The sequence below is a fragment of the Arachis hypogaea genome, chromosome 20 (genome assembly GCF_003086295.3).
Source record: "Arachis hypogaea cultivar Tifrunner chromosome 20, arahy.Tifrunner.gnm2.J5K5, whole genome shotgun sequence".
Taxonomy (NCBI): Eukaryota; Viridiplantae; Streptophyta; class Magnoliopsida; order Fabales; family Fabaceae; genus Arachis; species Arachis hypogaea.
Genome location: NC_092055.1, coordinates 36,787,843 through 36,859,931, shown reverse-complemented (window position 1 = coordinate 36,859,931; position 72,089 = coordinate 36,787,843). Strand labels below are relative to the sequence as shown.

General features: G+C 34.5%; 4 protein-coding genes and 1 long non-coding RNA gene across 13 annotated transcripts; 3 read left to right on the top strand and 2 right to left on the bottom strand.

Moving 5' to 3' along the window:
* Positions 1-12,207: 12,207 nt before the first annotated feature.
* LOC140183035 (uncharacterized) lies at positions 12,208-13,728 on the bottom strand. The gene is made up of 2 exons (XM_072231036.1): positions 13,674-13,728; positions 12,208-12,716 (listed from the first exon to the last, which is right to left on the bottom strand). The coding sequence occupies exons 1-2, from the start codon at positions 13,726-13,728 to the stop codon at positions 12,208-12,210; spliced, it is 564 nt and encodes a 187-aa protein (XP_072087137.1).
* A 3,006-nt stretch (positions 13,729-16,734) lies between these two features.
* Positions 16,735-23,419, top strand: LOC112783174 (alcohol dehydrogenase 2-like). Its single transcript, XM_025825983.3, has 8 exons — positions 16,735-17,423; positions 17,934-18,016; positions 18,547-18,622; positions 18,714-18,775; positions 18,901-18,970; positions 22,595-22,620; positions 22,705-22,866; positions 22,961-23,419. Exons 1-8 carry the CDS (start codon positions 17,207-17,209, stop codon positions 23,075-23,077), a joined length of 813 nt encoding a protein of 270 aa, XP_025681768.1. The 5' UTR covers positions 16,735-17,206; the 3' UTR covers positions 23,078-23,419.
* On the bottom strand, positions 19,882-22,711 carry LOC112783175 (uncharacterized). 2 transcript variants are annotated; one of them, XR_003193320.3, is made up of 4 exons: positions 21,904-22,711; positions 21,497-21,570; positions 20,381-20,783; positions 19,882-20,081 (listed from the first exon to the last, which is right to left on the bottom strand). It is a non-coding gene; the product is annotated as an uncharacterized lncRNA (long non-coding RNA). The 2 variants fall into 2 exon arrangements; XR_003193319.3 differs by having other exon boundaries at positions 20,381-20,658.
* A 4,399-nt stretch (positions 23,420-27,818) lies between the features above and the next one.
* LOC112785774 (protein ENHANCED DISEASE RESISTANCE 2) lies at positions 27,819-31,632 on the top strand. Of its 6 annotated transcripts, none has more exons than XR_011878336.1 (8): positions 27,819-27,943; positions 28,454-28,554; positions 28,665-28,719; positions 28,827-28,922; positions 29,364-29,450; positions 29,539-29,654; positions 29,754-29,839; positions 30,458-30,861. XR_011878336.1 is itself a non-coding variant. In XM_072229520.1 (8 exons), exons 2-5 carry the CDS (start codon positions 28,478-28,480, stop codon positions 29,598-29,600), a joined length of 276 nt encoding a protein of 91 aa, XP_072085621.1. In that variant the 5' UTR covers positions 27,819-27,943; positions 28,454-28,477; the 3' UTR covers positions 29,601-29,654; positions 29,754-29,839; positions 30,458-30,635; positions 31,296-31,632. The 6 variants fall into 6 exon arrangements, 3 of the variants coding, with proteins under 3 accessions (XP_072085621.1, XP_072085622.1, XP_072085620.1); XM_072229520.1 differs by lacking the exon at positions 28,665-28,719 and adding an exon at positions 31,296-31,632 and having other exon boundaries at positions 29,410-29,450; positions 30,458-30,635; XR_011878337.1 differs by lacking the exon at positions 28,665-28,719 and having other exon boundaries at positions 28,854-28,922.
* Positions 31,633-32,549: 917 nt separating this feature from the next.
* On the top strand, positions 32,550-35,543 carry LOC112784920 (protein DETOXIFICATION 42). Of its 3 annotated transcripts, none has more exons than XM_025828284.3 (7): positions 32,550-32,930; positions 33,519-33,563; positions 34,122-34,226; positions 34,747-34,803; positions 34,924-35,032; positions 35,117-35,213; positions 35,333-35,543. In XM_025828284.3, exons 1-7 carry the CDS (start codon positions 32,925-32,927, stop codon positions 35,424-35,426), a joined length of 513 nt encoding a protein of 170 aa, XP_025684069.1. In that variant the 5' UTR covers positions 32,550-32,924; the 3' UTR covers positions 35,427-35,543. The 3 variants fall into 3 exon arrangements, with proteins under 3 accessions (XP_025684069.1, XP_072086003.1, XP_025684070.1); XM_072229902.1 differs by having other exon boundaries at positions 34,672-34,803; XM_025828285.3 differs by lacking the exon at positions 34,747-34,803.
* Positions 35,544-72,089: the final 36,546 nt, after the last annotated feature.

Below are 72,089 nucleotides of genomic sequence, written 5' to 3'. Positions count from 1 at the left end.
TGATTGATCTTCATATTATATTGTTTTGTGTTGTATGGTGTTTTTCATATGCATTCTTGAATTCTTAGTGCCTAAGCATTAAAGATTTCTAAGTTTGGTGTCATGCATGTTTTCTCTGCATATAAAAATGTTCAAAAACATGTTCTTGATGTTCATCATGATCTTCAAAGTGTTCTTGGTGTTCATCTTGACATTCATAGCATTCTTGCATGCATTCATTGTTTTGATCCATAACTTTCATGCATTGCATCATTCTCATGTTTTTCTCTCTCATCATTAAAAATTAAAAAATCAAAAAAATATCTTCTCCTTTTTCTTCTCATAAATTCGAAAATTTGAGTTGACTTTTTCAAAACTTTTAAAAATTTAGTTGTTTCTTATGAGTCAAATCAAATTTTCAATTTAAAAATCTTATCTTTTTCAAAATCTTTTTCAAAAAATCAAATCTTTTTCATTTTTCTTATCTTTATCACATAATTTTCGAAAATAACATCATCAATTAATGTTTTGATTCAAAAATTTCAAGTTTGTTACTTGCTTGTTAAGAAAGATTCAAACTTTAAGTTCTAGAATCATATTTTGTGATTTCTTGTGAATCAAGTCATTAATTGTGATTTTAAAAATCAAATCTTTTTCAAAACTAATTGCAATCATATCTTTTCAAAAATATCTTTTTATCTTATCTTTTTCAAAATCATATCTTTTTCAAAAATTTAATTTTAAAATATCTTTTCTAACTTCTTATCTTCTTATCTTTTCAAAATTGATTTTCAAATTTGTTTCAACTAACTAACTAACTTTTTGTTTGATTCTTATCTTTTTCAAAACTACCTAACTAACTCCCTCTCTCTAATTTTCGAAAATATCTCCCTCTTTTTCAAAAATTCTTTTTAATTAACTAATTGTTTCAAAATTCAATTTTAATTTATTTCTTCTTTTAATTTTCGAAAATCACTAACCATTTTTCAAAAATAATTTTCGAAAATCCTTCTCTCTCATCTCCTTCTATTTATTTATTCATTTACTAACATCCCTCCATCACTCACCAAAAATCTGAACCCTCTCTCTCTCTGAGTTCAGATTTTCTCTTCTTATTTTCTTCTACTCACATAAGGGAACCTCTATACTTGGGTAAAAAGGATCCCTATTATTATTATTTTTCTGTTCCCTCTTTGTCATATAAGCAGGAGCAAGGACAAGAATATTCTTGTTGAAGCAGATCCAAAACCTGAAAGGACTCTGAAGAGGAAACTAAGAGAAGCTAAATTACAACAATCCAGCAAGCACCTTTCAGAAATTTTCGAACAGGAAGAGGAGATGGCAGCCGAAAATAATAATAATGCAAGAAGGATGCTTGGTGACTTTACTGCACCTAATTCCAATTTACATGGAAGAAGCATCTCCATCCCCACCATTGGAGCAAACAATTTTGAGCTGAAACTTCAATTAGTTTCTCTGATGCAGCAGAACTGCAAGTTCCATGGACTTCCATCTGAAGATCCTTTTCAGTTCTTAACTGAATTCTCGCAGATCTGTGATACTGTTAAGACTAATGGAGTAGATCCTGAAGTCTACAGGATCATGCTTTTCCCTTTTGCTGTAAGAGACAGAGCTAGAGTGTGGTTGGACTCTCAACCCAAAGATAGCCTGAACTCTTGGGATAAGCTGGTCACGGCTTTCTTAGCCAAGTTCTTTCCTCCTCAAAAGCTGAGCAAGCTTAGAGTAGATGTTCAGACCTTCAGACAGAAAGAAGGTGAATCTCTCTATAAAGCTTGGGAGAGATACAAGCAACTGACCAAAAAGTGTCCTTCTGACATGCTTTCAGAATGGACTATCCTGGATATATTCTATGATGGTTTGTCTGAATTAGCTAAAATGTCATTGGATACTTCTGCAGGTGGATCCATTCACCTAAAGAAAACGCCTGCAGAAGCTCAAGAACTCATTGACATGGTTGCTAATAACCAGTTCATGTACACTTCTGAGAGGAATCTTGTGAGTAATGGAACGCCTCAGAAGAAGGGAGTTCTTGAAATTGATACTCTGAATGCCATATTGGCCCAGAATAAAATATTAACTCGGCAAGTCAATATGATTTCTCAGAGTCTGAATGGAATGCAAGCTGCATCCAACAGTACTAAAGTGGCAGTTTCTGATGAAGAAGCTTATGATCCTGAGAACCCTGCAATAGCAGAGGTGAATTACATGGGTGAACCATACGGAAACACCTATAATCCCTCATAGAAGAATCAACAAAAGCCTCAACAAGGCTCTAATAATGGTGGAAGAAACAGGTTTAGCAATAGTAAACCTTTTCCATCATCCACTCAGCAACAGACAGAGAACTCTGAACAAAATACCTCTAATTTAGCAAACTTAGTCTCTGATCTATCTAAGGCCACTGTAAGTTTCATGAATGAAACAAGGTCGTCCATTAGAAATTTGGAGGCACAAGTGGGCCAGCTGAGTAAAAGGATCACTGAAATCCCTCCTAGTACTCTCCCAAGCAATACAGAAGAAAATCCAAAAGGAGAGTGCAAGGCCATTGACATAACCATCATGGCCGAATCCAAAGAGGAAGGGGAGGACGTGAATCCCAAGGAGGAAGACATCCTGGGACGTCCAGTGATCAATAAGGAGTTTCCCTCTGAGGAACCAAAGGAATCTGAGGCTCATCTAGAGACCATAGAGATTCCATTGAACCTCCTTATGCCATTCATGAGCTCTGATGAGTATTCCTCTTCTGAAGAGAATGAGGATGTTACTAAGGAGCAAGTTACCAAGTACCTTGGTGCAATCATGAAGCTGAATGCCAAATTATTTGGTATTGAAACTTGGGAAGATGAACCTCCCTTGTTCACCAATGAACTAAGTGATCTGGATCAACTGACATTACCTTAGAAGAAACAGGATCCTGGAAAGTTCCTAATACCTTGTACCATAGGCACCATGATCTTTGAAAAGGCTCTGTGTGACCTTGGTTCAGGGATAAACCTCATGCCCCTCTCTGTAATAGAGAAACTGGGAATCTTTGGGGTGCAAGCTACTAAAATCTCATTAGAGATGGCAGAAAATTCAAGAAAATAGGCTTATGGACAAGTAGAGGACGTATTAGTAAAGGTTGAAGGCCTTTACATCCCTGCTGATTTCATAGTCCTAGATACTGGGAAGGATGATGATGAATCCATCATCCTTGGAAGATCTTTCCTAGCCACAGCAAGAGCTATGATTGATATTGACAGAGGCGAACTAGTCCTTCAATTGAATGAGGACTCCCTTGTGTTTAAAACTCAAGGTCATCCTTCTGTAAACATGGAAAAGAGGCACAGTAAGCTTCTCTCAAAACAGAGTCAACCAGAGCCCCCATAGTCAAACTCTAAGTTTGGTGTTGGGAGGCCACAACCAAACTCTAAGTTTGGTGTTGAACTCCCATATCCAAACTCTAAGTTTGGTGTTGGGGAGTCTCAACAATACTCTGAACATCTGTGAGGCTCCATGAGAGCCCACTGTCAAGCTATTGACATTAAAGAAGCGCTTGTTGGGAGGCAACCCAATTTTTATTTATCTAATTTTATTTTTATTATTATTTCATGTTTTATTTGGTTCATGATCATGTGGAGTCACAAAATAAATATAAAAATTGAAAACAGAATCAAATACAGCAGAAGAAAAATCACACCCTGGAGGAGGATCTCACTGACGTTTAAACGCCAGTAAGGAGTATCTGTCTGGTGTTCAACGCCAGAACAGAGCATGTTTCTGGTGTTCAACGCCAAAAACAAGCAGCATCCTGGCGTTCAGACGCCAGAAATGCGCAGTGAAGAAGAGCTGGTGCTGAACGCCAGAAACAAGCATCTGGCTGGCGTTCAACGCCAGAAATATGCTGCATCTGGACGCTGAACACCCAGAACAAGCATCAATTCGGTGTTTAAACGCCAGAATTGCATGCAAAGGCATTTTACATGCCTAATTGGTGCAGGGATGCAATTCCTTGACACCTCAAGATCTGTGGACCCCACAGGATCCCCACATACCTCCACTCACCTTACCTCCTCATAATCCTATATCACCCTCTCTCTTCATTTATAATCATCCCTTCTGTTTTCTAGTAACCACTCACATCCATACACCCCACCTACCTTCAAAATACAAAATCTCTTTCCCACCCAAGCCCACCCATATAACCAAATACACACATCCCTCCATCTCCTCCATCTCCTCCATATCTTCTTCTTCTTCATCTATTCTTTCTTCTCTTGCTCGAGGGCGAGCAATATTCTAAGTTTGGTGTGGTAAAAGCATAAGCTTTTTGTTTTTCCATTACCATTGATGGCACCCAAGACCGGAGAGTCCTCTAGAAAAGGGAAAGGGAAGACAAAAGCTTCCACCTCCAAGTCATGGGAGATGGAAAAGATTCATCTCAAGGGTCTATAGCTCAGTGATAGAACATTTGACTGCAAATCAAGTGATCCCTGAGATACCTCAGGGGATACATTTTCCTCCACACAACATGGGACAACTAAGGGTGGAACATCAAGAGCACTCCATCATACTCCATGAAATTAGAGAAGATCAAAGAGCTATGAGGGAGGAGCAACAAAGACAAGGAAGAGACATAGAAGAGCTCAAGGACATCATTGGTTCCTCAAGAAGGAAACGCCACCATCACTAAGGTGAACTCATTCCTTGTTCTCAAATTTTCTGTTTTCCGTTCTCTTATGTTAAATGTTTATCTATGTTTGTGTCTTTGTTACATGATCATTAGTATTAAGTGTCTATGCCTTAAAGTAGTGAATATGAATCCATCACCTCTCTTAAATGAAAAATATTTTAATTCAAAAGAACAAGAAGTACATGAGTTTCAAATTTATCCTTGAACTTAGTTTAATTATATTGATGTGGTGACAATACTTCTTGTTTTCTGAATGAATGCTTGAACAGTGCATATGTCTTTTGAAGTTGTTGTTTATGAATGTTAAATATGTTGGCTCTTGAAAGAATGATGACAAGGAGACATGTTATTTGATAATCTGAAAAATCATAAAAATGATTCTTGAAGCAAGAAAAAGCAGTGAATACAAAGCTTGCAGAAAAAAAATGGCAAAAAAAAATAAATAGAAAGAAAAATAAAAAAAGCAAGCAGAAAAAGTCAAAAGCTCTTAAAACCAAAAGGCAAGAGCAAAAAGCCAATAGCCCTTAAAACCAAAAGGCAAGGATAATAAAAAGGATCCCAAGGCTTTGAGCATCAGTGGATAGGATGGCCTAAAAGAATAAAATCCTGGCCTAAGTGGCTAAACCAAGTTGTCCCTAACCATGTGCTTGTGGCGTGAAGGTGTCAAGTGAAAACTTGAGACTGAGCGGTTAAAGTCAAGGTCCAAAGCAAAAGAAGAGTGTGCTTAAGAACCCTGGACACCTCTAATTGGGGACTTTAGCAAAGCTGAGCCACAATCTGAAAAGGTTCACCCAATTATGTGTCTGTGGCATTTATGTATCCGGTGGTAATACTGGAAAACAAAGTGCTTAGGGCCACGGCCAAGACTCATAAAGTAGCTGTGTTTAAGAATCAACATACTGAACTAGGAGAATCAATAACACTATCTAAACTCTGAGTTCCTATAGATGCCAATCATTCTGAACCTCAATAGATAAAGTGAGATGCCAAAACTATTCAAGAGGCAAAAAGCTACAAGTCCCGCTCATCTGATTGGAGCTATGTTTCATTGATAGTTTGGAATTTATAGTATATTTTCTTCTTTTTATCCTATTTGATTTTCAGTTGCTTGGGGACAAGAAACAATTTAAGTTTGGTGTTGTGATGAGCGGACAATTTATACGCTTTTTGGCATTGTTTTTAGTATGTTTTTAGTAGGATCTAGTTACTTTTAGGGATATTTTCATTAGTTTTTATGTTAAATTCACATTTCTGGACTTTACTATGATTTTGTGTGTTTTTCTGTGATTTCAGATATTTTCTGGCTGAAATTGAGGGACTTGAGCAAAAATCAGATTCAGATGTTGAAGAAGGACTGCAGATGCTGTTGGATTCTGACCTCCCTGCACTCAAAGTGAATTTTCTGGAGCTACAGAACTCAAAATGGCGCGCTTCTAATTGCGTTGGAAAGTAGACATCTAGGGCTTTCCAGCAATATATAATAGTCTATACTTTGGCCGAGTTTAGATGATGCAAAAGGGTGTTGAACGCCAGTTCTACGCTGCAGTCTGGAGTTAAACACCAGAAACACGTCACGAACCAGAGTTGAACGCCAGAAATACGTTACAACCTGGCGTTCAACTCCAGAAAGAGCCTCTGCACGTGTAACATTCAAGCTCAGCCCAAGCACACACCAAAGTGGGCCCTGGAAGTGGATTTCTGCATTTAAACTTAATTCTGTAAACCCTAGTAACTAGTTTAGTATAAATAGGACTGTTTACTATTGTATTTAGCTATCTTGGGACATCTGGTTCTTAGATCATGGGGGCTGGCCATTCGGCCATGCCTAAACTTTTCACTTATGTATTTTCAAACGGTAGAGTTTCTACACTCCATAGATTAAGGTGTGGAGCTCTGCTGTTCCTCATGAATTAATGCAAAGTACTACTGTTTTTTTATTCAATTCAACTTATTCCGCTTCTAAGATATTCATTCACACTTCAATATGAATGTGATGAACGTGACAATCATCATCATTCCCCTACGAACGCGTGCCTGACAACCACTTCCGTTCCACCTTAGATTGAATGAGTATCTCTTGGATCTCTTAGTCAGAATCTTCGTGGTATAAGCTAGATTGATGGCGGCATTCATGAGAGTCCGGAAAGTCTAAACCTTGTCTGTGGTGTTCCGAGTAGGACTCTGGGAGTGAATGACTGTGACGAACTTCAAACTCGCGAGTGCTGGGCGTAGTGACAGACGCAAAAAGAGGGTGAATCCTATTCCAGTATGATTGAGAACCTCAGATGATTAGCCGTACTGTGACAGAGCATTTGGACCATTTTCACAAGAGGATAGGATGCAGCCATTGACCACGGTGATACCTCCAGATGATTAGCCATGCAGTGACAGCGCATCGGACCATTTTCCAGAGAGGATGAAAAGTAGCCATTGACAATGGTGATGTCCTTACATAAAGCCAGCCATGGAAATGAGTAGGATTGATTGGATGAAGACAGCAGGAAAGCAGAAGTTCAGAGGGACGAAAGCATCTCTATACGCTTATCTGAAATTCTTACCAATGATATACATAAGTATTTCTATCTTTATTTTCTGTTTATTTATTATTTATTTTCGAAAACTCCATAACCTTTTGATATCCGCCTGACTGAGATCTACAAGATGACCATAGCTTGCTTCATACCAACAATCTCCGTGGGATCGACCCTTACTCACGTAAGGTTTATTACTTGGACGATCCAGTGCACTTGCTGGTTAGTTGTATCGAAGTTATGAATGAAAAACGATTTATTAAGATGTGCGTACAGAGTTTTGGCACCGTTGCCTGAGATCATAATTTCGTGCACCAAAGAGCATGCAAAGTAGAGGAGACAAGAAGAAACAAAGGAGATGAGCTCAGAGACGTGTGCGTGCGAACAGCTACCTGTGCGTACGCACAGCGGCCCCATCAGAGCGCGTGGATTGCATTGAGTGCGTCGCGCGTCCAGCCAAGCATCGCGTAGTGTGCGTACGCACGGCTATTTGTGCGTACGCACAGGCCTGGATTTCTCGCGAAGTATGCGGATGCACGCATCTATGTGTCCGCACAGGTGTCCGCACATGACTTCATTAAAAGAGCACATGCCTCGCAATTTGGGTGCTTTGGAGGCCCATTTTTGAAGTCTTCTAGCTCATATTGGAGAGGAAATGAAGGACATAACATAGCATATTATTAGTATAGTTTTAGGAGTAGTAGTAGGAAGCTTTAGTTAGTTTTTCTCTAAGTTTTTCATCATCTCTATTAGGGTTTATATTAGGGTTTTACATTCAAGTGCCATTTCCATTTTTGATCTTGGATTTTGCTAAGCTTCCATTGTAAGTACTCTCTTGTTATTACTCTTTAGAGTTACATTGTCATTACTCTTTCTTCTAATTCAAGTTATAGTTCAATTTCGCTTCTCTGTTGCAATTTTAATTTCTTGTTGATGAATTTGATGTTTAATGTTTGTTTCATGTTTTCTTGTGTTATTCTTGTTGATTGAGACCAATTGTTGCTTTTAGTTTTAAGCCATTTCTCATTTTCTCTATGTTTAAGGTTTTTGCCCACCAAGTGTTTGACAAAATGTCAAACATGTTTTAGGCTAAATTTTTGGTTCTTGGCTTGGGTAAAGTGAGCAATTGGGTTCTTAGAATTGGAATGTCCAACATTTAGTTTCAATTCTTGGGTTGTTAATTGTTCTTGTTTCCACTAACGCTAAGTTGTTGCTAAAGCAATTAGCAAGCAATTTTGGATTTGTGGGTTAAGGACACTTATGCTCATTTAACTTACTTTCCGATGTGAGGGTTGATCAAGTGAGACTAATCCATCATAATTGTCATAGTTGTGGCTCCAACAAGGAAAGGACCCTTAGCTCACTACAAGCCAAGACTCTTTTTGATGCTTTTAATCTTTCATACATTTCCATGTTAATCTCTTTTATACTTTACTTGTTTATATTATATAGTCGGTTCTTTAATTTTTTTTAATTAGTTCAGTTATTACAATTTTGCATGTTCTTTTATTGCTTTATATGTTCATTTCTTCATTCACAAACCTTTGATCACTACAACCGGATTTGCACACTCATTGTTCTAAAGTACTCTTTGGGAGACGACTCGGGAGGCAATACTCTCGGTTTTGAATTAGTTTTGAATTGTGACACATCTTGTGAATTTCCAATTTGATCGGCAGCCAACTTGTTAGGTTAGGACTATACTCGCAACGCTAACTCCAATTTTGAGGAAAATTCCTAACCCGCTTTTGGTCACCATCAGTTATAGATGGGGCTGTTGGTGCAAGTTTAATACCAGAGATTAGATTTTTCTGTTGAGCTTCATTCATTAGGATAGTAAAGACCTCTGCTGCCATTATAAAAAGATAGGGTGATAACGGATCCCCCTGCCGCAAGCTTCTCTGAGGTTTAATCTTGTTGGACATGTTGCCATTTATTTTTATCTTATAATTTGGACTCTTCACACATCCCATCATCAACTTTACCCACTTTTCATTAAATCCGAAGGCCTTGAGCACCTCTTCAAGAAAGTCCCATTCAAGTCTATCATAAGCCTTATTCATATCTAACTTGATTGCCATTTCATTGGCTCCATACTTCCCTTTTTTTCCCAACCTGTGAAAGGCTTCTTGAACAATGATTATATTATCATGAATAAGCCTCCCACCAACAAAAGCACTTTGCATTGGGGACACTATCTTGTCCAAGATCTTCTGCAGCCTTACCACTATCAACCTAGATATTATCTTGTATATAAAATTACAACAACTTATAGGCCTTAGCTGATTAAGGTTTTCTGGATTGTTTGTTTTTGGAATAAGAACAAGAGTAGTTTCACTGATTTCCTCAGGCATAATAGCTTCCTCAAAAAACTTCTTTACAACTGCGCATACCTCTTCTTTCACAGTCTCCCAATGCTTTTGGTAAAACATCCCGTTGAGTCCATCTGGTCCTGGGGCCTTTAAACTCCCCAAACTGAAGGCTGCAGCTCTTATGTCATCATCTCTTATGTTTTCTAGAATCTCTTCATTCATCTCATTGGTTACTTTTCTCGGTATTTTTGTGATGCACTCCTGTAACTTTTCTCTCTTTTCAGAAGTGAACAACTTGAAAAAATGTTCTTCAGCCAGCTTTAATACTTCATCACCTCCTTGGATCCATTGTCCTGCTGAATTCTTTAATCGTTCTATTCTATTCCTATCTCTCCTCTGAATGGTAGTAGCGTGAAAAAATTTAGTATTCTTATCTCCCCATTTAAGTCATTTCAATCTTAACCGTTGTCCCCAATATTTTTCTTCTTGCCTCCATATTTCTGAAATTCTTCTTTTTATCTGATTTATCTGTTGCTGTTTATTTTCTTCCAAGCTTGAATTCTGTAATTTTCTGAGCTCCTCCTTCATCTTCAAAATTTCCTTGTCAGCCCTTTTAAAGATGGTTCTGCTCTATTTTCTCAGCTCCTCCTTGTAATTCTTCATCCTTATGAATAATGTTAGTCCAAGCAGTTCCTCTTGTGATCTCTTTGTTCCATCCTGTATTAATAACATTGTGACATTCCTCATGATCTTTCCAAAAGGCCTCATACTTAAAAAGCGTACTCGTTTTATTCGTCGGGTTGGTAGCCAGCATTAAAGGATAATTATCTGAGCTTATCGCTGGTAGGGCTTCCAAAATAGCATGTTGAAACTTCTCCCTCCACTGCCAATTTGCTAGGGCTCGATCAAGTCTTTCCCTGGTTACGAACCCATTTCTTGGGTTGCTAAACCAAGTAAATTTGTTTCCTTTAAGTTCCAAATCCATGAGACTATTTTTAGTTACAAACTTCCTGAACTCTTCAAGTTGCTCTCTAGGCTTTGGGTGTAAGCCAGCCTTCTCCTCTTGTGTTAGAACATCATTAAAGTCCCCAATGTATATTTGTGCTTCCTCTTGCTCCCAATTATTGGCTGTTAAAATTCTACATAACTTCTTCCTGCTCCTGAAAATTAGATTACCATACACAAAAACACATTTTCAAAATTCATCATTGTTTATAATTATCCTAGTCTTAATAAAATTATCACACCACGACAAAATATTAATGCTTACATTTTATTTCCATAAAATACATAGACCTCCGGACAAGCCTCGGAGTTCTACACAAAAGGATTTATCAAAACATAACTTCCTTCTAATATAATTAATTCTACCTTCCTTAGCTCTAGTTTGTATAAAAAAAAAAACTACTGACGGCTTGCTAAATTTGTAAATATTTTTTAATTCAGCCATTGTCAAGGATGCCGCCACTCCTTGGCAATTTCAACTTAAAATATTCATGGCTGAATTTGGGGCATGTTTAGGTCCGCCTCCTCAGCCTTGTTGTTGTTACCTGCATCCCAATCCTCTGTTCCTTCCTTAGTTCTATCCCATTCTGCTGCCCCTTCCTCATAATTCTTGATTTTCTTGCTGATTTGCACAGGATCTTTCTTGTTATCTTCCTCTCAGGCTGCTCCAGCTATCTGCAGTATGCGTCTATCCTCTCTCTTCCTTTTAAATTTCAAACTTTGCTGCATACAATTAGCTAGCTCAATTTCCCACCCTGATGTCCCTCTGCTATTCTCCACCATCTTCTCTGCTTCCTCTTCACCGTCGCTTGCTAATTCAACATAATACATGTCTCCACTCTCTACTTTGTACTCTTGCTTGTATTTCTCTTTAGTGCTTTCTTCCCTGTTCTCACTCAGCTTCTCCTTGTTGCTCCTATAACTCCAGCGGGTGTGTATCAGCTCGGAATTGTTATATAATATCGGAGTTATTTTTTGAGTCTGCACTTTTCTATTGCTTCTATTTGTCTGGTTGTTGCGGATCAGCACTTCATGTTCTGTTATCCTTAGGATGTGGGCTTCATAGCTTGCTTCTGCTCTGTGATGTTCCTTCTGATCTTGACTCTTTATTTCTCTCTGAGTTAACTCTTCCCCAATCCAATTAGTTGGACCTTCAATGTTGGGCTCCCTTCCAGCATGTTTGCTTTGTTGGACATGTGTTATTCCTATATTGGGCCTTTTGTCAATATTTGATCCAAAATTTACCCTCTCTTGGAATTCTCCTTCAGCTTCTTCTTGTTGGGCTGGTCTTTCTAGTCCCTCATTTTTTTCCCGATCTCCCCTACTAAGCTATCCATTATATAGGCTTCCTTTAATTCCTCTAGGTCAGCATTCATTCCCTGAAAATCTGGGATATTCTGTGGTTCTTTTACCTGCCCCTCTGCTCTTTCTCTCTCATTCTCTTCCAAAAATTGATTTTCCAAGAAATCATCTTCCCTTAATTCATGCTGCAAATTCTGCTCATCTCTGATCATACTTTCTTCAGTATCTTGTCTGTCCTCACTCTCTCTTCTCATGGTTTGTTGTCCACGCACTGCTTCTTCCTCATCTTGATCTTTCCATCCTCCTTATCTTGAACTACCAGCACTTATGGATGTAATAGATCGAACCTGGCTAACTCCCAAACCTGCTGAGTATCTGGGCTTTGTCAGATCCCAAACCGCCATTGCTGTTTGATTTTTGCAGTTTTTCTTCTCATGTCCAATGATGCCACAGTTGTAGCAGTAACACTCTGGTAAAAATATACCCATAGGTTTGACGATTTTTCTTTTGCTAACCAAAATCCTGTTGGAAGAGCCTTTTGTATATTGATGCTTACTATGATTCTCAAAAAAGATCTCCTAAGAACTCCATCCACCTTTGGGTTTTCTACTTCAGCAACAACTCCTAACATGTTTCCAATATGAATGGCTGTTTCCTTGCTCATGTAGTCAACAGGAATACCATGAACTTGAACCCAGAATTCCATAAAATCATGATTCACTTCAAACACAGATTCACCTTCTGTCCAAAGTCGAAGATTAATCAGATTGCCTCTCACATTCCACGGTCCATTCTGAAGTATTTGAAGCCCTTTTTTTCTATCTTTGAAGCTGAAAAGTAACTTCTTTAATCCTATCTCAGTGACAGCTACACCTGGTGGATTACCCCATATTCCTAATAAAGCATTCTTGCATGCCTTATAACTTACCACTTTATCAGAGATGATTTTTTCCACTATATTGAGACAGTCCACTTTGAATCCTAGCTCACCTGGTTTATTGAGACTGATAACTTTTCCTTTTACAGAATCTATGTCTACCTTTTCCCTCACTTGATGTTGCTTTACTCTTGTAGGTTTTATGTCTGTGTCTTGCTACTGGTACAGAAACCTGTGTAGGAGTATGAGCTCAGTTCGGGTTATGAGATCACTTCGGATTATAAGACTTGTTTGATTATTGGTAGTACTAATATGTGATTGTTAAACTTTTGGAAATATTGGTATAAAAGAAGATTGGTGATAGCTCCCTATTGGAGAAGAACCTGGTATTCTAGAAGAACTCTCCTATTGAGAGAGAATTTTCTCCTATTGAGACGTACCAAACTATGAAATTGCTATGCCTGAATATGTGATGCTGTATAATGCTTCTTTCTTTCTTTGTCCAAACTGTAGCTGTAATACCCAATTTTTTTGTCCAAAACTAATTGGCTTTATTTCCTTTGGGCTATGCAACTTTTTTATATGAGCCTACACAAACAATACTCATCAAATAACACTTGGATTAACCAAGTTGGGTTGATCTGCAGCTGAGACTTAGCTCAAATGGTAAATCATGTGCCTCTTAATACACTGCATCCGGGTTCGAACCTTGGTGTATGCACTAAGTTGAAAAGCAACCCTTTAGTGTTGTGTGGGTGTGTAGTGATATCCTTTAGTGTTGTGTGGGTGAGTGTGTAGTGTGGGTGTGTACCTAGGATTGGGGTTCTCCAATCCATCCGACCAAAAAAAGAAAAAAGTTAGGTTGATCTAGCGGTTAGTTTACGGACGAGATAAGCTTCAAAGTGGTCCCTGAAAGCTTAATAGTTACTCATATTCGTCCTGAAAAAAGTTAGGTTGGTCCTCTTAATAGTTACTCATATTCGTCCCTGAAGTTGCACTTCGGGACTCCAATTCATCCTTTCGGCACATTCCGTCTACCTGGCACTACCAGAAAGCTGATCTGGACTCTTTCGTGACACGCTGGCCAGGTAACGGCTAGCTGACGTGGATTAGTAAACTTTTATGGTGCAATTTGGTCCCTAAATCAAAATTAAAAATTTAAATCCCCAAATTTAATTATTATTCTCTTCTCTATAGTAGTAATCCCTCTCTTTTCTTTTCTTCTCTTCTCTTCTCCATATGGATGTGAAAGAGACTACAAATTACAACTTAATTGAAAGCACGCATATGTTTTGTTAATTAAAAGTCACATACTATGTCTTTGTATTTAATATTTTATGCACTCATTTAACTCTAGTTTAATTAAAATGTTTTACAAAATTCAATTTTATATTTTTATATGATTTTACAAAAATCTATCTCTTGTATTTACGGAATTAAAAAGTTACCTCGTTATTATTATATACTACATTACATTTTCTTTCGAATCCTGTTCCAAAATAACCATGCATCATCCTAATTTAATTGTCATTTACATAGTATTAATATAAAGTGTTATATTATGGCATTTCAAATCGCATGACATTTCCATTAAAATAACGTGTCTAAAATTTTATTATATTTAAATAGGTATTTTAAATTAATTAAGGGTAATATTAGAGAAACAAAAAAATAACAAAAATTTACCTAATTTAATATTTATTATTTTAGTCTCTAATTAATAAAAAATTAATTAAGCAAAATAAATATAATTAACTAATTTAAGACACTAATTTGATCATATTAAAGTATTAATCATATCATTTTTTTGTTTGTAAATGTCATGTGACATTTTAACATTTTATATTAGCATTATAGATGAGTTGAGATTCACAATTTATGAATTTAGGAATCAATTTAATCATTTTTAAAAGTCAACAAATTTTTATGAATGTTTAAAATTTTAGAAACTAAACTTTGCATTATTTCTTTAATTATATATATCACATAACTTTTTTTATGTTATAATCTCACAATCTTTCTTACGGAAAAAAAGGGATAAAAGTTGTTAAACTTGTTCAAATAATGGTTGTTAAGAAAACTTTAGTTGTTATTATTGTTATGAGATACTTCAACTAAAAATAAACAAAAAGAAAAATATTGTGAATTTGGGATATGAAGATCTATGTCTATAGAGAAAAGAGGAATTACTGTAGAGAAGAAAATGATGATTAAATTTGGGAATTAAAATTTTTAATTTTGATTTAGGGACTAAATTGTATCATAAAAGTTTACTAATCCACGTCAGCTAGCGGATGCTCCTCGGAATTTTTGGGTTCTACGCTCTGAGACCAAGGTTTGGGAATGCTTGCCTGATGCTCCTGGTCATCCTGACAAACGCTCACATTCCTCACTTGCTGACGGTTCATGGTTCGACTTCCGTTACCAGCGTGTCACGGAGAAGTCCAGATCATTTCCGATGGTGCCAGGTGGACGGAATGTGCCGGAAGGACGAATCTAAGTCTCGGAGTGCAATTTCATGGACGACTATGAGACTCGAGTGCAACTTTAGGGACCACTTTGAGGCTTATCGCGTTTACGGACAGCAACTCATGGCCAGCGACAAATCCTTAAATGAAACTCAGTACCAGATTAATCTTTAACTTGCCGAATTGAAAAATACCATAAAAAATAAAAAAATAACACTTGGATTTTTTAACTCAACCAAATATGTTTGTCATCATAAAACGTAATATTACTGTTTTCTAAAGTCAACAAAAAATAACTAAACCAAACACACCTTTAGCTTCCGAAAATAATTCCAATTTAGAATGATGAGTCATGCTTTGCTTGTAATACAAACTTGGCTTATATACATGAGTACACTAACTCGCCTCACTAAGTGTGTGTTTGGATTATGGTTTGTCAAACTGGAGTTTGAATAAAAGTGATTTTATAAAATTAATTTTAGGTAGAAGTAAGTTTGTGTCAACATAATTTATGTTTGGCATCTCTTTATCAAGATTAATTTTGATAAAATAAATATTATTTGAATTTATTAGTTAAAATCACTTTTAGATAGATAATTACTTAAAAGGACATGACATTAAATTATAATGTTATTTTTTTATATATGTTTAATTTTTTTTATACTTTTTCTTATATGTTTTTTATATAGTATATTTTTAATACTCTTAGTACTCTTTTTTAGTACATTATAATTTTTAACTATTATTATTATTTATAATTAATTTTTTTGTTTAATTTATTTTACCTAATGGGATCAATAAATTCTATTATAAAAAAGATAATAATAAATATAATACACAAAAATTATAACTATAAAAATATATAATATCGAATAAAAAATTAATAAAAAATATAAATAATAAATAATAAAAAAAGTTCATATAGAGAAAAATAATAAGAATTTTATAAATAATACAATAACAAGTATAAAAGATAAAGTTGGTAAAAGAAAAATACGGAAAAGTTAAAAATTATTGCTTCTTGTAAACGTGGTTTTATAAACAAAATCATTTCTGCATTTGTAGAGAAGAAAATTAGACAAACAAAAAATTAAAACTTTTAAAAAATTTTAACATGCTTTTTTCCTTCAAACGTGTTATCAAACACACCCTAAGTTAGTTAAGCTAGCCTCCCTTAACATAATAATTAACTTATATTTTCAGACAATAACGAACTTCATACTACCAATTCTATTGTGCCAGGTTGCAGCTATGCTAATTAATTGACTTTCCAATCCTTACCACACACATCATCTACCAACATAGCGAAGGATGTGAATAATGAGGTGGGAAAAAAAATCAATTACAGTGTATATAAGATAAACAAATGTTTAATTTAAAATTTTTAATTCAGAATTTAGTTCATTAAGAAAAAGAAAAAAAGTGTATTAATTAACTTCAGTGAATAAACACTTGTGATAAAACTATTCTTCCCAAAATCTAAATAGATAAAAAAAGGCAACATATATAATTATATTTTTAACATTCTCTTTCAAACAAGAGTCTCTTTTCTTGATTTTTATACAGGTCTTTTTTTTCTCTTTTTTATTTGTTTTATTCTATTTTTTTTTTCATTTTTTAATGTTCACCAAGAATCTAACTCTTAATTTTTCAGATATAAAAATTTGATATCATGTCATAAAACTACTCATCTCAAAAATTTAAAATAATAAAAAGAGACAATATATATAGTTATATCTCTAACAACATGCATGACTATTAATGTACGAGAAAATTACGATAAAAGTTATATGTGATTAATTAATTTATTTTTTCTCTTATATCGAGTACGAATTATTATCTTGTGTGAATTTCTTACATGATTTTAATCACGGGTGATCTCTCATTGAACTCGATTACTAATTAATTTTCTATTACTAAGCAGGGTTGTGGAGAGTGTAGGTGATGGTGTATCAAATATCAAGCCTGGTGATCATGTTCTTCCACTATTCACGGGAGAGTGTGGGGGATGCCCACACTGCAAGAGTGAAGATAGCAACATGTGTGAGGTGTTGCGAATAAACCCAACAAGAGAGGGTATGATAAGTGACGGAAAATCAAGGTTCTCTACTATAAAAGGCAAGGAACCTATAAGTCACTTCCTTGGCACATCCACTTTCAGCCAATACACAGTTGTTCATTCAGGAAGTGTTGTTAAGATCAATCCCACGCTTCCTTTGGACAAAGCTTGTCTCCTCAGTTGTGGCATCTCAACAGGTTCTTAACCATTTTAATGTATCACACATTATAAGAACAAAAATGCTATGTACATCAAAATTAATTATTATATATGTGTATAAATATATATGTTGTTTAACTCATTTTTATACTAATGACTAATTTTAATATACACCCAGCACTAGTACTATTGTTAGAAGAAATATGTTCATAGCTATCGATATAGTGACTAAAAAAATTTGGTAAAGATATTTGGTTACTAAATCGATCACTATTCGATAGACTAATTATATTGTAGAGACAATTATGGTGCATTGTTTGTTTACCTTTTTATCTATCAAAAAATAATTTTGTATTGACTTTTTTTTATAAATTTGTAATAATTTTTTTGTAATTTTATTAAACTCATATATATGTATATATTTTGCAAAATCGTTTTTCCAGGATAAAAAATAAACAAACTCACCCAATACATCTCTGAATTATAGCTGAAGTATTTTACTATTTTGTTTGTGTAAAAATTAAGACAGAAAATTTTAAAATTTTCAGGGATAGGATCAATTCTCAATGTTGCCAAACCAAAGAAGGGGGCTTCAATAGCAATATTTGGGCTTGGAACTGTTGGACTGGCTGTAATATCTATCTAAATTATACTATAACAATTTTATTTATTTCAAGCTAAAAAATATTTACTTCAAGTTTAAGGACAAATGAGAAAAATGGTTGAGATAGATTCCTAAACTATTTTTATAATTTTTAGATAAATAAATTTTTATAATTTCTTAAAGTTTTTCATGTTTCAAGAAAAAATATATTCTAACTTTTTTATTCATTCTAAAATTATAAAAATAATTGAAATGATGATTTAGGACTTCAATTCCAACCATGACCCCAATCAAGTAATTTGCTTCTAAAAGTTTGGCCTGGAGCAAAAGAGTGGTTTGACAAGTCAAGTTTAATAGTAGATAAATGTTATTTACGTCGAAAATGTTAAGGAGACAAAAAAAAAGCAGCAAGAAATTGTCTTATTTAACATTCATTAATTGTCGCAACAATTGATAAATACTAAATAAGACAAGTTATGACTGTTTTTGGCTAATTTTTTTTTGTTACCAAACATTTTCGATTTACATTAGTATTTCTCCTATGGTTATATGATTAGGCAGCCGAAGGTGCAAAAATTGCTGGAGCATCCAGGATATTTGGAATTGACAAGAATCCCAACAAACTTGAGTATGGTAAGCATATTGCTTCTAACCCAACAAACTTCATTCAAAAGTAATTTTTGACCTGAATGATTTTTTCTTTTCTTTCACATCTCAATGCTAGCCATGAAATTTGGACTAACAGACTTCATAAATCCAGAAGAACATGAAAGACCAGTTCATGAGGTAAAAAAAAATAAATAAATAAATAAAGAAAAATAAAAAGAAATCTTTAAGATATTTTTTATTTAGCTTGATTTACAATATTTATTATATCATAATTGCTAAAACCTTTGTTACAATCTATATAGGTCCTCAGAGAGATGACAAATGGTGGAATTGATAGGTGCATAGAATGCATTGGAAACATTAATGCCTTAGGGTATGTGTGGTTCAAGGATTAATTTTTATGCCTAGGAATATCATTACTAGGAATATGATTTCTTGAAATAATATTACTAAGTATATAGTATTTCTATGTTTGGTTTGTAAAAATAAAATCTATAGAATATTAATAATATGCCTAGAAATGTTTTAGTTTTTGTTTGGTTCATATTTAATATATTTGGGAAGTGTGAATACTTTGTCCAAAATGCTCTTATAATTTTTAATTAGAATATTAATGATTAAATTTAGTAAATATATATAATAAAATATAAATATAATAAAATAAAATATTTTTAATTAAATTTTTTAGACTCTAATTTTTTAAATAAATATAATTATAATAAAATATTATTTTTATTTTATTTTTAAATTTACTAAAATATCCCTAATAACAAATATCTTTAGTTAAATTATTTTTTACTCTAAATTTTTTTAAATTTACTAAAATACCCCTAATATCAAATATCTTTAATTAAAATTATTATTGACTCTAAATTTTTTTAAATTTACTAAGATATCCCTAGTAACAAATATCTTTAGTTAAATTATTATTGACTCTAAATTTTTTAAATTTACTAAGATATCCTTAATAACAAATATCTTTTGTTAAATTATTATTGACTCTAAATTTTTTTAAATTTACAAAAATATTCTTAATAACAAATATCTTTAGTTAAATTATTATTGACTCTAAATTATTTAAATTTACTAAAATATTCCTAATAACAAAATCTTTAATTAAAATTATTATTGACTCTAAATTTTTTAAATTTATTAAAATAACCCTAGTATTAAATATGTTTAATTAAAATTGACACAAAATACGTATTTAAATTTTCAAAAATTCTATAATTCATAATTCGTCTCATAATCAATAATTGAACTTATATAAAACAAATCTCAACTGTTCTAACCACCTATGTATTAAAAAGCTTTACTCTTATCCAAATTAAAGTTACAAAGAAATCTCAAAAGTTAAAATTTACATGCACAACTCTTGTACAAGAACAGACATCAATAAAATGAAATCAATGTTACAATAGACAACCTCATACATAGAAAAATCAAGCAGGCAATAACTCTCATCTTCTGTTTGGGATCCATTCTGTCAAAAAAAGAACAAAACATTAAAATATTTAACTAGAAAACATTCAAATTTTGTAAATCGATTCAAGTATGCAATACATATTATTAATCAAAACCAAGCTAGTAGATATAAACAATCAACCATATAAAATAACATAGTTTTTAACGATACTTATCAAAAGAAACAGAGTATCTAACACACCTAAAACTTGAGATTCACCTTAATAATAACATGGTATGATTTCAATGAATGGGTGAATTTAATATTTTAAAGTACATTCTTTTTATGTTTATAAACAAATTAGGATAGAAAATTACATTGAAGCTATGTGTATAATTGCTGTCCTTGCAGATTTGGAGAGATGAGATGCAATAGATTTGTCTGGGCAAAGCCGTCATTCCTGAAGTAGTGGACATATAGATAATATGCCAGAGGCACATAGCATTTGTATTTGGCTCTTTCTCACTTGCTCCATAGAATGATTGAACCTGTTGCCCTTAGCCCACATTGCCCATCCAGCAATCCAGCATAAGGTTTTAGGCTTTTGGAATGCACAAACTTAGGCCGAAGGTATTTTGGTTCGAAGAGTTTGGACCTGAGACAGAGTATATATGTATCCCACATGATGTCCTAGTTGCGCCATGGATCAAATCAATTTGGTGCTGTAAAAGTGCTTTTACTTTTGTTCATTTGGGGGCTAGAGTGAAAAGAGTGGGGTTGCTAATAATTGTAGGTGCATTGATCAGTGATGCTTGTTGCAGATAGTAATATATGTGACATAACATACGCAGTTGAAAGAGAGGCATCCAGTCTCAAATTTTGATTCCAATTTGTTTATAGGGTGTTCTTTCATTGTTGGTGTATGGCTATAAGAGGGCCTCAGTTTTGGCATTGTGAAGTACTGAAGTGTATCAAAATTGCTTAACAATATAACTAGATACCCCAATGAAACCTAAAATCACAACAAAACTTTGTTTTTCCTACTCAATCCTTCCCTTCAAATTCAAATTGGTTTTCATCTAATTCAATCCAATTAAAAATTGATTAAAATTATACTAATTTAGGTGCCCTATAAATTAAATTCCAAGTTATTTGGCCTTGGCCATAAAGATAGCAGTGCAGTGCAATAAGAACATTATGCCGGTGCTAATATCATAAGTTCCTAAGCTAAAACTACTTCATTTCAACCAACATAAAATCGAACAAGATCCTTAATATGCAACAAGACAAGAAATGAAATTAAATACTTTTCAAGTTATATAAGAAGCTTCTAAATAAGAAAAGAGGTAAACTCAATCCTCCATTGACATCAAAAGTAATAAATGCAAAATTCAAAACTTCAATACTTATATAACATAAAACGTAATAGATCAAGTTATATTATACACAAGAAAACAGATTAATATTTGTTATAGTTATAAAGAAAAACGAACCAGGAAAGATGAAGCCTTAAACAGAGGAGGCAGCAGAGCAGCAAACCCAGTGGAGATGAGGAAGATTGAGCAATCTTTTCAAGCCAAATTAATCATGTAAAAATATGTTTTTTGTCAGATTTAAACCAAATTAAGCATGTAAAAATATGTCACAAGCTAAACTCTTTATTGAGGCAAATCATCAAACTACCTCAATTCAACTATATGATTGGCAATTCAGTTAAGTTCATACAAACTCAGGAAAAAAAAAATCAATGATCACCATTTCATCTCAAAGACTATTATTGCATGATATCAATTTCTGATTTAGTTACTCTCTCATGCAAATCAGTCCGATTTCTACTTATCAGTAACTAATCATAGGACAACTAGAAAGCCATACAGTGCTAACAGTTTAAAATCCTTACCTGAAGAAGAAGATTCTGTGCTTGAAAAAGATGAACAAGGTTGCACAAATCGAACAGACGCGAGGATGGAGATGACACGAACAGTAAGCGCAACTCGAACAGACGCGGAGGCAGAGACGCATGAGCAATGGATCTCAAACAGAGGAGAGAGGCCAGACGCGACCACACAACGCAAAGGATCCAAACAGAGTCGCGACGATGGCGGCGAAAATGCAGTAGCGGTGAACCGAGGTGAGCTGTGATGATGACACAAACGCGAATGATTTTCTTCTAGAATAAGGATCGCAGTGGTCGTGCAAATTGAAATCGGCGGCGAGGCGGCGCCGACGCCGATGGAGCCTCCGTGAATTTGAAGAAAAGCCTCGCTAGGGAGTTGTTTTCATGGAGGAGGGTTTCTGCTAGGGTTTAGTTTTGTTTGAAATGAATTGGGAAAAATCTGAAAAGAAGGGTTGGAGTGAAATTAACAAGAGTATTTTGGTCTTTTCACTTTATTATACACATTCTATTCCCATTGGAATTAAAGATAATCAGGGGGAAGATGGGAATGAAATGAGTGGGATTTTAATTCCAGGGAATAAAACATACCCAAGAATAATTTTTTAAATCTTGAACCAAACATGGGAATAAGATATTCCCATCTCAAAATTTCTGAGAATACACTTGCATTCCCTCCAACCACACACACCCTTAATGTCTGCAATGGAAGCTCTCCATGATGTATGTGATTTTCAAGGGATAGATCACATCATGTTGATATTTTTCATTATCTTGTTATTAACTTAAAAGATTTGAAATATGTAGGGACGGGGTGTTGCTGTACTTGTTGGAGTGCCTAGTGGTGATGCAGTTTTCAAGACTAATCCCTTCAATTTTCTTAATGAAAAGACAATTACAGGCACAACCTTTGGGAACTACAAGCCTAAGACTGGCCTACCAACACTGGTTGATATGTTCATGAACAACGTAAGTACAATCAACTCAGTTTCTATAGTTATTTCAATTTAAACTACAAAAAGAAATTGAGTTATACACTATTTTTTTTAATCTTTTTTGGCAGAAATTGGAGCTGGACAAGTTTATAACTGATAGAGTTCCTCTTTCTGAAATCAATAAAGCCTTTGATTACATGATCAAAGGACAAGGTCTAAGGACAATCATAGACATGAACGACTAGACGTGTTTTTTACAACTTTACTGTTGCTGAAAGGAAAACTACTATTTAATTTTTTATATATTTTTAGGAAAATGCTATTTGTACACCAAAATCAGTCACTAAACTCAGCCACCAATATATTTATATATAAATACATGTGTGGTTTAATTTATTTTCAATGTGTACTTGTATTTCAACATATATTTTATACTGGTGGCTAATTTTAGTGACTGATTTTGGTGTACACATAGCATAACTCATATTTTTAAGTAATGCTATATTTATATACTCATATCAGATTGATATTGGAAAAATAAATTTCCCGAGATGTGTGATAGTTGACAATAGCAAGTAACTTTACAAAGTAGCACAAGCCGCAAGCTTTTATCTAAAATCCGCTTTAGACCAATCATCTCAAAATGAAAACAAATCAAAATTGAATACCTTCAAGTCACTTCAGCACGTTTTCATATCACAAAATCAAAGTCTAATATTTTCTTCACAATTTTGGAATGATTAGAGCCTTTGAATTTCATTCACAGGATTTAATCGCCGTTAAAAAAAAGTGTTGAATACTGTTTGATTTTTCGTCGAATTTAATGTCACATATTATTGGCAGTTTTACTAACGGATTTAGTTGATTTAGTTGGTAATAATAGCTTAGAAGGTGATAATAGATTTAATAGGAAAATAGATAGAGTTATGGTACTACTGGCTCATTTTTTTCAAATGGAGAAGCTCGTGGTGTATCACCATGAAATGGAGCAACAGCCAAAATTTTCACTGCTATGGGTGTAAGGAGAAATACGCAGCTTCCGTTTTTCATTTTCTAGCATTTCGTTTTTTTTTGTTTCAAATTAAACAAAACGTAACTTCCGTTTTGCATTTGAATTTTTTTTTTGGTTTAAGAGAAAAGCATAAACGCAGGTTGCATTTGTCAGAAAAGATTTATTAATTTTTAAAAAAAAAAGTAAAACGCAGGCTGCGTTTGTCAGATGGGCTGTTCAAATTTTTTTGGAAGAAGAGAAAACGTAGGTTGTGTTTTATTTGGGCCTAAATTTTTTTTCGAAATGTACAAAACGCAACTTACGTTTTGTATGCGAAATAATATTTTAATAAAGAGCCTTGCATATAAATAGCTAACACAGCTAATACCAACTCGCACCTCACTTCTCTTCTTCACTTGTACTCCCATTCCCTTTTCTTTCATGTATCTGATGCTTGTGCTTGTGAGATTTTTTGGTTATTAGAAGGGTAAAAAAAGTGAGAATATGGAGGATATTGTAAATATACGAGTGTATTATAACGTTAAGATTATACCGAATACACACGAAGGAGTGGGTTTTGTTTGTGAATGTCCATTTTCATTTGCTATTCCATACAGCACGAGTTTTGTAGAGTTACAAAATGGTCTTTGTGTGAACATACAAAGTCACATTTCGAAAAGGGTGAGCAACATTTTGTACAGGAATCCTGTGCAAGTATTTGGTGGGCTGATACAGTTTCAAATAATGACCATCACTGATGATGCAAGCATGCAGCAGATGTTCTATATTTATCGATAAACCCGATTTCACGTGCCGGTGATAGAGCTGTACGTTGAGTTTGAACAGTAGTCGGGGATGGGTACGGTCGGTGACGAGGTCAATGTTGTTGAGCTCGGGGATATAGATTGGGAAGAAGATAATAATGACAGCGAAGAGGAATTTGAAGCTAACTATGAAGTCGATGACGAAAACGATGACGGAGACTTGGCAGGCAATCCGGCGGTGCAGAATGAGGCGGATGCCATTGTAAGCCAACACCCGTTTGGTGTTCCGTCTTTTATGCGGACTCTAGATCTCGAAGCCATGCATACCTCGGAATTTCCTGAGTATGCGAATACGGGTATGTTATGATTATTAACTCAAGTTTCCTATAGTGCTTAATTTATTTGCCTTGTCTGACTGATGGTGGTGCGCATGTCGTAGGTGAAGGCAACGTTGTGGCAGAAGATGGTGAGTTTAGTGTCCGAATGGAATTTGGTTCCAGAGAGTCGGTGATATCTGCAATCAAAAGCTACACCATCTCTAGAGGAGTTGATTACACTGTGTATGAGTCTGAGCCGTAGACATTCTATGCGAAATGTAAGGGGTATGGTGCAGGGTGCGACTGGCTTATCCGAGCTAGCTTGATTCGAAAAAAAGCTTGTTGGGAGATCAGGAGATCCAATGGCAAGCACACGTGCACCATGGGCACGATTTCACAAGATCATGCCAAGTTGGACTCAGACACAATTGCTGATGCCATTAGGCCGTTGGTCGTAGCAGACCCTTCGATAAAGGTGAAGTCTGTTATTGCAGAAATTCAAGGCAGGTTCAACTACACTGTGAGTTACCGCAAGGCTTGGTTGGCAAAGCAGAAAGCTGTCGCAAAAGTTTTCGATGATTGGGAAGTTTCTTACCAGACTCTGCCAGTATGGTTGAAAGCAATGATAGTGAAGATGCCAAGGTCTCGTGTTCAAATTAAAATGCTCCCTGTTTACCATGAGATTGAGGAGGTTCAAGGTGTAAGAGTTCTGCACCGCGTTTTTTGGAGCTTCTATCCGTGTATTGTAGCATTCAGACACTGCAAGCCACTGGTGCAAGTTGATGGCACGCACCTATACGAAAAATATAAAGGTACACTTCTGTTATTAACATACAGTATTAATTATTATTACTGAGCCTAATATAGTATTAAACATAATAAATTTTTTTTAATTAAACATGATTAAAAAAAACCGTTTACTGTTATTATTATTATTATTATTATTATTATTATTATTATTATTATTATTATTATTATTATTATTATTATTATTATTATCATAAAAATAATAATAAATCACTAAATAATAATAATAAATTATTACACATTATTGTTATTAAAAATTATTAATAAATTATTCTCATTAACATATCCACTATTATAATAATAATAGTAATAATAATAATAATAATAATAATAATAACAACAACGTCACTAACAACACTGCCTATTAATAACAATGATAATGTAGGAAACATTTCAAGTGCACCGGAGAGTACCGGTATACATTATATATATTTTTTTATTATTCAGATCAACGGTTAAAATAACTGGAGTACCGGTACTCCTGGTGCACTTAAAATGTTTCCAATAATATAATACCAGTATTAAAAAAATTAAACCGTAATGAGAAATAAATAACAACATAATATTAGTTATAATAATATTAATAACCCCAATACTACTAATTACAACACAAATAAATAAATAAAATTCGAATAAACCTATATATTTATTGTTACATATTAAAAAAAAATTACTTACAAATTGAGGATGATCCAAATACTCAATAATATGTTCTTCTGGTTTGGTATAGTCATGCACCATTTTTTTTCCTACACCGTGCCCTTCTTCTTTAACAAGCTCCTTCTCACAGTAAACTCTTCCTTCCTCACTCTCCCTCAACTATTTTTCATTTTGCTTCAGTAACTAAGTTTTTACTTTGCTTCCTTCCATCTGCGTTTTACGCTTATAAGCACCAAGCTGAGACACCCGTAGAGTACACGTGGCGCGCATGCAGCTAGAGAGCCTGTAAAACGCAACCTGCGTTTGGCTCTGCTCCTGTCGGCATGCAGGACATGTTTCGCTTGCTGGTTCTCCTCCCTCACCAGCCTGCGTTTTGCAGGGCCTGCAGTTTTTTTGATTCCAACGCCTGCAAAACGTTACCTGCGTTTCGCAGGTCTCTGATAAACACAGTCCACAATTCAAGACAACACACCATGCATCTATATACACGATGATCACCAATCTTTTCTCTATAACCAAATTAATTTCTGGGTACTACTCTTAAATCTTGACCAAGTTTATTCTTGGATTCTAACTCCACTGTTGTACAAAGTTTTTCCTTTAGTATATAAAAAAAAGTATATAAAATGTTATTTTGTATTGATGATGAGTATAGTTTATGAGGATAGTTCTCTTTTTATATATATATATATATATATATAACTAGATTAAAACACAAAAAGTTAAATTAATTATACAAGTTATACTATATAGTATAAATTTAAAAAATATTGTATTGTTCAAAAATTAATTAGAAAATATATAAATTAATATTAAATTTAAAAAATCATTTATAATTTTTTTAATAATTTGTATATAATTCAATATAATTATTAAAAAAACAAAAGAAAATACACAACATCAATAAAATCTTGTAAAGTTGGTATCTTTCATAAATATTGACTTGTGCTTCCTAGTAATTTTGTATAACAGAAAATTTTCTTATATACTTTATCATATAATATAATCTATTCTAAAAAAATAGGTTTCTCTTTATTTATTGGTGTGAATGTTTTTCAAAAATAAATCATAGAAAACAAACTATATTTCTTTGTTTATATCTTTCAGTAGATGGTGTTTTAATTTATAGTGTAATTTTAAAATTTTCTTTTAGTATTTTTAGAGATAATTTAAAAAAATTAGAAAAAAATTGAAAATAAAAATACAAAAAATTTAATATAAAATTATAAATAAATTTTATTAATGATGATATATTCGAACGTATATCTAGTAAGATGTTATTTGTCAAAATTAAATACTTAAATGTGTTTTATAGTTTGCACAATTTATTTGAGAGATTAAGAAGTAAATTAATAGTAACAAGAGGGATATTAAAATATTTAAGTAGATCAAATAGTATACACTTTAAATAATAATAATAATAATTTTGAAAATAATATTACACATTAAAATATTTTAGTTTTGAAGAACGGAAAAGGATGACAAGCTGGTGATGGCAAACTAAGACAGTACTCCAATAGCACCGGATAGAGAAAGATTTTTGATCTAGTTCTGTGTAGTTTTAGGTGAAAGGTTGGGCTTTCTGAATTTAGTAATTTTATTATTCTATTTTTTTCACGAGGGTTCAGTGTTTACTTTTTTATTATTGCAATTTGCTTATGATTTTGTATCCTTCTTTGTTAGGTTTGATTGATTTTGCATTTTGCTTCATTATGATTCTGCATTTTGCATTTTAGGCATAAAAACAAACAAACAAAAAATTCCATTATGCTAGTTTATGATGTTTAATTGAAATGTTTCCAGTTTTCAAAAAGCATCCATTTGATGTATTACTATGTCTCTAGACCTGGAATAAAACTACGGGGGATATGTTAATCCTATAGTAATCAATGATTAATTCATGATTGGTTCTGTGTGATGAATTTGAGCTTGCTTTGCTGCTGATTCATTGACATAATAAGCTTGTGATATTCTAATGAGAACCCTCTCTACTGATGTTCTATCCCTGTGAGATTCCTTTTATATCATTCGAACAATATTTATGGTTGAATTTGAATTTTTTGGATATGGTCACATCATCAGAAGTGGGATGATCACCTTGCAATCATGGCTGTTGGTGTGGTTGATGGAAGTTCCGAAGCCATTTTCCAGACTTCTATGTCACTTGGTCCTTCAAGATCAGCGTAAGTCCATTAAGTTAACATGACATTCTTATAATAGACTTTTTATGTTGTTCCCATTTTCCTTTAGGAAGGTCATATCTTCTTATTGGATGCTTTGTTTGAAAATCTAGGCCACAACATTAAATAAAGATTCATTGTCTTCAAATAAGAATTGTAATCAGATAGGTCAGAGCCTTTCGAAAAGTACAATTTTACTAGCCACGATTACTGTTGCCATTTTCATTATGGTATTATTGAGTTTGTTTCTATGCCTATTATTTATTGACTTGTAGATGGGATTTCTGTTTCTACAAAGGCAGTTTGGTTGAGCACGTAGATGGTCACACTGACGTCATTCACAAAGAGCTGTATAGAGATTGGTTGCCTTGGTATGATTCAAACATGAAGCCTTCAATGCTGATTATGTATCACTACTTGTTTCAAGGCATTAATAATTTCATACCCTTATTTGGTGCCTTCAAAAATTCTACTAATCACAACTAATATGTAAAGTTGTTTTACTCCATAAATTTATATATATGGCATACAGAATTGGAAACAAAACATATATAAAGTCAAAACCAATCTTTAAATGTGCTAGTGGGAGTTTTCTTTTTCTTTTAACACAGAGTAATTGCTTTTTTTCAGTGAACATCTTCGCTTTTAGGCTTTTTGCATTGTCCATGTATGTTTATTTCAATTATTTGTGGATTTGTAAGAATAGTTGTCGTACTTCTTCATGATTAGTTGTTATTTTGTTTTGCATTGCATATTTATTTTCATAAGAATTATCAGAATTTGGATTGAACTACTTTATCTACTTGTGGAAGGAGTGGCACACCCTTGATATCATTACTTCCTCTTGATTGGTTGTAGCTGCTGTCCAGCCTCCGCAATATCTGTAGAGAAAGAAAAAGGTCACTTTCTGTTGCTATCAGAAACTTTTCAACTTTCATATTTAAAATTATGTTTCATAAATGAGAATGTTTGGGTTATTGCTTGCAGTTCTTTTGGCAATGGCATATAGCTCGCTGTTCAATAGAGTGCAGTTCTTAGCAAATTCTTGAGCTGATTTTCTCTTTATGTCTGTGTTTGTCTCTTCAATTTCGTTGTCTATAATTGTAAGTCTGTATGTTCTTTCCTAATTTTTGGTTTATATCTAACATTTAAATGGATATGTCAATGTGGTGTCATTTACATTATCTGAATATTTTTTACAGAAATTTTCCATTCAAGCAAGGAAAATGAAATACACTCTAACTTCACTCATTGATATAATTAGTACAAGAGAAAGCACAGAAATAGGGTAAGCCACATCTATGAATTCTTTTTATACATCTGTTGTTGTCCTTTTTTTAATTATTTTTTATTTATTAATGCTGATTAGAAGAGTTCAAGCTCAAATAGTTTTACACATGATAGATGATGAACTCGTAAAATTATGAAGAGTATATCTAATTTATTTTCTCATGTTGTATGGAAATTTCTATTCTTTGCAAGTAGTTATGTCATGGTTGCTTGTATTTGGTTAGCCATGTATACTCTCTTATTCTCTGCTAAAAAATACCAAAGGAAATTCATATTTTGTGGTGTGGCAAACCTTTAATGTCATGACATCTCTTATTTAGTTGGAGCTGCCTTTCTAGTCTTTGGAATGTTTGCTGAGAAAGAAAAAGGTCACTTTCTGTTGCTATTGGAAACTCATCAACCTTTATACTCTAAATACTTGGATATTTGGATATTGCTTGCAATTCTTAGAAATGGCATATATAGGGCTGGTTCATAGCAGATTCATAGTTTATGCTTCTTATTAAGTCTTTATTGGCCTTTTCATTTTCCCTGTTTAAATTTTAAGTCTGCCCTTCCTAGTTTTTGGTTTATATCGAATATTTATCTAACTGTTTGGAATTTCTTTCTATTTCAGGGATAGCAAGCTGAATATGAATTTAAAGGGGGTGCACAGGTGCAAATTCTATGTGTAGAACCAAATTCACAAAAGACACCAATTGACAATGATCTATCAGATAGTGAAATGAATTCAAAAGATACAAGGAAATGGTCCCAGTCCGCCATTCAGGAAGAATTACAAGAAAATCATATAAGTATGACGTATATTAGTTTACTTTATGTGTGCCAGTATAAAGTCATGAAAAATGATCATGCTTTGGTCATGTTAGCAGGAGATTAAATAAATTTATTAAGAATTCCTTATTTTTAAATGCTTGCCTATGGACATGCTTTGTAATTGGAGACATTCTTCAATCTATGTAGTCAACTCCTCTTAGTCAAGAAAGGCCTTTTAATTCTTGTTGATGATAATGTTGATTTGTAAACTGAATTCTTCCATATTTCTTTATGCGTACTGGTAACTGGACATAAAATCATGAAAAGTTATAGTGTTCTTATAAACACATTATTGCCATATTGTGAAGTTGTGCTGGAACCAAGGGCCTAATCTGCCTTGAAACTTAGTGCTAAAATGTTCATATATAATTTTCTGTTAAACTATTTCGCTGAGTTATTTAGGAGGATGATCTGACTTAAATTAGCATTATTGTGACTGAAGGTCGTACTCATGTGGTTCTTTTTTTGGACTAGATTTGCAGAACTTTACCCTCATTACTTGCAACTGTGTTCAACATTATTTGTCCTTTTTGGTTTTTATTTCTTTGATCATCATTAAAATGTAGGAATTTGGAAATTCATTGATCTTTTATTTTATATTGAATTTTTATTCTATCTTTGTTAACTCATCAATACAGGGAAAAAGTCCATGCCCTGTAGTTGTTGACATTGATAATGAGGATACTACAAAAGTGGATCAAGTTCGAGAGGAAAATAAAGAGCATGCTTCAGGCTTAAAATCTAAGAAAGTTCCTCGATCTGCTCCATCCACTGCAAATAATGAAGTTGTGTCTAGTAATAATGCAAATAATATTATTTAAGATTTGAAGCTTTTCGCTCACAATGGATGATCAGAAATCATGAAGTTTCATATTTTGTAATGAAGTATATATAAAGGAAGTAGATAATGTAATAGTTGTTGGAATTGTAATTCATGTATTAAGAATTTATGGGTAATTGTTATGATTTTGATTTTGGTATTTTGTTAGAGCATGTCATGTGATTAAATATTTTTTTGGTGACAACTCTACGAAGGTTGGATTAGTTGATTTAAAATTACTGCCTTACTGGTCATTGCCTAAATTTCAAAATTATTTATGAATTTTGTAAGGTTTTATTATGAAGATTAAAAAAGAATAATAGGTTACTGAATAAATTTATAACCACGCTTTAAAAGAGTGGCCATATTATACCGTACACTACAAGAAAAAACGTGTTTATCGACGCCAAAAATCGACGGCTATCTCTGCCGTCGATAATTTTCGACGGTCTGCTGTCGATATTACTAAAAAAATAATTAAAAATAAAAATATTAAAATCGACGGCCTAGTCGTCGATATTTTTATAATGCATTAATTTATTTTCCTATTATCGTCATATTATAGGCGAACCAGAAGTCGAAAATAAAATTGACGAATATGGCGTCGATTTTATTATTTTAAATATCGACAATTTTGCCGTCGATAAATTTGAACGGTCTAGATTACTTTCTAAAATGGAATGGACGGTCTAAATTTAATCTATATAATAGACGTCATTTGTGTTGTTTTTTTAATATTAAAATCGACGAATATGACGTCTATTTTATTATTTTAAATATCGACACCTTTGCTGTCGATAAATTTGAACAGTCTAGATTACTTTCTAAAATGGAATAGACGGTCTAAATTTAATCTATATAATAGACGTTATTTGTGTTTTTTTTTAATATTAAAATCGACAAATATAGCGTCTATTTTATTATTTTAAATATCGACACCTTTGCCGTCGATAAATTTGAACGGTCTTGATTACTTCCTAAAATAGAATGAACGATGTAAATTTAATTTATAAAATAGACGCTATATGTGATTTTTTTTTAAATAAAATCGACAAATATGCCGTCGATTTTTATCACTAAAACCACATATTCTCGCGTCAACTCCGGCTTCCTCAGAAACGCAAACTTCCCCAAATTCAAGTTCAGAAACGCAAACTTCCCAAATTCAAGCTAGGTATCCAATGAGAACACCTAACCAATCCAACTGCCTCCGTCCGACACCACCACCGACGACCACCATCGCCTACCCTCTCTCTCTCTTCCTTCTTCTCTTTCTTCCCCATTTCTCCATTTCTTCGTTCCTGCGTGCGACACCCCTGTTCGTGGAGTCACCCTCTGTCCGCGTCTTCAAGCACCGACAAGCAACCACCAGCGGCGGCGACCTTCTGTGCCACCGCGACATCACCACCACCCCACCGCCTCTCCTTTCTTCTTCCTCCTTTCATCAATGCAGGTTCCCTTCCCCTGTTCCCTGTCTTTCTTTTCTTTATTTTCACTGCTTTTTAATTCTGTTTTTAAAAATTTTGGTTAGGCTTAGGTTTGTTAAAACTTGTGTTTCTGGACTGAAATTGTTGCTGGCGGTATCTTTCTGAGATTACTGGATTGAATGCTGCTTAGATTGAACTGAAATTTACTGTTTTGAACTTTGCACACCACATGTTCAGAGAAATGCCTGAATGGAATTTTTGATTTAATTTCTATGTCTGATCAGCATAGGCTTTACATTATGGAACACTTAGCTTAATTAAAGTAAATGTAATATTGCTGGTGGCTTATGTAAGCTAAAGTTTCTTTTGAAAGTTTTCAACACTTTGATAAGTAAGCGTGGATAACTTATTAGGACATATACCAAACAAACAGTGTTGATTCTAATTTTATATATTGCTTCTTTTTTCTTTTATTCCAGGAAAAGTGGTTGTTCAGAAGACATATGTGATTTTCTAATCATGAGAAACACATTATTTTGCTATAAGTGTCATTCTTTTAGGATCTCTAACATGTTACTCTTGTCATTTTCTTTGGTGATATATTTTGAACACAGTTCTCAGAGGGCCAGTTGGGAGTCAAATTTAAGCCATTTTCAAAGGTAACTTTTACACTATCTGTGTGCTTGCCCTTAGGTGTTGACATTTATTGTTAATCAGCCGTGTAGTGTATATTCATCACTGAGAATATTGTTTTCCTGAGATATGTTATCACATTTGAAATGTGTTTGAGAGAGTTCCATGTTATCAAAGTTAAGATAGCCCACATAATTTGTTATGGAAAACTATATTTATATGTCTTCTTTTGTTGTTCAGATAGAAAGTGTGGTGAGAATTTTGATGATCTAAAATCTAAATGATAAGATATCTAGGAATGTAGTTTTGATGCTTCGCTATGTCAAGGTTCAAGGGCCTTTGTGATCAAGTTCCTGTTTTTATTTGTTTGTTTAGTTTCATTCTTGCCCAAAGATGCTTATCCTATTTGTAAATCTCAAACTAGAGGGTCTTCAAGTGAATAGTCTTACTGGTATTCATCTTTTGCCGGGAACTTAGTGGGTTTATGTGCTGTTTATGGTTGGCTGTCCAGTTTTCAATTATAGAAATTAGCAAAATTCTAACTGAGAATTCTGACTCTTTTTCTCTCTCTTTTTCTCCCACAGTATCCACCTTGTTACAATGACATCAGTTTCTGGATCAACGATTCATTTACTGAAAACAATCTGTGTGAACTTGTTAGAGGAATTGCTGGGGATCTTGTAGAAGAGGTAATTCTTTGAAAGTTCTAGTGAACCTTTTCTCTTGCATTTAAATGTATGTGGATTATCAATGTTGCTGTTTCCTGAATGTCTAATGGATTGAAAATGTATTGGGGTGATCTGATCTGGAATTAAAAATTGGGCGTAATGATATCTTCCCAAGTCATCATAGCACCAAGCGTTAATAATAAACTCACTAAATTGTTAGGCAGAAACTGAAATAATCTGTTCACAGTATTATTATCAGCTGAAACTAATGTGATTCAGTTTAAGGGAACAAGTTGCTAAACCAACCAAAAGATCGGAGTGGGCATTTGCAACACCATTTTTCTTGGCAAAGGCCATAACACAATCTGCATGAATTGTAACTTGATATCGGGAACCATAAAATAGTTATGGTTTCTAATGAAGTAACTTTACATTTACCATCCTTATGGACTCAAATGTAGTTAAGGTTGAGCATAAGAGAAAGCATATCCCTTCTGCATCATCAGCATTGGTAATTGGTGGTATTCTTGGCCTTGTCCAGGCAATATTCCTCATATTTGCAGCAAAACCTTTATTGCACTTCATGGGAGTAAATTATGTAAGTGGTTTCTTATAAACATTTGCAGAATGATCATTTTAGTTTCAGCGCTTTAGCATTTTGTTTAACATATTGTACACAATTTTTTTCATGGACTCTCCCATGCTCAAACCTGCACAGAACTACCTGACATTGAGATCTCTTGGCGCGCCGGCTGTTCTTCTCTCGTTAGCAATGCAGGGAGTCTTCCAAGGATTTAAAGACACTAAAACACCTCTATATGCCACTTGTATGCCTTAAAATTTTATCAATTGTGTGTTGCAACATCTTAATATCATCTAATTCTGATGACCCTTTCCCTTATGTGATCCAGTGGCAGGAGATTTGACCAACATAGCACTGGATCCTTTGTTCATGTTTGTATTCCGCTTAGGTGTTAGTGCTGCAGCCATTGCTCATGTTGTATCTCAGTAAGTCTTATTTCATTGGAGTTAGAATAATCTAACTATACTCTAATGTTAACTCTTATTTTTCTTTTGCTTCTTTCCCTCTTAGTCATCTCTTATTTTCAAATTAACTGTGAATGTAGGTACCTAATTTCTGTAATACTCCTGTGGAAATTGATGCAAAAAGTTGATCTTATGCCTCCCAGCATCAATTTTGAGTTATTTATCTTGTATTGAGTCTTTATGTTATTTATCTTGTATTGAGTCTTTATGTTAGAGGATTATTTATTATTTTGATAAGTTTGTAAACTCATTATCTAATATTTAGTATAAATTTTATTTTTATATTTAAAAGTTTATTTGTCTTGTTATTTATATTCTATATAAATTTTATTTCTATATTTATTTGCATTAACTGTTTACTATTTTTCAAATAAAAAAATAATTAAAACATATCTATTAAAATCGACGGAATGGTTGTCGCTTTTATTGTCACTTTTTAATTTTAAAATAGACAAGAAAAACTAAATATAGATAAAGAATTTGTCGGTATCTAAATAATAAAATCGACGGCAGGTGCGTCAATTTTATTGGATCAAATATCGACCGTTACGTTGTCGCTTTTAGTAAGCACATTATAAACGGAAGCACGGTCGATTTTATTGAATCAAATATCGACAAAGATGGCGTCGATTTTATATAATAATATCGACGGCATCATTGTCGCTTTTAGTAAGATTGTAAAATTATCAAACTCATATTATAGACAGTAAGGCCGTCGATTTTATTAAATTATTATCGACGGCTAGGTAAGCCGTCGATTTTATTAGAATTTTAAAAAATCGACAAGCTTTATAGAGACCACCTCCGCTGTTTATTTTGCCGTCGAAATTTAATATTATCGACGGCTAAGCCGTCAATTTGGCCGTCGATTTTAATGATGTTTCTTGTAGTGGTAATCATCAACAGTCACACTTTAAAAGCGTGGCAAATAATAAAGCGTGATGATAGGTCACCAAATGCATGGTGATAGAGCTACCGGTACGCTTGCAGATATGACCCTTTCAAAAGCATGTTGGTAGCTCAAAAAGTGTGGCGAAAAGCTATCGTTACGTTTTTTTAGCTTTTTGCCATGCTTTTAACAATAGAGATGTTTTCTTGTAGTGAATAGATATTAAATTTAATTAATTAGGAGGATTTATCATTATTATATTTTTCCATTCTTTTCATTAGCAAAGAGAACGTAAGTTGGACACAAGTTTTGTGTATACTTAATTCAATCATGCACCTCTTCTTATATATACTTCTATACGTTAATTTGTTTGACAAATTAAAATATCAATCAATCAATATCTTCTGATTTAAAAAAAGATAATTTAATTTCAAGATTTGAAAAAGAGTACAAATAAGATAATTAAATCAAATATGAGAAGATAAAAAAATAGATAATCAAATATAAATTTAAATAGGATTTCATAGAGATATTCTTAGAACAAAGGAGAAAATAAAAAAAAAATTTAGTTAGTTTTTTGTGTCTCTGAAATTTTATCTTTTGAAAAGTACATTGTCGATTAGAATGGATATTTATTTTTCCCTTTAAAATTAACCATTGGTTGTAGGAGGAGAATCATGTATTTTTTTTTGATATTTTAATAATAAATACAACACAAACAGAATAATAAAAAAAATTGAGTATATATGGCTTCAACTTTGATTTCTTATTTTGTCAAGTCGGTTTTGGATTCTATTTCTCCATTAATTATTAGGATTCTTTATTTAATTTGTGGAATGCACTTTGTTATGGAACTTTTGAATGAGAATTCTTGACGAAAAAAGAAGGGGGGGATAACAGTAAAGAACAGAGATAAAAGGCAGAGAAAAAGAAGAAGAGTGAATGAGAAATTCAGTGAAAATTGTAAACTGAAAAGTGTGTGTACACTGTTTGCCAAAAACAGAGTAATAGAAAATTTGTTAGAATTGTCATAAGTTCATAACTGACTCCTACCCTTCTAACTCGTTATTCCTTATCTGTTGTAACTACTCCTTTTCTCTTTTCACTACTAAATTGTAGCATTTGAACCATTGATAAATAATTAAATAAATTAACGTCATTAGATTCAAATGTATTTATACATGTATTTGCATCTTAAATATAAAACTACTAATCTGCTTGTCTACAGTTTAGATGCTTGTTTCCATGAAGGTATTTGTATTTTGTTAAACCCTGTTAGGATCATAGAGTAATAGATAAAAAAGAATGTGGTTAGGCTTGTAGTTAAAGAAAATCAAGATTGTTAGTTACAAGTTTGTTACACATTCTGTTATATTGTTAGACTGTTTACTTGTGGTTTACGTCACTGAACAAAAATCAAATATTCAAATAAAAATTTAAAATAGATTTGATGAAAATATTGTATTTACAACGAAAAAAAAAAAAACAGAACTGTTATTTGTCTTCTATTGTTATTCTTCATCTGGTTCAAGTTTTTGAGTATTACATAAAGGCTAGCTATACATAGACCTAACCACTTCTAAACAAAATATAAACTGTTACTACAATTTTCATGAGCACCATTAGTGAGTACATTCTAAAAAAAATTCAATTCAATAATACCACTTTATGTTATCAAAATAGTTTGACTTAGGAAACTCCCATATTAATCATGAAATCACATACCCTTTCCTGATCCTCAACTATCGAATTGATCAATAATCCTAGACTTAAACCACACCCATTATAATCAATGTAGTTTGAGTGTTTATATAACAGTACATTGAAAATGTAAAACAAATAAACTTTAGAATTAAAAGAAAACATAAAAACATGTAATTGATTCTTCCAACTGTAATAAAGATAATTTTATCAACCATTCCAGCCAAAAAGAAGAAAAAACTAACAAAATTCATTTGGGATCTATCTGACATAGTTCTCGCAATTAGCAAATTAGGCTAAAAATGATTACAGAAAAACAGAATTAAACAATAAATCAAAGCTTGACAATTGCCATGCATAATTTCTCGTCAACTCGGAATGAACAAACTTGAACAACATCATCCTTTTCTAGATTGTTAGCCTTTGCAACTTTAACCCAATTTGATCTCAGAATATAGGAAATGCTTACTTTCTCTGACTCTGGGCCTTGTGCATGAACCACTTAATCAAAGTCAACTCAGTGATTTCCAGCGAGGGTTGGATCAATTTCACTTTTATTCCCTTTTTCTCCTCCAGAATTTCTAGTTCCGTGGGAAGCAAGAAATCTGTAACAGCCCAGACCACCCGCTAGCACGATATTGTCCGCTTTGACACACAAGGCCTCATGGTTTTGCCTTTGACGATAGGGATGATAGTCGAAGCCCCCACACTCACTCGTCAAAACGCGTCATGCTAGGGAGAGGTATCCACACCCTTATAAGGCATGCTTCGTTCCCCTCCCCAACCGATGTGGGCCTTACAATCCACCCCCCTAAAGGAGCCCAGCGCCCTCGCTGGCACATCGATCCGGGTTCTGACTCTGATACCATCTGTAACAGCCCAGACCACCCGCTAGCACGATATTGTCCGCTTTGGCACACAAGGCCTCACGGTTTTGCCTTTGACGATAGGGATGCTAGCCGAAGCCCCCCACACTCACTCGTCAAAACGCGTCATGCTAGGGAGAGGTATCCACACCCTTATAAGGCATGCTTCGTTCCCCTCTCCAACCGATGTGGGCCTTACAATCCACCCCCCTAAGGGAGTCCAGCACCTTCGCTGGCACATCGATCCGGGTTCCGGCTCTGATACCATCTGTAACAGCCCAGACCACCCGCTAGCACGATATTGTCCGCTTTGACACACAAGGCCTCACGGTTTTGCCTTTGACGATAGGGATGATAGTCGAAGCCCCCCACACTCACTCGTCAAAACGCGTCATGCTAGGAAGAGGTATCCACACCCTTATAAGGCATGCTTCGTTCCCCTCCCCAACCGATGTGGGCCTTACAATCCACCCCCTAAAGGAGCCCAGCGCCCTCGCTGGCACATCGATCCGGGTTCTGGCTCTGATACCATCTGTAACAGCCCAGACCACCCGCTAGCACGATATTGTCCGCTTCGGCACACAAGGCCTCACGGTTTTGCTTTTGACGAAGCGGACAATATCGTGCTAGCGGGTGGTCTGGGCTGTTACAAAATCTTTGTCCTTGACCTGTTGTGACGATATCGAAAGCCTGTTTTGTTGTGGATTTAAATCAGAATGATAGAGAGTTTTTTGGATAAGCAGAGTAATCCTGCTGCCACCCATATCACTTATCAAGTTCTTGAAATTTTGTGGCAATTCAGAGAGTTCTTGGTTGACTGGTTTCTTTGATTCTTTCTTGGACAGAGAATCCACTGAGCTAACGGTCTTTTGGCATTCTTGTTTGAAACCCATTCTTGATCGGCACTCAAGCCTAAATTCACGGCACTGGGGCTGTTTCTTTCTTGGCTGACTGGTTTCTTTGATTCTTTCTTGGACCGAGAATCCACTGTCTTCTTGGAATTCTTGTTTGAAACCTGTTCGGCACTCAGGCCTGAATTTACGGCACTGGGGTTGTTTCTTTTTTGGTTGACTGGTTTCTTTGTTTCTTTCTTGGACTGAGAATCATCCTTTGAAACCTGTTCTTGGTCAGCACTGGGGGTTGAATTTGCAGCACTGCTTGAAGTCTCTAAATTAAGCCTCTCTAAGAAGTTTCCAGGGAGGTTAAAGAGAATATCAACAACTTCAAGTTCATCATCGTTGAAATCAAACTGTTTATTTTGAATAAAACAGTCTGTTTTTGTTTTCTTGATATTCATCATCCTCTTCTCCTCCTAGTTAGCCCCTTCTCTCATTCCGTGACAGTAACCAAAAGCGTTTGTTGCCTTCCTCTTGCATGAGAATGGCACCTCATTAGAAGAATCGTCAGAATCCATGAGAGGTTCTTTCAGTTTGTTCTTGCGGCTGGATGAAGAACGTAGTCCGCATTGGAACCATTGGCAGCTTAGTTTGGCTCTATGCGTTTCCATTCTTTTCTTTAGCAATGAAGATTAAAGAGAACGTGAGTTGGAAACAAGTTTTGGAAAGTTAACGTTAATGTGTATACTTTATTCCATCAAGCACCTCTTCTTATATCATGTTAATTTCTTTGACCAATTAAAATTAAATCTTTCAATCAATTAATATCTTCTGATTTTAAAAAAGGTAAGTTAATTTCAAGATTTGAAAAGATTACAAATAAGATAAATTAAATCAAATAGTGAGAAGAAAACAGAATTTGATTCCTTTTTTTGGCCAATTAAGTGAACTGCATCTTCTATTATCATTGCTCTTATAGCTTTTATTATTGCAATTATGGAAACCTATTGTATATAGTCGAGTGAAGCTAAACAATTATGTTTGTCAATAGGTGAAAGATTCATAATCAAGGTTCAAAATCATATATACTCCATGGTTGTGATAGCAGAGACATCAATTGTCACTGAAATTAGAGTTTTTGAACAACACATGGTCGCTTAGAGTAACTGAAATTTTTCCCTTTTAATTGACCATTGGTTTTAGGAGGAGAATCATGTCTCTTACAAAATTTTTGATATTTCAATAAGAAAATATAGCTCAGTAATAATAATAATAATAATAATAATAATTGAGTATATATGACTTGTAATGACTGCATTTTGTGGATAACTGAAAAACTGGCGATATAACTGTAATTGCAAAAACTTGTTAGAAAAATTGGTTGACATGGCTGCAATTGCTGCATTGATGCAGTCACAGTGGTTATGGTAACAACAATGTTTATGTTGCATTTGTGTCTGTGTCGACAAAATGGACTTGATTTTGGTACCATGTCCATATTCTATTTACTAGTCGATGGAGTTCGTTAAGATTTGCAACGTTAAAAAAACAAGGAAGGGTAAACTTAGTTATATATTTTTTATTGAGGAGTGCTAGGGGGACAGCAACTTTTGTGATTTGTAGCCATCAAGTAGCCATCAATGATGATTTTAATGGTGTGAGATTGGTTTGAGATTTCATCTAATGGCTCACTCTTCTTTGCTGGTTACATGCTGGCCAGAATTTAATAAAGTTGCTGGCCCCTAGACTTTTCCTTTTTTATTAACATTGTGCAGTTAGCCAGATATCTATTTTTTAAGAGTTTTCATGTCTTCATCATTTCGTTCTATTTAAGGATAGTTGATATGAGTTAAATTGTCTAATTTGCTATAGTTGAACTGTGCTTTGTTGAGGGAAAAAAATTGTTCTGTCCCATGTGTCTCCTTCCTTTATCATGGGTAACTTTTTACATGTTTGATTTTGGGAAGAATCATGTGTAATGTTGAATACATGATATGATGTTACAAAATTGTGAAAAATGAAAAATATAAGTGTGGGACACAAATACCGGACAGAATATCTTTTAGTCCTTTAGAGGAAAGGAAAAGACTCAAAGATGAAAAAATATACAATAAGTAAGTACTTTATATATGGTTTTTCAAATAATGAGAAACTAGTTAATTAATAGTTATAGTGATTATTAAACTCATGCATGAAACATATGTAGTGGTTATAACATAATTGAATGGTTGAAAGACAACAAAATTCCTTGATAACAAAATATTTGAAAAGATGAACAATTCACAGAATCTATTCCTTGCTTTATATAAATAAGAAAAGTTTTATAGAAATACACAACAAGGTTATGATGGCTTCGGAAGAACACTAAATAGAAGAGTGTCTAGATAGTTCTTTATACTCTTAACCCTTTTGTTCAATTTTTTCTTTCTTCTGTGTTCTTTTTCTGTTCCAAAAAGAATAACAGCTTCCTATGAAAGCAGTTAAATAAAATTGGCCAATAGAGAAAGAAACTGTTAAGCGCTTGTTTCAGAAACATGTAGAAGATTATGTTGTGTTACTTTTGTTTACAAGGAACCATTATTTGATTCACTGTTTTCTGCATAGTGTAGTGCATCCCTCTGCTCTATATGCTTTCTCTCTTATCTCTTCTTAACATAGATGCAACCATTCCTAATGAACCTCAATTCCCAAAGCTCTATCTCTTTTCTTACTCATTTCCTTCCACCCTTTCCTCCTATTTTTGCATCAACCTCATGCATAATATAAACTCTCTTTTTACTTTGGTTTTTCTTCTTTTCCCTACCTAAGTAGCTAAGCTTCCTTCTCTTCTATTCTCATCTCACTGCACACTCAATTAAACGCAGTTACCCACTTCTTAGGATGTCAGAGGATCTTGAAAAAGCCATAAGTAGCTTTTGAGAAATTTGTTTTTGTATTTGGCTTGAATTGGTATATGTAACTTGAATTTGTTTATAGTAAAAAAATTTAATATTTGTTTGTTAGAAAACTGGATGTAGATTCTATTTTAAGCTTCCAATTCCAAGCTTTTGAGTTTCATTCTTTTTTCACTCTAAAATGTCTGTTGATTTTAGAAGTTAATTATCATGTGATGACAAACATTAATTATCATTGTGTATTAATAATGTTTGTCATCAAGGGGGAGATTGATAAGTTTGGAAAACTCTAAGATAATATTAGTGATGACTAAATATTATTAATATAATTATTTACAAAATTATTAATTTGATCTCAATTCATACTTGCTTAATTAATAATTTTGTTGGCACAGATTTTGCTATTGGGCCGAACAGAAAAGAAAAAATGTTGCAAGACCAATTGTATTAAAAATACATTCAGCAGTGATACAAAATTATTTTAATCTTTGTGGCTGAATTGGTGTTATGTTATTTGGGCCAGAATTTGTGATACAAGCCCAATTGAAATCATTGCTCCAAGACCACTAAAGTTGGTCCGAAACCAATATGGAGAGAAAGCAAGTGTTTTGCTTCATGCTTCCAACGGATCCCCTTTGTTTATCATGTGATGGAATTCAAATTTTATCAAGGAGAGTTAATACAGACATTGGGAAAAGGAAAGAGAAAAAGGGATTGATTAGATAGCTCTTAATGCTACACGCTACCTAAAGCAAGGGAAGTGTGAAACTTAATTTACTTTATCACATTCATTAATTATTGTTCAAGTTTCTCTTTCTTCATTCTCATCTCTCTTCTCCTACTTCGGTCACTTCACAGAGAAAGCTTGGAAGCTATGGTTAGCTACCGAAAAGAAGAAGAAACACGCTACAAGACCATCACAATGATGACAAGAATAAGAAAATTAAAAGTATGTTGTGGCTGAGATTTTCATCACTTATGGTAAGATTTGGTGAAGAGATCTTAGCTTCTCCATACCAAAAATGGAAGAAGAAGATTTCGGTCAATAGAGGAAGATCCTTGGAGGGATAGCTTGTCTCTGATTTTGCTCAACCACCACAGGAGGTAGCAACAGTGGCTACGTGATGGAGGAGGTAGAAGTTAGAACAGATGAAGCTGTCATCATCATAACTCATCAAGGGCTAGGAATCCGTCTTGGAGAGCAAGGCAAGATGGAGGGCTTGGATTGATGAAGATTGGTGACCAAGGAAGGACTAGAGGTAATTGTATGTTGGATTTTGCATTTGGTTATCTCTTCTCTCTCTCTGGCCGAACCAGTTTGCATGAAGAAGAAGAAGTTTATCTTGGTTTATTTGGGTTTCAACCGTGGAGGCTTCCCCCTATAAGTAAGGGAGAACAGCCAGGGCTTGAAGCAAGGAGTGAGAGTGCAAGGCACAGAGTTCTCATAGCTACCTAAGCTAACAGAAGTTCTTCTCCTTCAATGTTCTTCATTTTGTAATTTTATGTTTAATTTTGTCTGTCTTGAGTCTCATGGAAAAAGGCAAATAGTGAGGTTTGTAAGAAAAAGCCATAGAGCGGAAAAAGGCAGAGAGTGCAAAATTAAAAGAAAAAGCCATAGATGTCCTTAGAGGTCCTTTGTACATCTGTGTTGTGTTTTATAATTCTGTGAGAATCCCCTTGCAAGTTGGGTTAGCACTTTGCAGATGAAAGCTTGGCAGTAACCAAGTCAAGTTCAGGATTGGGGTTTAGATTCTGGACTTGTCCCGGATAGGAAGGGTAGTTTCTAGGGAGAATTGGTGTTTGTAATCAAGGATGATTATAGTGAAATTCCATCTTTGTTTTGATGGAGACTGGATGTAGGCTGCATTGCACTCAGTATCTGAACCAGGATATATCTTGGTGTAATTCTCTCTCTCTCTCTCTTCTACTCCATTTCTGTTTCTGCTGTCCAGGAGATAAAATGGAAAAATATCGCGTGCCGGGTGACGAGATAAAAGGAAAAAGTCTCATGGCTGGGTACGAGACAAAAATAAAAAAGTCTCCTGAAGTTGTTTCAAAGACCAGCAAGTGTTATGAAGTGAAAAAGGGGCTAAGATTCAAACCCCCCTTCTCTTAGCCACTAAAAACCATCAATTGGTATCAAAGCTTGGTTTCAAAGAGATCAAGCTTTGCATCTTGTGTAACGACCCAATTTTCAGTATGTCTAGATCATACCAGAAACTGAGTGCTACCAACTTGTCTTCCTAATTATTATCTATTATTTATCATATGAGCCTGATTCGTTGTTAAAAGCGTAGTTATTTTACGAGGTACTTTTTTTTTTAAAAAACGTTTGGATTAAAAACAGAATCATTTATAATCAATCCACAAATAGTAACAGATAAAACATTTATAAATAACCATACATAAATATATCACAAACAGTTGATATCATTCCATTATCCAGCGTTTATTAGAGTATAGCCTTTTAGTTAGAACACCCCTAGATATAGCTAAATAATATCTATATACATATATATACATACAACATCCCATGTCCTGACCTGTTCAAGAAGTCCCTAAGCTGGCGCCCAGTCTAGCCTAGACTCTATACTCACCTAGTCCCTCTAAAATACTAAAGCGAGGGAAACTACGTTCTAAGTCTTCAAAACTCAAGTCAAGTAGAACGTCATCGAAAGGTAGAACATCATCTGTTACTCCTCTGCACAATCAGACATTGCCATATGACGTCTCTCTGGTACCTCATCAGGTTGCCACACAACAGGAGTCTCGTACATAGGATTTAGGTTAAAGTTCACGTACAAACGGGGTGCAGACATTGGCTGGTCTCACTGTATATACATATAAACAGAGAACGAGATTCATCCTAGACTCAGAAGACTATCTAGAGCGGAATCCTCCTTGCAGAACCATCATCAATGAACTACGGTAACGTACTCTTACTTCCATCTGAAGGGGGAAGGGAGAGAGAAGGGGTAAGAACTGGGGAGTTCTTAGTAGGGCCGGGGTTATTAGTTAAGTTCATTAATTCCGTGTTTTTTTAGCAGACAAATAGCAAAATACTGAGAAGTAGTGAACAGAAGATACAGATAAATAGAGAAAATAGAGAAAACAGAAAGCAGAACGTAAACAAAAGAATACAAGAAAATAAAACACAGATACAAAGAATAGAATACAAACAAACAAAGCATACATTCATTCAACAATCATAACAGAGGAAATGCGCAACCAAATATGATGCATGTCTAGCCCTAGTGCAGGTAATGAGCTCATTTGTCGGTTACATACCCGCTCTCGACGTTACCCAGCAACCTCTGTCTGGATAAGGCTTTCCTGTTGGCAATATCCACTGCAAGCAACCTTTGTCTTGCAGGGCGACACTTATTAGCCGATATACGCCCAACACACTCACTGTAAGCAACCTCTATCTTACAGGAGCAACAACACACTCACTATAAGCAACCTCTGTCTTACAGGAGCACACTAATCTCGATACCTCTGTAAGCAACCTCTGTCTTACAGCAAAGCATTATAGCAAGGTATCCCAGGAAAGCGTTCTTAGTGGTCGTACCACCATCTATCTGATTGCCTCTCTGTAGCAGATTCTTATATAATCATTCTTATTATCATCATTCATTATCATTCTCATTATTCATCATCACTTTCACATTTTTATGCAGTACCTCTTTCTTTCACTATTCAATCATACTATACAAACTTTACAGCTTTTACTTTTACAACATCTTAACTCAAACCATTTCTCTTTATCAGATTACTCTTTTCTCTTTGTCTTTCTACTCTGATCTGATTACTCTTTTCTCTTGATCATTTTACTCTACTCTGGTTACTCTGTTCTCGGTATCTCTTTACTCTGCTTTGATTTCTCTGCTTAACGTATGTATTTAAAGCTTATGTAAAATTCGGTATGAATAGTTAGTTTGTTCCAAGTATAGGTTCATTAAGTCTATACTGAAATAGTTTAACTTTTCATATTATATCTAACCCTAGTCGCAACTCAAGGACTAACTATGTTGCCCTAGTTCGTTCACTAATCTCTGTCTGTTTTTCTATCATTTGAACTTTACAGACTTTTCCTTGATTTTTATCTTTTCTTTAACTTCTTTATCTTTCCTTTATCTTTGCCTCACTAATATGTTCTTACCACTCCCTAAGTATTTTATGAAGGTAATTATGAGATTCTGCGCTTAAAGTTGTCTTTCTAAGGCTTTTACAGAAAATTGCCTTTTCCGCATTATTTTATTATTTTTATTAAAATATTATTTTTAATTAAATATTATTATTTAATATTTTATTATTATTTATTACTTTATCATTAAATTTTCGAAAATTACCTTGCCTTTACCTTTTCACTTTCAAAATTAACTTTTTACCCTGGTAACTTTTAATATTTCTACTTTAACTACCCTAACTTTCAGAAATTACTAAATAACCCCTTAAACACCAAAATTTTTACTTCCTTGCCCTTTTATGGATCAAAAATGTGTTCTTCATTATTCTTCACCACACTCAAAGTGTTCTTCGTGTTCTTCGTAAATTCTTCAGATTCTTTCTCTATTTTTACCCGTTTTTCGATCTTTTCAGCAACTGATTTTTACCAAAATTCAAAATAAATTCCCAGCCACTAAAACCCCATCTTTTCTACATGTTTTAAACACAAATTGAACCCCAATTTAAGGATTAGGGTTTGTTTTTCCAGCTTCACTCAAGAACATGTTTCATAGCTTGAATATCATCAAATTTCATCAAAATTTCACCAAAATTTCAACAAGAATCACTCATATAAATCATCAATTTCAAGCACAGCCAAACCATATCATAATTACACAACTCAAACACAATCAATCAAGATTAAATTCGTCAAACCCTACCTGGTTTTGCTGTTCCTAATTCGGTTAGACTTTCAGGTGGTCTTTAAGCACTTTTTCCTCCTAAATCACATCAAGAACAACTTTAAATCCAAAAACCCTCAACTAACCAAATCTCACTCAGCATGTTAGGAAGTAATTTCTAACCTTATACTTGCTGTAAATTCACGTTTCTTGGCCCTCAAGTCAAGTTAAGCATGATTCCTAAGGAAAAACATCAAGAAAACACATGTTTTGCATGGTTTTCCTTGAAAACTGAATTGAAGAGGGAGGGAGACAGCCATCTCACCTTATTTCCAGCCTTGTTAAGTCATATGATCATGTAGAGAAAGAAGAAAGGATCATTTTGATGAAATTGGAGTTTTGATTTGAGTTTTAGTTCAGAAGAAATCAAGCTTTGAAGATTAAGTGTTCATGAAAGTTTCTCTCTTTTCTCTCTTGTTATTTTCGGCCAAAGGGAGTAAATGAGACAGCCTTAGAGGTCTTGGGGGTGTAAGGTGAGTTGTGATTGGTTGGCTTGGAGGTGGGTTAAAATAATATTAAAATATCTCAAGTGTATAACTACTAAAACTAGGTGTATCAGAACACTTGTAAAAATATCTCTAGAAATTATTTTCTGAGCTACTAACATAAATGAAACTAGTAACATATTTAATATGAGAATAGAACATGTATTATGAGGCCTTAGCATTGCTAAAGTCATCAGAGAGTGCTGGTGCTAAGCTGCACCAGTAAACCGTAAACCTGGTTAAACCGATTTTCTGTTTTTAACTAAAACAGACCAAGTAACCTTATAATATCATTCAAGAAGCTTCTAATACTAATATAATGATAATATAATCCTATTATCTCTCTTATCTCATGAATCAAGTCCGGTTCATCAAACAGAGACTATTTACGAAAAATAGAACCAAAACTCCTAACCGATACGATTCAAAAACTAGGTTCTACATGACTACGTTATTGAGCTTGCCTCAAAAAGGTTTCTACCTTAAAGATAACATAATGAAAATGAGGATTGAAATTCTTGATAATATAGAAGAGGTTCTTCCCCTACTAATCTTTCGGAGAAATCCGTACTTTCAGAAAAGATTTTAGGTACTCAAAAATCGGGGTTGTTACATCTTGGAGAAAAGATCCAGATGACAGAAAGCAGTGGCTTAACTCTGGTGTCCTACAATCTAACAGAGGGACAGTCAAGCAACAGACCTCCTCTTTTCAATGGAAAAAACTACACCTATTGGAAGGAAAGAATGAAGATCTTTGTGCAAGCAGTAGATTATAGATTATGGAAGATCATCCTGGAGGGTCCTCAATATCCAACCACCACAAGTGCAGCAGGAGCAGTTTCCCCTAAACCAGAAGCCAGTTGGACTGAAGAAGACAGAAAGAAGGTGGAGCTCAATTCCAAGGCTATCAACTTGCTCAACTGTGCAATCAGCTTCGAGGAGTACCGACGGGTATCACGATGCACAACGGCAAAGGAAATATGGGATAAACTTCAAGTCACTCATGAAGGAACCACCTTAGTAAAGAAGACAAGGATAGACATGCTAAACAGAGAATACGAAATGTTCTCAATGAAGGAAGGAGAATCCATAGACGAAATGTTTGAAAGATTCAACATCATCATTGTTGGCTTGGATGCTATTGGGATTAAGTATCCAGATTCTGTGCTTGTGAGGAGAGTCCTAAGATGTCTTACTAAAGAGTGGGAAACAAAAGCTTTAATTATTTCTGAGAGTAGTGGTCTAGATTCCATGACATATGATGGCTTGAGAGGAAACCTACTTGCTTTTGAAAACACTTATTTAAAAAAGGATTTAAAAAAGAAAGGAATTGTTTTTTCATCTGTTACTAACCCCCTGGATGATGAATCCAGTGATAATTCCTCTGAAAATGAATTTGTGCTGTTTGCCAAAAAATTCAAGAAAATGGTGAAGTTCAAGGAGAGAAGCAAGGGAAGCAGCTCTAGGAAACAAAGAAAAGATCTCAGCAAGGTGATATGTTACAACTGCAAAGAAACTGGGCATTTCAAGTTAGATTGCTCTAAGTTGAAGAAAGAAGAGAAACCAAAGAAGGGAAAGAAGAAAGGTCTGATTGCTTCTTGGGAGGACTTAGAAAATGATTCTAAAGATGATGAAGAATCCGAAACCAAGTCTCAACAATGTCTTATGGCAGACCACGTTGAACAGGTAGTTATCCGCAACCCTGACACTGAATCTCTTCATCTTATGATAGATCACCTTTCTGAAAAAATTAGATACTTCTTACTGGATAATCAAGATCTTGAACAACAAATCACCATTCTTAAAGCAGAAAATGGTTTTCTCAAAGAAAAACTAAGGGAGGCCGAAACTGCTGTTGATCTTGTTGAAGAAAATAAGCAGTTGAAAGCCCAACTTAGGAGCTGTGAAAGTGATCATTCTTTTGTTGCATATGTAAATTGTTTTAAAGAAAATGAAGAGTTGCTTAAAGAGGTCAAAAGGCTTAAAGAAGACTTAGCCAAGTTCACTCAAAGTTCTGAAAATCTAAATCAAATTTTGGCTAGTCAAAAACCTCTTTATGATAAAATCGGCTTGGGTTTCTTTAAATCTGTTGAGAAACCTTATTTTGAAAATATTGCCTCATTTTCTAATGATACAAGGTTTCAAAACCCAACACGCTTTAACAAAGCAGCAACTCCAAGGTTTTGTAGACTATGTAACCGAAATGGACACTTTCCCATTCAATATTTTTTTGGTGAGAGGATGATTGGTGATAAAGTTTACAAAGTTGTTTTTGATTATAATGGATTAGGACATAAGAGATGGTTTAACGTGAAAAGATCCAAGAAGATTTGGATACCTAAGGTCACTTGAGCTTGTTTTGTAGGTGTGCCTAGCATCCAAACGGAAGGATAACATGTGGTACATGGACAGCGGGTGTTCTAGGCACATGACCGGAAAGACAACCTTCTTCATAAAGCTTGATGAGTATGATGGAGGATTTGTCACTTTCTGTGATGATGGTAAAGGAAAGATAGTGGCCGTTGAAAAAGTTGGTAAAAGCTTTTCATCTTGTATAAATGATATTCTTCTTGTAAATGGTTTGAAACATAATTTACTTAGTGTAAGCCAATTGTGTGATCAAGGATATGAAGTTATTTTTAGAAAGTTTGTGTGTTTAGTTGTTTGTGAAAAAACTGGGGATATTTTATTTGAGGCTAAAAGGTGCAATAATGTGTATGGATTGACTCTTGAGGACTTGAAAGAACAAAATGTAACATGTTTTACTTCTTTTGAATCTGAAAAATGGCTATGGCATAGAAAATTGGGTCATGCTAGCATGTACCAAATTTCTAAGCTAGTCAAGAAAAATTTGGTTAGAGGAATTCCAAATATCAAATTTGATAAGGATCTTACTTGTGATGCTTGCCAATTGGGCAAACAAGTAAAATCCTCTTTTAAACCAAAGGATGGAATTTCAACCAAAAGGCCATTAGAGATGTTATACATTGATCTTTTTGGTCCAACAAGAACTCAAAGTTTAGGAGGTAAATACTATGGTCTAGTGGTGGTAGATGATTACTCTAGGTTTGGTTGGGTACTTTTTCTTACTCATAAAAATGATGCTTTCCAAGCCTTCTCAACCCTTTGCAAAAAAAAAAAATTCAGAATGAAAAAGATTTAAAAATTGCCCATTTAAGAAGTGATCACGGAAGAGAATTTGAAAACCAGGACTTTGAAAAATTCTGTAATGACTTTGGAATTGCTCATAACTTTTTATGCCCTAGAACCCCTCAATAAAATGGGGTGGTTGAGAGAAGAAATAGAAGCCTTCAAGAGATGACTAGGGCCATGCTTTGTGAGAATGAGATTCCAAAATTTCTATGGGCTGAAGCCGTAAATACAGCTTGTTACATTTTGAATAGGACCATTATTAGAAAAGGGTTGAAGAAAACTCCTTATGAGCTATGGAAAGGAACCCCTCCAAATTTTAAGTATTTCCATATTTTTGGATGCAAATGCTTTGTACTTAACAATAAAGAAAACCTTGGCAAATTTGATCCAAAATCCTATGAAGGGATGTTTGTTGGATATTCCACCACTAGCAAGGCCTATAGGATTTATCTCAAAGAACATAGGACCATAGAGGAATCCATACATGTCTCTTTTTGTGATTCTAATTCAATTCCCAGTGCTGTGATAGAAGATGATACAGATTGTGAAGATGTTGTCAACAAGGAAACCAGTGAAGAGAATCCCAAGTCTGCTCAAGTTGAAGAATCTGTCAGTCCAGTTTTGTCTCATCAGAATGGAGGAGACATTTCCATTTTGTCTCCAGAACCAGCAAGAGAAACTGGAATAGAACAACCCACAGAAACTCATCAAAGCTCAACACCACTTCGAAAGCCAAGAGAATGGAAGTCCATGAGGGGTTATCCTCATGTCTTTATCATTGGTAATCCCTCTCAAGGTGTAACAACAAGATCCTCAACCAAAAAGCAATCCGATCCTAGCAATTTTGCCCTCTTGTCACAATTGGAGCCCAACAATGTAAAACAAGCTCTTGAAGATTCATCATGGGTCAACGTAATGCAAGAAGAGCTTGCTCAATTTGACAAAAATGAAGTTTGGACACTAGTACCTCATCTAGATGGTAAGAAAGTTACGGGTACTAAGTGGGTTTTCAAAAATAAATTAGGTGAGGATGGAAAAGTTGTTCGTAAGAAGGCTAGATTAGTGGCCCAAGGTTACGATCAAGAAGAGGGTATAGATTTTGATGAGTCTTTTGCTCCAGTAGCTAGAATGGAAGCAATTAGGTTGTTTCTTACCTATGTTGCCCATAAGGATTTTAAAATATTTCAAATGGATGTGAAATGTACTTTTCTTATTGGCTTTATTGATAGAGAAGTGTTTGTGGCACAACCCCCCGGTTTTGAAGATAAAGTATTTCCAAACCATGTTTTCAAACTCTCAAAGGCTCTTTATGGCCTTAGACAAGCTCCAAGAGCTTGGTATGAAAGGCTTAGTGCCTTCTTGTTGGAAAATCAATTTCAAAGGGGTACCACCGACACTACTTTATTTATTAAAGCATCTAATGATGATATTCTCCTAGTTCAAGTTTATGTGGATGACATTGTGTTTGGATCGGCCAATGAGTCCTTGTGTGAAGAGTTTGGAAAACTCATGACTAGTGAGTTTGAGATGAGTTTAATGGGAGAGCTAACCTTCTTTCTTGGCCTCCAAATTAAACAAATTCCTAGTGGCACTTTCATTCACCAAGGAAAGTATGCAAAAGAACTTATTAAAAAAATTGGCTTAGAAAGTTCCAAACCAATGGGAACACCAATGCATCCAAACACTAAACTTGAAAAGGATGATGATGGCAAAGATGTGGATGAAACAAGGTATAGAGGAATGATAGATTCACTCATGTATCTTACCTCCTCTAGACCGGATATTGTTCAAAGTGTGGGTGTATGTTCAAGATTTCAATCTCACCAAAAGAGTCCCATCTTTCAGCCGTTAAGCACATCATTAGATACATTAAGGGAACTAGTGATTATGGCTTGTGGTATCCAAAATCTGATGATTTTTGTGCAGTAGGGTTTTGTGATGCAGATTATGCGGGAGATAGGGTGGATAGAAGGAGCACATCCGACATGTGTTGCTTCCTTGGAAGCTCATTCAACATGTGGTCAACCAAAAAGTAAGCCACAGTGGCTCTATCCACAGCTGAAGCTGAATATATTTCTTCATCTGCATGTTGCTCACAACTAATTTGGTTAAAAATGCAGTTGGTAGACTACAAATTAAAGATCAATAGTATACCCTTATTTTGTGATAATATGAGTGTTATAAACATTTCTAAAAATTCTGTTCTGCACTCAAGAACTAAGCACATTGAAATCAAATATCACTTTATTAGAGAACATGTGTAAAAGGGTACTATTGATATTCAATTTATAAAATCTGAAGACCAACTTGCGGACATTTTTACAAAATCCCTCTATGAAGACAGATTCTGCACTTTGAGAAAAAGTTTGGGAATGATAGATTTAAGCTCTATTGATAACTTGTGAAATTTTTGATTCTGCTCAGTTTTGTCTCGTAAGAAAGCAGGAGATAAAAATCAGGATGTGTTGAAAGGGCTATGATACAGGGGAAGACTGTGCAGACATCAATGAACATGGGCCCCACCAAATTTCCTTAACCCCACTCTGACCGTTTTGTTAGTTCCTCCTTGTGTAAATCACAATTCCTTTTTGTTGTCTCATCAAATCTTGTTGGAAGAGGTTATTATCAAATCAAATCTTTTCCCTCTTCTCATCCCTTGATTTTAGGAAACAACTTTTCAGTTTTAATTTCAAATAAAAGGAAACCTCTCTTGGTTAATAACCGCTTATTAATGGTCATTAACTCCCTCTAATTCTTTCTCCACTCAACATTTAATGCGTCCCTAACCTCCCACATCTCTCCACTCAATTCGGTTCTCTCTTCATCTTCCCTCTTCCACTTCTCCATTTTCATTATTATGAAAAAGAAAACTGCTCCAAGGAAGAGTGAACGAATCCTCCTCTCCCAAAAACCTTCCACTCCTCAAACCCACACTCATATACACATTCATTCTACTTCTTCATCTTCTCCCTCACCACCATCCAAACATATGGACACCATGAGGAGAAAAGTGATAGCAACAAAGATTTTTTCAAGGAAAAAGAAGGAGAAGGTACCCGTGGCTGAAGAAGAAGAATCTCACACCTCACCTCCTCCGTCACCGCCGCCATCACCACCGAAGAAGACAACCCCTGGACGCAGTTCACAGAAGACCAAGAGCTTTGTGTTACACAACACGAGGGAGCCAGCAAACTTGGAATCATTGGAATTCAAAACTAAGTTCAACAAACCTCATTCATACTATGACCCGGCCAGATTCAATTCATGTGCCTCCTATGAATTCCACAAGGAAGTATTGGAGAAAAGCCACCTCTGTGCCACCTACCTAGTGAATCTAGACTCACTCACAGCAAAAGAAATCAATGTCTCTCCTCTGTTTGAGAATCTAAAATGGACTTCTCTGCTCTATATTCAGAAACATGTTTACCCTGGATAGGTATGAGAATTTTATGCTAATATGAGACTGATCGATGCTACCATCCACTCTTACGTAAAGAAGGTATACATGACTCTGAACTCTGAAACCATCAGCGCTGTCCTAGGCTACACAGATGAGTGACTAAGAGAGTACATGACTGAAAAATGGGACTCTCAGGTTGGGGTCACATACAAGCAAGCCCTTCAACAAATCTGTGAGAACTTGTCTGGCTTGGATGGCACCATTCCTACTCACAAGGCCCTCGGACCAACAAACTCTCTTCTGCACCGAATCATCACTCATATTCTAACCCCTCAAAGTGGTTCACATAACATAGTAATTGTTTCTGACTCTCTTGTACTTTTTGCTCTCGTTACTTCTACTACTATCTCATTTGGATACCTTATGATAAGACACATGTGGGAATCTATTAAGAGTACCAAAAAGGCAAATCTGCCTTATGGCATGTTTCTCACCAGTATTTTTGAATATTTTAAAGTTGATTTAACCAATGAAGCTGTAGAGAACAAGGTCTCAATGATTAAAGGAGGAGGAGCTATGAAGGGAACCAAAGGGAAGAAGTCAGTACCCTCGGACAGTGAGTTTAAGAGTCGGCCTGAGTCTTCCAAGACAACAGAATCGATCAAAGAACTCCTCACTGAATTCTCCAACATGTCGGAGCTAATGGTACAATCCTATAAGGCAGTTCGCAAGCAAGCCTTTGAAAATGAGAGGGCTTGGATAAAGTGCAAAGATAAGGTGGGTCTAATGTTGCAGAGTTTTGAGGAGGAGATGGATGCTGCCAGTGATGATGAGGCAGATGGCTCTGAGTACAATTTATCTGATGATTGATCACTGTTTTTTATTTGATATTGGTTTGTCTTGGCTCAATCTAATATTGTAGTACTTTGCTTGGATACTTTAGACCTATGACACTGTGATAAACTCTTGGTATTTTGGTTATCTTTTGGATATTTTGCTTCCAATGTCAATTTTTTGCAGGTGCCCCTTGATGACAAAAGATGGAGACATGGGTGAGAAATTAAAATTAAGAAAACAGGGTATGAAATCCTTTGTGGATTTATGATCATCCTTGTTTCAATTACTTGTTGTGGTGATCAGCTTGATACTTGTGATGCAGTTGTAGATATGCCTGCTGTGTTTTGGATTAGAAATATGCATTTGATTCATCTTAATTTATCTTGTGGATACATCTGATTTACCTTGGTAAATATGTTTTGGATTAGGAATATACATTTGATTTACCATGGTGAAAATGCTTGCTATTTTAGATCAGGAATATTTTATTTTTGGCAGTTCCTTTTAAGTTGTGATATGTAAAGAAATTCTGATAGTTGCTATGTTTTGAGATGATCATGCTTGATTAAAAATATTTTCCTTGCTCTGATTATTTTGCTCTGATATGTTGTTTGGAAAATATTTTCGAACAGAAAAGCAACCTCTTGAAACATCAAAAATATTTTTTTAGGTTGATATGTACTGAATTGCTTTGTAAGAGTTTGAGCAGAAAATCATTTATATGATAACAAAGGAGTTTTGTTTGTCATTCAATTCTGCTCATAAATCAAGCCATTCAACATCCTACATATAATATGTTGAATAACATTGTTGCCTTAAGCTTGATTTCAAAAGTTACAGGTATAAAACTTCCCTTGGTAAAATAGCATATATTAAGGGGGAGTCATGTAACAATTAGAAAGGAAGGAATCCAAGTATTCAAAAGGGAGTACTCTAACTTTTGATTTCTTTCCATTTCAATTTTTAATAATGTTTGTCATCAAGGGGGAGATTGATGAGTTTGGAAAACTCTAAGTTAATATTAGTGATGAATAAACATTATTAATATAATTATTTACAAAATTATTAATTTGATCTCAATTCATACTTGCTTAATTAATAATTTTGTTGGGGCAGATTTTGCTATTGGACCGAACAGAAAAGAAAAAATGTTGCAAGCCCAATTGTATTAAAAATACATTCAGCAGTGATACAAAATTATTTTGATCTTTGTGGCTGAATTGGTGTTATGTTATTTGGGCCAGAATTTGTGATACAAGCCCAATTGAAATCATTGCTCCAAGACCACTAAAGTTGGTCCGAAACCAATATGGAGAGAAAGCAAGTATTTTGCTTCATGCTTCCAACGGATCCCCTTTGTTTATCATGTGATGGAATTCAAATTTTATCAAGGAGAGTTAATATAGACATTGGGAAAAGGAAAGAGAAAAAGGGATTGATTAGATAGCTCTTAATGCTACACGCTACCTAAAGCAAGGAAAGTGGGAAACTTAATTTACTTTATCACATTCATTAATTATTGTTCAAGTTTCTTTTTCTTCATTCTCATCTCTCTTCTCCTACTTCGGTCACTTCACAGAGAAAGCTTGGAAGCTATGGCTAGCTACCGAAAAGAAGAAGTAGCACGCTACAAGACCATCACAATGATAGCAAGAAAAAAGAAAATTAAAAGTATGTTGTGGTTGAGATTTTCATCACTTATGGTAAGATTTGGTGAAGAGATCTTAGCTTCTCCATACCAAAAATGGAAGAAAAAGATTTTGGTCAGTAGAGGAAGATCCTTGGAGGGATAGCTTGTCTCTGATTTTGCTCAACCACCACAGGAGGTAGCTACAGTGGCTACGTGATGGAGGAGGCAGAAGGGGTAGGAATCCGTCTTGGAGAGCAAGGCAAGATGGAGGGCTCAGATTGATGAAGATTGGTGACCAAGGAAGGACTAGAGGTAATTGCATGTTGAATTTTGCATTTGGTTATCTCTTCTCTCTCTGGCCGAACCAGTTTGCATGAAGAAGAAGAAGTTTAGCTTGGTTTATTTGGGTTTCAATCGTGGAGGCTTCCCCCTATAAGTAAGGGAGAACAGTCAGGGCTTGAAGCAAGGAGTGAGAGTGCAAGGCACAGAGTTCTCATAGCTACCTAAGCTAACAGAAGTTCTTCTCCTTCAATGTTCTTCATTTTGTAATTTTCTGTTTAATTTTGTCTGTCTTGAGACTCATGGAAAAAAGGCAAACAATGAGGTTTGTAAGAAAAAGCCATAGAGCGGAAAAAGGCAGAGAGTGAAAAATTAAAAGAAAAAGCCATAGATGTCCTTAGAGGTCCTTTGTACATCTGTGTTGTGTTTCATGATTCTGTGGGAATCCCCTTGCAAGTTGGGTTAGCACTTTGCACATGAAAGCTTGGCAGTAACCAAGTCAAGTTCAGGATTGGGGTTTAGATTCTGGACTTGTCCTGGATAGGAAAGGTAGTTCCTAGGGAGAATTGGTGTTTGTAATCAAGGATGATTATAGTGAAATTTCATCATTGTTGTGATGGAGACTGGATGTAGGCTGCATTGCACTCAGCAGCTGAACCAGGATACATCTTGGTGTAATTTTCTCTCTCTCTCTTCTACTCCATTTCTGTTTCTGCTGCCCAGGAGATAAAACTGAAAAATATCTCGTGCCGGTTGACGAGATAAAAAGAAAAAATCTCGTGGCTGGGTACGAGACAAAAATAAAAAAGTCTCCTGAAGTTGTTTTAAAGACCAGCAAGTGTTATTAAGTGAAAAACGGGCTAAGATTCAACCCCCCTTCTCTTAGCCACTGAAAACCATCAATAAAGAATCAATTTTTTAAAAAGAAAAATAAGTTTTTGGATAAAAAATTAGTTTTCTAAACAAAAATAGATTTTTATGTGCAAAAACTAATTTTTTCATGTAAAAACTGATTTTTTTTTAAATTGATTTTTTATTTAAAATCAAATTGACTTATTAACCTAAACAAAATTTTTTATTAATCAAAATCAGAATTTTTTTGTTAATCTTAACCATATATAATCCTACATATTAATAATAAATTTAAAAATAAAATAATTATATTTATAAATTTTATTTTAATATAAATACTATTATATAATTTTTTATTAAGATTACTGGCCCTTCCAAAAAAATTTTTCAAGTTCCGCCACTGTCGCTATCCATGTACTACAGCAAGGTATAGAATAGCCATAACGAGAGACTAAATTGACTTTTATTCTCACCAATGACATTGCATTGACGTACAAGAATGTTGGTAATTTTAGAGAAAAATCACAAAATATTATAAAATTATTTTTTATTACGAAAAGTTAACGTAAATACAAGACCATTATTTAAAATTGCATCTTCAAACCTAACACAATTCTTTAAAAACTAAACCCAAATTGATGAGGAAACTCAATCTCATTATATGCTTACTTTGAAAATTTTTTAGTTGTAGAAAGCATGGAGGGAATGATTGAAAACTATTGCTCAATAAAAAAATCAAGCTCCTCCTAAGAAAACTATATTTACCCACTTTTTATTAGGTTGGTCATTGAGTAGATCCAGTCATCCAACCATTCTTTAGTAAAATAGAGTTTACTATCCATTCGTTAAACTCTTACATCTATTTTATGATACCCCGAATCAATGTATACAACTCGAGGTGATGTTTGATAGATGTGGTGCATTGTAAACAATTGTGGTAAGGAATAATCGTATTGTAACGTTAAACAAAAAAATAATAAGTTTGAGTAAGAACAATAATTAAATTATCAAAAGAATAATAGAATGGTAAAAATAATAAAAAATATATATCATAAAAAATTATAACTTGTAACTTAAAAGGATCAACTTTGATGAAAAATAAAGGATACATTCTTATTCTATGAAATAGTCAAGAATGAATAATAAATTAAAAAATTAAACAAAATAATTTGACTCTTAAATCTAGATTCATGAACCATAAAAAATACTATATATACATTTTAGTAGCACAGAATTAATTATTAATATCAATATCAATTTGATACTAAGATGATATACACATGCATAATAAAAAATATTAATAAAGCTATTAATGTGAATATTATATTTATGATTAATTATGTTTGATTAAAAATTATATTATAATAATTAATAATTAAAATAATTTATAATTAATATAATTAGAATGATTAAAAATATTAATAATTAATAATTAGTATAATTGTATATTAAATATTAATTTTTATATAATTATAAAAAATATCTTAAAATAAATTTATAAGCGAACGGTATAAATATTGATGCCAAAATGTGCTATATTAATATTTTTAATACTAAAATATTATCCATTATAAAATGATATAATAATTTATGAAGGAAATATTGAATTTAATTTAAAATTATTAAAGACTAACCTCTCGTTAGACCAAAATTACATCACATTAGGCCACAAATAATACTCTTTTGGAGAGCACGTAAACACACAATGTGTATTTCTAATAATCGTATTCTAATCAGATTAGCAAAATTTATTCAAATTTTTATTTTATTTTTCAATTAAGTATTAAAATAAATTATTATTTTTATCCACAATTTTAATATATTAATAAATTTATCTATAAAAAGTGAAATAATATAATTTTTTATTCATAAAAGGTAATTTTTTTTAACCTAACTTAATCCCAACTTTAAAATTTTACTCCATTGTTCTCCAATCCTCAATCCACCGCCACCACCACTCAATCCTACCACTATCCATGATCATTCAAAACGGCCTCCCATAATCAGTTGGCAATATGGCAATTTTAGGTATAGCAAACAATTTGCTAAAACGAGTTGATGGAACTCAGATCATGTTTGCATATGATTTCCACGTGCTGCTCATAATCGACAATAGCATGACAACAATTCTTCATTTAAATTCAGCGCTGAAACTCTATATGAATAGTCCAATCACACGCCTAATGTATGTTATTTACTTCTAATTCTTATACCTTTTAAACTATTACTTGCTTAAGTGTCGAAGTCTTTTTGACAGGCACTACTACCATCAATTCGTTGGATTACTTAGGATTAAAAATTCACCATCCACCCTCAATTTAGTACAAGATCCAAGTTAGCTCTCACGTAAAAAAAAGTCTATGTAGCTGCCTTCGTCCTCTACAACACATTTGTATGAACCAATTTGGATTGGTTGAGTGGTCAGCTTACTCGTTCGTTTAAGTAAATGTCGAGAGTTTGAATTCTGCCTTGTATATGCAGCAATCTATTAGCCAGCGATAGACCCTTAAATGGAGTTTCAGATCCACGACGAATTAATTCTTAATTTATTAGATTGGAGAATAGCATAAGCAACAAAAACAAACACCACATTTGTATGTTAGTGTTAAATGTTAAAAATATGTACATATGGTAATTAATAATTAATCTTAGAACAATAAAGATAAATGGATATATAAGATTTTGACTCTATAATTTATGAGTACTATTTAGTTCGACCAAAAAACTAAATAATGTTTCTTTCGTTCAAACTTAATTATATATAAATTATAATTAAGAATAATGCAAGTCATTTCCCAACTAAAAGAACATGGTTCTTAATTAACTAAAAAGAGCTACTAATTATTAGGTTAGTCTTCCCACCATCCTCATGATTCAATGCATAATGTAATAATGAAATTGAAGGGTGACGGCAGAAATTTGTTTAGGAAACTGTTTGGTACAGTTTCTCAATGGCGGGCCACCGCCCCTATTAGGACTTTGTCTAGGATATTGCCTATAATAATAATAATAATAATAATCTTACACTAGGTCCACTTCAATCCATCCTACATACCTCTCAACAACAGAAGTTCTTTTATATATATATATATATATATATATATATATATATATATATATATATATATATATATATATATATTTTTTGTTTCAACAGTCACTTTGGTACTTTCTTTTTTTTATGCATAGATATATATATTTATCATATAAAAAGTTCACATGATTTTAATTAAGTATTAACTATGTAATGTGTACACTAAATGTAACACCCTAACTATCAAAGTTTACGTTTCTGGCTGCGCGACTCTGATAGCTCAGACATTACGACCACTCTTACACTATTTAATACTAAAATATGAGCCTGTTTAAAACTTTAAACCGCAACACCGCTCCAAAGTACCTTTATTATGTAATGTACGTCCATACATACAATACAACTTACAAAAACTAACTCTCAAAGAGTACATACAAATATATATATATATATATATATATATATATATATATATATATATATATATATATATATATTAAATAACTTTACAAGCATTAACCAATACAATTCTTATCCCTCTTACAGAATGTATAAAGATAAAGGCGAGGGAACAGTAAACAATAACTAAAGCAATACAAACATCACGACAACAACTAGATAAGCTCTTCGTGACTTCTGCGTCCATATCCTGAAAGGGGATATTGTAGGGGATGAGAACATCATCTTCGAAAGGGTTCTCACCGTAGGGTTGCAGAATTACTATAATAGGATACGAGAGATAAAATCGTTACAGTGATTGATAACCGCCTTATGTATCTTTTCAAAAGCAACGGTTTATTATAAAAGAGAAGTCTGAAATCTTTTCTGAAAGAGGAACGGTTTAATTCTTAAAAACTTAAAAGCCTTTCAAAATATTTATCTAAGCTGAACCAAATAGCCTTTCATACTTTTCCAAACCCGAAACACAAAACCGAAACCAACCATCGGTCCATCTCATTTCAACCACGGCCCTATGCCCAAACAACCCAACCAACAACCAATCACCACAGTCCAACAGAGTCCCAGTCGCAAACACAAATAGGAAGGTTCAAGCACAAACAAACAGTTATTGCAAGTAGAACAATTAGCAGTTAATCACAAGTAGTGTCAAAGGTAAACTAAGTACAATATGCACACCCAAACAATGTCACATAGATGCATATTATGCATGCCTGTCCTAGTGGCTGATGATATCATCTGTCAGTTATAAAGCCAGCCTGACAAGTCCTGGTAGCTAACCATTGGACTGTCCCTCTGTCGTGCATCCCCAACTCGAGTTATTTCTCGATCATCATCATGATCATAATCATAATCCATATCCAACACCCTCACTGGTGTATATTCACGGGGGCGAGCTTATCCGGGACTTTCACAGTGTCCGGCCACACTTACGACATAGGGTCAGCAGAGTATCGAGTCTCAACCTAGAGCACGTGGTGGCTAGCCACTGCTTCCACCCAGGGAAACTCGTATCTCAGATAAGTGGAAGTGCAAAAATCACAATATCAATATCTCAGCATATATGAATTTATTCTCAGCCATAAATCAACATTCATTTCAGCCATCCGGGTTAAATTCATGACTCATAGTCAACCATCCAGCTCATAGTTCAATCTAGAACCAGCCAAAATTCATAATCATACACAGCCATTTCGGCTCATAACAAAACAGCACTTCCACAATCCAACATCAACAATTTCATAAAATCAACTTTGAAGCCATAAATCACTTTTTCTCAATTCATTTCACTTTGAAATCAAATTTCAACTCTTTTTAGCCTTGGCTTTAAAGATCTCATTTCTCAAATCATCTCAGGCTCATAAGCCACTTTTAGTTAAAGTAAGTTCCCTTTTTAAAACAAAGCCACCCTCGGCATTCTCTTTCCAAAACTTCCAAAACCATGGCAAGTTAAGGATTTATTTAGAAATATTCAAAATCATCCATCCAACAACGGGATTTTATAACAAAAGTTTCTCGGCAGAGTCTCAAGTCTTTAGGAAAGAACAACCTATCTCAATTCCTTAAAAACTCATTGAAACTCTTAAAATAATGGATTCTCAGTTCAAGTAAGTAAAAATTGAATTTATTATGAAACCGAGTCATACAAAATGACGAGTTCCAACCCAATCCAAAAATCCATTCACTTGAAACGGAACCAGTCCATTTAAATCAAACCACTTTTATATTTCTTCTTGAAACCAATTCTCTAACCTCTTCCAAAAGGTCTCAAATGTAATTATTCAATCAAAAGTCTCATTTCCTTTAAAATCACAAAGAACTCCTCTGAACGAAGCCTTTAAGTATAACCAAAAGCAAGAGCCCCTTTTTATATTAAAACCAATATTAGGACATAATATTTTTCTTCGGGGATTCAAATGGTAAAATAATTCATTTCCAAATAAATCGAACTCGAGGCATATAGTTTACTTAAATAGATTAAGCTCGAAAGCATAAATATATTCTTAGTAAATTAATTAATACAATTTCTCAAATATTTTTCTTTTCTAAATAACTTGTCAAACGAAGTCTAGGATTTTATAGAAATTTCGGCAGCACCTCCCCGAAAACTTGGACTTTGCCACCCGGTTCGGGTCCCAACTAAACCGTTCCACAATCTTTTTCAACAGCCCAAAATTCAAAATCAGTTCAAAGGCAAGCTAAATCCAACAGTCACCTCATTTTCATATTTCAAGGAAACCATTTCAAAAATCAAATCATTATTAGCCGATTAAACTCATTTCTAAAGCTTTAAAGAAATGGTTCAGCAACAATCATTTATCAAAACCAGATCCTTTAAAGTAAACCAGGCTGAATCCAAGAGTATCTTCTATTTTTCACATTATCAAGAAAATTAACTCAACTCAAATCAATTCCCAATGGATTAAACTCGATCTCAAAGCTTTAAAAGAATCAACCTCAAAAACATTTCGTTCCATAAAGCCGCATAACAATCCAGTCAAACAAACATTCATAGTCATTCAAGTCAACCAAACAATATATAAAACTGAAACAATCACCAAATATACCATGTCTCATATCGGTATCCATATGTAATAATTCCAATACATAAAACATAGTTTTCGGAAAAAGCCCCTACCTCGACACATTGAAACCACAACCCAAACTCGTTAACTGACTCCTTTTCGCTCATCCCGAAATCACCGGCAATCAAAACCTCAGCTCTGCTTGCTCTCTCAAAAGCAGAAACAGCTACAAGTGGCAGAAGCAAATCGGATTTTAACCCCTAAAACCATTAACATCGTAAATACTTTATTACACAGAACATAACACCAACACAAGGCTTTCGAAAATCAAAATACTCACTGAATTAACAAAATGAAGCAGCCGCAGCTCCATATCAACCCGACAGCGGCTCTGTCAGTGGCTAGAAGCTCCAATGATGAGTCAATCTCGCCTAGTCAACCCCAACCATCGAGGAGTAAGTCAAGCAAGCATAATTAACCTTAATATATAAGTCCTAATTAACTTACCAAACTAGTTGATAAAAAGCTAGTGTCAATGGAAACAAGAGTCAACTAACTACCTAAGAATTACCACTAAATGTCGGACATTATGACTCTAGTATCCTAGGAACTCAAACCACAAGCTAAGGTGTGAAAATCTACTCAAATTCTAAGGTTGGCATTTTCACAAACACCTTGTGTGCATGAAAATAAAACATGGAAAATTGCAAAGTAAAATAGAAAACTATGACCAACTATCAACAAAACCAAACATAAACAAGCAATCAAACATAAAGGAAGCATGAAACATAAAATTCACCAATCAAAACTTCAAGAACTCAAAATTGCAATTATAAACAAAGTGCTTGAACCAAAGGAAATAAAAATAAAGACAATGTAATTAAAGAGGAATTGAAGAGTACTTACGATTAAAGATGATCAAAACCCAAAATTAAGCTTGCTATAAAATGCTACATGGAAATGAAAATGAAAACCCTAAGAAAGCAATCTACTCTACACTACTCCTACTCCTAATTACTCTTTAAAACTATCTAAGTGAGCCCCCTCTAACTAATGTGTTGAATCCCCTTATATAGCACTCCAAATTCAGCTCCAAGCCTTCAAAATTTAGGCCAAAAGCCCTCAGAAAATGCATAGCACACGTTTCATTAACAAAATCACGTGCAGGGACCTGTGCGGATGCACAGATGTATGCGTCTGCACACGTGGCTAAAAATTGTCCTGTGCGTACGCACACATCGCTGTGTGTGCTTTTCTTGTTTTTTTCATGTTTTCTCCCTTGTACATGCTTCCTTCCACTTTTGGTCATCCATTCTTGCCTCTAAGGCCTGAAATCACTCACAAACCATATTACGGTATCGAATGACATAAAAGTGGAATTAAATTGCTCATTTCAAGCACAAAGTTGCATGTTTTCACATTTAGGATCAAATTGGGGACAAAACACAAAAGTATTCTATTTTGGTGCTTAAGTGTGAGTTCATGTGCTAGAATTCATCCAATTTGAGTCAAAATATATCATCAAATATGGACTCATCAATTCTCCTACACTTAAACAATAGCATGTCCTCATGCTAAACCAACAAGAAAAATAATCAAGAGGGGTAATCAACTTATTAAATACAGCTATTTATATGCATGCAAGTATGTATATACTATCCATACCTATATATATATCTATAGTATCTATATGTAATTGGTGAAAACAAACAACCACATTCCCAAGCAAGTATAGACAAATAGGGCAAAGCAAGGAATTAATCTAATGCAACCAAAATCTAAAGAATTGATTCAACTCATCAAAATGAAGCAACTTGCAAGAATACATGATAAGAAGCATGGAAACATAGAGTTAAGTAATTGAACCCTCACTAGGTGTGTATACACTCTGATCACTCGGTGTTTAGGGTTTCAATCACTCAAGTCTCTTCTAATCATGCTTTCAAGGAATTGATTTTCATCTAACAATCAACAACAAGTGATGCATGAATGAAATTATCATGAGGACTTCATATGGTTGTAATGGGGTTAGGGTCAAGGCGGGATAGATATGGCTAAGTGGACTAAAATGATTGAATCCTTGATTAGTTTAAGTATCCAACTCAACATATATAATCCAAATAAACACAAAATGCAATCCTAACCTTCCACCATTTCTTTTTCACAAACACTCATGTATGCCTTTTTCAATCATAGCACTTGTGCATTCCTTGTTCATTTGTTTTTTCACTTAGGGGTAACTTTCATCCCCTTTTTTTTTGGATTTTTTTTAAAGTGAAATGCATAATATTTTAGTAGTTCATACATGATTGTTCTCATTTTCCAAAATTTTCAATGAAATACCCAAATTAAACATTTTCATTCATTACCAATGTTTCCCAAAATTTCCCCACACTTAAATGAAACACACTTCTTCAACTTAAGCTAATCAAGGATGCAATCAAAGGTCAATCATGATTTTTCGCTTAAGGTTGTGATGTGCTAGTATCAAGAACAATGGGATAAACAAAGCTCAAAGGGGTTAACAATGGTAGATGCCAAGGGTAGGCTATATGGGTAAAGTAAGCTTTTATCAAAGATGGCATCAATCATGCTCAATGCAATTCAAAACATCAGTCATTGGAAATAAAGAATCAAGCAAACCAAGATTACAATCATAGAAGAGATATAACACACAATGAACAAAATTAGTGGTTAAAATGTGTAACCACTCAATATAGCCCAAAAACTCACAAGGTATTTATTCTATCACCCTTCTATGTTCCATAAAAATCATTCAAGCAAGTGTAAAAATAATTTTCCAAATCAATTCAATAGAATGCCCTTGTAACAAAATTCTTGGAAATCTTCGTTGTTTTTCACCAAAATTATTTCCTACATGTATGTATGTATGTTGTGATGGATGCAATTTTCAAAATTTTCTAGTTCTCTTCCTAATTTTTAACAAGCAAAAAGTAACATGAATAATTAGGATCAAAATAAACTAGGCACTATGCTATTCACAATATCCAATCACAACTTCTATCTATATAATATATATACTAAGTGAAATATGCAAAAATGCAACATATATAAAATATATACTAACTAAAAAGGCAAAATGCAATAGTATAAGCTAAGATATATATACTAGAAGAGAATGCAATGCAACAGTTAAAAACACTCCAAATATCTACAAGAAAGTGCAAAGTATTCAGAAAAGAAAGTTTACGCCCCAAAATGACGAATCCTCCCCCACACTTAAGCATTACACGGTCCTCCGTGCATGAACACGATTCGAGGAGAATATTTCTAAGTTCCTCCACCTTCGGTTGGTGGATGCGGGGGCTTGGGTTGTGTGAAAAATGCCAAGTCCAATGCTTGCTTGGCATCTCTATCCTCGGCGTCCTTCTCCTCTCCCGGCTCCTTGCCTTTATGTCTCATCCTCAAAAAGAAAGAATAAAGTATAATCAAGAATCATAGGGTAAGTAGAAGAAAAAGGTAAAGTAAGGAGCAATTAAACATCTAATTGAGGAAATTGCATAGCGGTGTGGAATACACACAATGGCCGGTTAAAGTGGCATCTACACATACAATCAAAAAGTGAGCATAAGCTCCTCAACTAAATGGCCTAAGATGCAAGCAATAGATGAGCATCATTCAAGCATGTGCAAACAACAAGAGTGAATTGAATTAAGAATATTGGATATTGAAATTGTGCAAGTGAAAGCTCAAGAGTGATATAAAATAGCACAATAAACAACAACCAATCCATTAATGAAAAGAAACTACTTATTCATCATGAAACACAAAGAAAAATTCACATGGTATAGATACTTGTTACAAAAAGTGATACACTTGATAGCAATCAAGTAAAGTCACTCAAACAAATGCCAAGCATTAACAAGGAGCAAGTACAGGTCATGTGATGAATGTGATATGAAAAATCATGATGAACAAGTAATTTCAACTCGATTCACTTAAATTCAATAAGTACTTGTTAAAAATTTCACCAAATAAGAGACAAAAAGTCAATTTCTAAATCAATTTGGTGCTAGCAACTCAAGACAATGAACAAGTACATTATTGAAATTCTAATCCTAAAATATCATCATTATCATTCAGAAGTGCACAATTCTTGATTAGAAAGCCAAACAAGGATATAGTGTAACACATATGGTTATGACAACATATGAATTAAACAAAAATTTCATTCAGGCATTATGTCAAATACATGGAGTGCAGTGCACATATTCATCAAATTCAAGCCAAATTTTCTAGCATGAACAACCCATAAGTTAAAGTTGAACACTTGCAATGCAACAAACAAACAAAGGGTTAAGAAAGACTTAAGCTAAATAAATAAACTTAAATAAAGAAAACAAAAATTAAGCAAGAAACTAAATTTAACAAAGAAAATTAAAACAAGAAACTTGAAAAGATGAAGAATAGAAAAGAAAGGGATAGGCAACAGTGGCACTTGTGTTAGCCACTGCGAAGCTCACGGCGACGGAGTTTTGCTGAAAAAGAGAAGAAACAGAGAGGAAAAAAGAAGAAGAAAAGAGAAGAGAGAGAGAGATGGTGGTTCCGGCGGTGGTCGGCCGGACAGCGACGGTGGTGGTCGCCGGAAGGGATGGGTTGCTGGGTTGGGGTAGCAGCAGCAGCAGGGAGAAGAGATATGGGAAGAGTGCTGGCTGAACAGGGCGCTCTTCCTCATTATTGCCCAGACCGCGACCCGTGCGTATGCACACCAGCAAAAGTTGGTAGCGTTCAGGCGCACAAGACCTGCAAGCACTGCTGGCAGAGAGGGTGTCAAGACGCGTGCGTGCGCACAGGGCCGTGCGCACGCACCGAACAATTCTCTCTCTCTTTTTTTGGGATAAAATGACCATGTGTGCACACACACAAGATTGTGTGTGCGCGCACAGAATGAAAATGTTGGGGTGGGGGGTGCGCATGCATAGAAGGTACGAGCGCTGCGAACAGAGTGTTCGACACTGGGTGTGCGAACGCACACTGCTGTGTGGACGCACAGGTTAGGAAAAACAGGGGAAGTGTGCGTACGCACAATGCTGTGCGCATGCACAGAACTCTGTTTCTTCAACATTTTTAAAGCCTCTAATGCACCAACCATGATATCAATCAAAGCTTTTCAAGCCCAAAACACAACATTCTTCAAAAACACATGATCAAACATAAAATTCAACTAAATAAACCTAGAATGCAATCAAACTAAGCTAATTAAAGAGACAAAGTTCAATAAACAAAACTAAAAGAAAGAAGGGTTGAAAGGATATTACCATGGTGGGGTGTCTCCCACCTAGTACTTTGGTTTTTAAGTCCTTAAGTTGGACTTTTGAGTGAAGCTTGTGTCATGGTGGCTTATGCTTCCACTCATCCTTGACTTGCCACCCATGTTTATTCTTCAAGAATCCTCCGAGATCCCAAACGAAGTGCATTAAGTTCCCAAGCAACCTCAAGCAAGACATTGGGATCCATAATTGTTGGTTATAAAGATGTATGCCCGGATCCCACATTTTGGTTTCTCTATTACCCTCTTGTTGATTTTCACTTGTGCCCTTGGATGGACAACCTCTTGAAGCACCTTTGAAGCACCCAATTGAATATTGGACTCCTCCAAGTTGGACCTTGCACCACTTGTACCTTGAATTCTTTTGACACCTAATACCCATCTCTTCATCATTTAACACCCCAAGAAGCACCTTAAGTTGGTGATCCATTTTCAAAAGAGCATATTGGCATGGGCCTATGAAGCTCAATGAATATATTGTTACCCATTCAACTTGTCCTTGGGTTGGAGTCACTCTCTTGGACTCTTGTATGAATGCTTTCACTTATTGGGTGATCACTTCCTCCTCACCATTCTTTTCTAGCTCTTCCCCTTCTCTCTCAAACTCCAAGGGGAAAGCTTCCTCAAGATCATTGAGGGGGTTGACCAAGGTGGACAAAAAATTATTGATGATGCAATCCACTTCTTGATCAAACTTTCTCAACTCTCCATTTACCTCTTCCGGTTCACTAGCTTTACCTTCCTCCTCTTGTTGCGATTCTTGCCTTAGCTCCTTTTCCTTTTCTGGAGGTTCCATATTTTCCTCCTCTCTACACTCCTTACTTGATCCTCCACCTTCTTCAAGGGGGATGTCTTCATTGCTTGAGTGCAACAAGGTTAAGCGGTTCACCGCTTCGGCTATGATAGCCGTAAACTCCCCTTGCTTCCTTCGGAACCCTTCTTGCTCTTGGAAGAATGTTTGAATGTCTTCTTCTTCTTGGGGTAAAGATTGGAAAATTTCATATTGGGGTGGAAGAGAAGGTTCAAAAGTTGGGAGAAAGTTATATATGTGGGAGGTGTGTCATGTGGGTGGGGATATTGAGGTGGTGTATAAGGATGTGGTGGTTCATATGGTTGGTGGCAAGGTGTATAGACATTTTGGTTTCATGGAGGTGTATGGTGTGGTGCTTGAAGGGTTGGTGGTTGAGGGTTAGGTAGGGGGTATCCTTCATATCTTTGGGGTTGATATTCACATAGGGCAGGGTGTGGCTTGTTGTAGTATGAGAGAGGTGTTTGCCATGAGTGTTGCTCATATGCAATTCGTTCCTCCCTAAATTGATTCTCCCACTCCATGAAGCAATCCTAATTTGAAGTCATCATACCCTAAAAAAAGTTCACAACCAAGCTCCAAGCAACAAGGGAGAAAGCTCATAGAGAAAGTAGAAAAACAAAGCAAAAGACATCAATAAACAAGAAAAAAACAAACACCTAAATATTAACAAAAATGACCAAACACCCAAAAAAGTAAGGTATTTATACTATCAACATATTTATAACAACCAAAAGATAGCACTCAATTGCATCCCCAGCAACGGCGCCAAAAACTTGACACAAGACAACTAATGCAAAGTCTAGATTTTCACAAAATAGAATATGTTCGTTGCAAGTATAGCCTAGATCAACAACCAATCCTCTCAATTAAAGTTTAATTTTCAAATCAATAATTAACCGAGATCAAGAATACTTTGATGAGCGGATAATTTATACGTTTTTGGCATTGTTTTTACTAAGTTTTTAGTATGATTTAGTTAGTTTTTAGTATATTTTTATTAGTTTTTAAATAAAAATAACATTTCTGAACTTTACTATGAGTTTGTGTATTTTTCTGTGATTTCAGGTAATTTCTGGCTGAAATTGAGGGACTTGAGCAAAAATCAGATTCAGAGGTTGAAGAAGGACTGCAGATGCTGTTGGATTCTGACCTCCCTGCACTCAAAGTGGATTTTCTGGAGTTATAGGAGTTCAAATGACGCGCTCTCAATTGCGTTGGAAAGTAGACATCCAGGGCTTTCCAGCAATATATAATAGTCTATACTTTGCCCGAGTTTAGATGACGCAAACTGGCGTTCAACGCCAGCTTTCTGCCCTATTCTGGAGTTAAACACCAGAAACAGGTTGCAAAGCAGAGTTAAACGCCAGAAATAGGTTACATACTGGCGTTTAACTCCAACGAAGACCTCTACACGTGAAAGCTTCAATGCTCAGCCCAAGCACACACCAAGTGGGCCCGGAAGTGGATTTTTGCATCATTTACTCATTTTTGTAAACCCTAGTAACTAGTTTAGTATAAATAGGACTTTTTACTATTGTATTTACAATCTTTGATCAGTCTTATGCTATCTTAGACCTTTATGGAGGCTGGCCATTCGGCCATGCCTGGACCTTCATCACTTATGTATTTTCAACGGTAGAGTTTCTACACACCATAGATTAAGGTGTGGAGCTCTGCTGTTCCCCATGAATTAATGCAAAGTACTATTATTTTTCTATTCAACTCAAGCCTATTTCTTCTCTAAGATATTCATTTTCACACAAGAACGTGATGAATGTGATGATTATGTGACGCTCATCACCATTCTCACCTATGAACGCATGCCTGACAACCACTTCCATTCTACATGAAAACAAGCTTGAATGCATATCTCTTAGCCTTCTGATTCACTATCAGAGTCTTCGTGGTATAGGCTAGAATTATTGGCGGCCATTCTTGAGATCCGGAAAGTCTAAACCTTGTCTGTAGTATTCCGAGTAGGATCTG

What these genes read in the sequence shown, in the direction of transcription:
- LOC140183035 (XM_072231036.1), bottom strand. Translation starts at nt 13,728, where the DNA reads ATGTGCCGAAAGGATGAATTGGAGTCCCGAAGTGCAACTTCAGGGACG. An exon ending in AACTTCAGGGACGAATATGA is followed by an intron (nt 12,717 to 13,673) that starts GTAACTATTAAG and finishes ATGCTTTATTAG; the next exon opens with GAATATGGGGTAATCCACCA.
- LOC112783174 (XM_025825983.3), top strand. Translation starts at nt 17,207, where the DNA reads ATGTGTGAGGTGTTGCGAATAAACCCAACAAGAGAGGGTATGATAAGT. An exon ending in TGGAAACATTAATGCCTTAG is followed by an intron (nt 18,971 to 22,594) that starts GGTATGTGTGGT and finishes ACACACCCTTAA; the next exon opens with TGTCTGCAATGGAAGCTCTC. An exon ending in CAATGGAAGCTCTCCATGAT is followed by an intron (nt 22,621 to 22,704) that starts GTATGTGATTTT and finishes TGAAATATGTAG; the next exon opens with GGACGGGGTGTTGCTGTACT.
- LOC112785774 (XM_072229520.1), top strand. Translation starts at nt 28,478, where the DNA reads ATGGCTGTTGGTGTGGTTGATGGAAGTTCCGAAGCCATTTTCCAGACT. An exon ending in TATAGAGATTGGTTGCCTTG is followed by an intron (nt 28,923 to 29,409) that starts GTATGATTCAAA and finishes GATTGGTTGTAG; the next exon opens with CTGCTGTCCAGCCTCCGCAA. An exon ending in ATCTGTAGAGAAAGAAAAAG is followed by an intron (nt 29,451 to 29,538) that starts GTCACTTTCTGT and finishes TATTGCTTGCAG; the next exon opens with TTCTTTTGGCAATGGCATAT.
- LOC112784920 (XM_072229902.1), top strand. An exon ending in ACTTCATGGGAGTAAATTAT is followed by an intron (nt 34,804 to 34,923) that starts GTAAGTGGTTTC and finishes AAACCTGCACAG; the next exon opens with AACTACCTGACATTGAGATC. An exon ending in ATTGCTCATGTTGTATCTCA is followed by an intron (nt 35,214 to 35,332) that starts GTAAGTCTTATT and finishes CTGTGAATGTAG; the next exon opens with GTACCTAATTTCTGTAATAC.